The sequence below is a fragment of the Dermochelys coriacea genome, chromosome 20 (assembly GCF_009764565.3).
Source record: "Dermochelys coriacea isolate rDerCor1 chromosome 20, rDerCor1.pri.v4, whole genome shotgun sequence".
Lineage (NCBI taxonomy): Eukaryota > Metazoa > Chordata > Testudines > Dermochelyidae > Dermochelys > Dermochelys coriacea.
This window is the reverse complement of record NC_050087.2, coordinates 5,831,699-5,899,408: the sequence shown is the minus strand read 5'-3', so window position 1 is coordinate 5,899,408 and position 67,710 is coordinate 5,831,699. Positions and strand designations below refer to the sequence as shown.

The following is a 67,710-nucleotide window of genomic DNA, read 5'->3' as shown; positions in this document are numbered from 1 at the left end:
TGGTACCCTAGGAATGTGAGTGCGAAAACACCAATGCTGGACATTTTATGGTGTTCCTCCAACTTCGCTTGGGTACCTATAACAGGGGCAGTAATTATGTGTGTAGCAAGGTTTTTAATAAAGGGAAGATTGATACCCATCATTCCTTGTGTGCTCCTAGAGTCTCCAGAACAAATGATATTTCTCGTAGTGTTTCTCACCCTGCTAATTCTGATACTGTAGCCCTTAGGATGCATGAAACTTTGGCACATGTTCCTATGGCAATGGAGTTACCATTGGCAATATCAGCTCATCAATATTATAAAGGCTACATTTCCCATCTGGGCATGAGCCAAACTGTCTGCTTCATCCTCCAATCCAGCTATCATTAATTACTCATCTCTGCTTTCATAGATTCATAGATACTAAGGTCAGAAGGGACCATTCTGATCATCTAGTCCGACCTCCTGCACAGCGCAGGCCACAGAATCTCACCCACCCACTCCTATGAAAAACCTCACCCATGTCTGAGCTATTGAAGTCCTTAAATCATGGTTCAAAGACTTCAAGGAGCAGAGAAGCCTCCCTCAAGTCAACCATGCCCCATGCTACAGAGGAAACTTTGGACTCCTTCACTATAATTCGCAGTCTGCGTGGGCCCTACCCTTTGGAGAAAACTGCCTTTGAGTCCGTGAGTGACATGGGGCACGGGGTGTTATAGGTTTTAAATTAGCTGGATAGTCCAAAATAAGGCCATCAGAAAGAACTATTCTCTGAAAAAGCTTTCACTGTCCCTGCTTGCTTTCCAGAAAGCCTTCCCTGTTGAAAGCTATATAGTTCAGATCCCAGAGAAGGACTTTCCCTCTGCACAGCATTATGGATGCTCATGACTCCCTGCAATACCCTGCCCCAGTTCCCTTCTCTAGCAAGTCTTTAGACCCTGGTTCCTTCATGACTCCATCAGCATCAGGCTCGGGGTCCTACTGCTGCCTCCACCAGGTCCCAGGGCCATGCTCCCACATATCTCTACCCCAGAAGCCCTCATGTTTCCACTACTGCCCCAACCTAGGACTCTAAAAGCCCCCTCAGAGCTGTACCAATCTCCTGTGCCACCCTAGAACTCAGCTGTCCCCTCAGGACTTCTCCAGTCCATCCTTTAGGGCTGCCGCTCCAGATCCCCCACACGACACCACCCCCACTTCTCTAGAAGGGTCAATGGCCAGGCAAGACAAGATTAGGGACCTAGACCTGGTTTCTGTTCCTGACTTTGTCACTGAGCTGCTGCATGACCTTGAACAAGTGCATTTCCCTCTCACCTATCTTGCCAAGGTTGTCAGCTCTTCTGAGCGAGGCCTGTAATGGGGCTCTGCTCATCACAGGGGCATCTCCTCGGGGCTAGGGATTAGCTCTCACCCGCTCTGGAGTTGGTTGCTCATGCCATGTCCCCTCTCTTCCTGTGACTCCAGGTGCAGCCTCTTCATCACTCAGCCCTCTGGCCAGGTCACTATATAGTCCTTCTGGAATAACAAAGTTCCACCAGACAAGATGTCCGGATGCTGTCAGTCTTTCGTTCCAAGTCTCCAGGACCTATGCCACTTTCCGAGTGGCTGGTAGGGGAACCCAGGTCCACCCTCTACACTGGGTTACCTCCCAGGTATCCTATAGCCAGCAGCCAAGCTCTCTCCAGTCCCGCTCCTTGCTGCTGTTCCCCTGGGCTTCTTCCCTATAACTCTTCTGGGTTCACCCCTCTTTCAGGGCTGGAATCCCAGGACTTATTCTCTCCTCTGTTCCACCTCATCTCCTCTCTGCTCCCAAAGGGTGACTGCAAACTCCCTCCCTGCAGCCCTCTTCTGCTCTCACCTTCCTGGCTTAATACAACCTGCCTGATCCTGCCCAGCTGGGCTACATGATGAGTTAAGCCTGGCTCTCCCATCAGGTGCTGCCGGGTACCACAACTGGCCTCTTGGGCCTACATTAACCCCTTCAGGGCCTATGTGGGGTACTCATCTACTACATGTTTGCACAGCACATGGTACAACGGGGGCCCAATCTTAGACAGGGGCCTTTAGGTGTCACTGTAATACCAACACCCATAATGGCCACCCTTAGCTCTTCCATGATCCCGCCACACATTAAACTGCTCTGAGACCAAAGGTGTTTAGAAAGATTTCAGCTAACCCATGGAAGAAGTGATAGATAATTATTCCAGAATAATTAGTCCACATAGGAAACTAATCCAGAATACCTTATTTTACTAGATTCATTGAGTTTAAGGCTAGAAGGGACTACTCGATCATTTAGACTGACCTCATGTACATCACAGGCCATTAAACTTTCACCCCAGCTACCCCTATATTGAGCCCAATGGTTTGGTTATAGCTATGCTGGTCAAGTTCCTTGTGTAGGCAAGGATGAAGAGGCTATTTCTTCCATCTCTCCCACGTTCCCTCTGAAACATCTAGCATGGGTTACTGTCAGAGATCTACTGGGCTAGATGAACCATTGGTCTGACCCGTATGGCTGTTTTTATGTTCTTATTAGAATGGACACTCCAGATCTTAAACAATCTGTCTTCAAACCCCACTCAGATCTGACACTTTCCCATTTGCTATTGTAAATGATTTAATCTATGTCCAGTGGAGGATCCTCCAATGGAGGTCACCGAAACTAGGATTGGAGGGAACTTTTCTACACTGTTGTTGTTCTTCTTGTGTTCTACATTCAAGCCCTACTGAATGTAGGGCAAAATAAAGGGTGCAGCAATTGCCCTAGGGTCGCAGTTGATGGGACAGAGGCTTAGCAAAAAGATCAAGAGGTGAGGATTACAGTGTATAAACACCTTGACAGGGAGAACACACCAGGTGCTAAAGGGATCTTTCATCTAGCAGAGAATTAGCAGAACAAGAACCAATGTCTGGATGTTAAAGCCAGACACATTCCAACTAGAAATAAGGCCCCGAGTTTTAACAGTGAGAGCGATTACCCATTAGAACCACCTACCAAGGGAAGTGGTGGATTCTCCATCTCTGGAAGTCTTCAGATCAAAACTGGACACTTTGCTTGAACAGCTGCTAAATAACACAAATTAGCGGGCTCAAAACAGGAGAAACTGATTGAAAAAAATCTATGGTCTGTTTTATCAGGAGGTCGACTAGAATGATCCAATGGTCCCTTCTGGCCTTGAAATCTACATATCTAGTAAAAAAATCTGGCTAAGCAGAGCTCAAGGGGGGGCTTCTGGCTACATATGTGTGGTCTCCTTCATTCCTGCTTTTGACTTTATTTAGAATCACGGGCCTGATTCTGGTCTGCCTCCTGTTGCTTTTTTACTCTAGCCTAACTCCCCTGATTTCAGCAGAGTTAATCACAATTTACGTTGGTCTCAGAGAAAGCAGGATCCGTCCCTATGCATTTCAGTGGTGAAGGCAAAAAGAGGGGACAAGGAAGTTTGTGTTCAAAGGGAAGTATAAATACACACACTGCAAACTAGGGCTAAAGCAACCCACTTGAGGTTAAATAAACTGCCGGGCTGGAAATAGAAGACCTGATTCATCACTGTGTTAGCTCCAGTTCTGTCTGTCTCCTTCTATGGCCCACCTCACTGTAGGACCTGAACATCTCACAATCAATAATGGCTAAAACTCAGCAGACCCCTGAGAATAAGGGAATGGTTTTAGGCACAGGGCAGCTGAACACGGCTGGTTGGGAATTTACTGACAAAATGGTTTTTCATCAGAAAATGGTATGTTGAAACCGAGTTTTTTCATTGTCACATTCCAGTTTCAACTCAACTTTTGTTGGGAAAGGTTTCTCAGATGTAGGATGGCATTTCTGGTCAAAAGCAGAGAGGGTGAGTAACCCCAGGAAAGCCAATAGCCCGGTGGCGAGGGCACTCACGTTGGATGCAGGAATGTCAGGTGGTAGTTCTTGCTCTACCCAATTCAGACCAGGAATCTTAACCCTGTGAGTCCCCTAGCCCCTGGTCTATCAGCTATTCCGGGGTGGATCTCACTTGGGATACATAACTAAATATTCATTGGGCCAGAAAGAGAGACAAGCTGACTCTGCAGCCCCGTAGCTATGGCCCTCCGCTGTGATGTTGGAGCCATAGGTTCAAAAAGTGACTCAGCTATTCTCCCCCATTCCAGGAGCATGCCTTGGCTATTCCGGAGTGAGTCTCACTCATTGCTTTTTTTTTTGGGCGGGGGTGGGGAACAAACGTCGAAGTGTCTCGCTTTCATCTTGAGGCAGAATAGGAAATATCCTGAAATCTCAAAAATTGTCATAGAACCTAAAACCCACTGCCCGCCTGGCTGTGTAGATTACAAGCTCAGAGAGAAAGCCTCTGGCTGAGCCAAGAATTAGTCCGAGGTCCTTTGAGCGCCAGTGCACTATCCACTAGACCTGCCTTCCTAGCCGTCCTATATTACTGTCGCCCATTCGCTATCTGTGTAGCCACAGTGGTGAATCCAGCCCAGGGAACAGGGTGGGAACCATGAAAATCTGTAGAGTCAGCAAAGGCTTCAGAGAAGAAATGGTGGAGGTGCCCAGCTAGCCTTCATGTGGGGGGAGACACCAAGCTGCCCTCATGTTAGTGGGGAGAGGGGCAGTAGGGACCAGCTGACCGCGGGGGCTGGATCAGGAAAGAGGCTGGTAAATGAGAGGATAATCAGGACCAACTAGCCTGATTGCCAGATGTTCTGGACACCCTCAGTTCCCTCCACAGCTGATGGGAGGAGACTTAGCGCCTATGGGAATCAGGCCGGATTTGAATGGGAATCAGGAGCCCAAACCCATTATGCACCACTGAAAATCTCAGCCGATGTCTGTAGGAGTGTTTTACTGCGTGTGTCCCGGCCCCTGGGTATCCTCTGTATAAGGGAACCTAACTATCACAAGGGCCATTCATTGCAAGCAAAGACAGGGAGCTGGCTGCAGGACGGGCCAGAATTCTGCCTTGTAACCAACACGGCTGCTGAATGGCAGAGAGCACAAACATTCCGCTAGCTGGAATAACATTTGAAGAAGCGACTCCACGTTGTTATTGGAGAATAAGGGTGGGAGTGAGGTCGGAATCGTACATCTGCCCTGGCATGTAAACAGCAGTGCTGTGTGATCCTGCTCAATAAGTCCCTGAATCAGCTTTGCTCGCAGGAAGGGAAAGGCACCGTGCCCAGCTCTTCCTAGCCAGCAAGGCATGGAAGCATCTACTTGCTGCAAAGTCTGTGTACAATACCTGCTGGGAGCAGGAAAGGGTAAGAGAACCTATGGACCTCTGCTAAGCAATGCTTTTCCTACTGGTGGGATTGAACCCTCAATCTAAACCTGCAGCCGTATTCTCTTAGGGCAAAGATGCCCAGGAGCTGGGCCATACACAGCAGAACACATTTAAAGACATCAGCTGAGATTTTCAATAGCATCTTAGAGATTTGGATTCCCAAGTCCCATTCAGATAGGACATGAGTGGTTCCTGGACCTTAGGTCAGTTTCCCCCATCTTACACACCTGCTGTAGTCAAGGTCATGTGCTTCTGTGATGCTGCCGCGGTGGAGTGTGGGTATTGAAAATTGTGGTAAAAAAATGGCAGGTTGTCACTTTAAATCCAAAGGGTTCTCCTGGTCCTGCTCGCAGGCTAGGAGGGACTCTGTAGAGAAGCGTAGGGTCTGCGAGTTTTCTCAGCAGTCAGCCTAGAGCAACGTGAGGTAGTTGTGCTGCTCTGCTTTAGGAGCAGCATGCTTTGGTCCCTCTCTGGGTTTTGTGTCTGGGTGTGTACGGTTCTGGATTTTAAGAAATAAAGTAATGTTACATTGCAACCTTGAAAAAAGCGTAATTTATATTTGTATCAAACTTCTGTTTGTATGCCATGAATAACACATGGAGGTATACAGAAAACACCCTTCACCAGGGAATTGTGCTCCAAGTTTCATTTAAAAACAAAATTGCCAGATTCTGATCACTCTTTCCCAGTGTTTTAGAACAATAAAAATATTTGTATGCGTCTCCAACATGGAACTTTTAAGGATGTGTCTATTTCCTTGAGGAGACCAACAGTCATTGAGCTAAATGTAATACAAATAATACCTAACTCTTATATAGTTATTTTCATCCATGGATCTCAAAGCACTTTACCACAGAGGTAAGTATCATTATACCCTTTTTATAGATGGGGAAACTGAGGCACAGAGCAGGGCTGTGCCTTGCCCAAGGTCACCCAACAGGTCCGTGTCAGAGCTGGGAAAAGCAGCCTTCTCTCTTGAGTCATAGTTCAGTGCTCTAACCACTATATGACACTGCCTCAATGTAAGTTTCACCAATAATTTAAAAAATTATAATCTCCAAATTCCTCTGATCTACATTTGAATACTATTCATTATTAGCATGACAGTCACAACTGGAGGCCTCAGCTAAGATCTGGAGCTCATTGTGTCCGGTGCTGTACAAACCCGAAAGAGACAGTCCCTGCCCCAAAGAGCGCAGTCTTAATAGTAGGGCTGATCAAAAATTTTCCACTGAAACTGGGGTTTGAGAGAAAGTTGGTTTTCAATTAAATTAATTTTTTGTAAAAAATCTGACCCTCCCTTCTGTGGAAAGGGGTTTTCAGTCAAAACCTGAAGAGAAGTCCTAATGCTGGGGGCAGATTCTCCTACATCGGCCTGCAGCAGGGTTCTTTACCCTTCCTCTGCAGCATCTGGTTCGAGACACTGTTGGGAAACAGGACATTGGGCTAGATGGAGCTGGGATCTGAGCCAGTCAGGCAATTCCTGTGCTCAGCTGGGTTGTAACTGCACAGTGAGCGGATGGGAGGTCTCAGTGGTGGAATCTTCCAAACCTCATTAGGGCTTGTCTACATGGACACTCTGGAAAGTTAATCCCAATTAATTTTCCAAAGTGGATTACTTAAACCACATTAGCCCCTAGTGTAAACACGCTCATTCAAATTAGGGCTTATCTACCATGGATCCCAAGAAGGCTATGGTGTGGCCTAGCGGAGTATGATATTCCTAACGCACTCTGGCATGGACTAAAGATACCCATTTCAAACAGGACTACATTAACACACACTAGTTACCTTTAAGAGCATGCCAGCAGGGTCTCCACAGGGCAGTGAGAACACAACACGTTAGAGAACTCTAGAAATCACACCCTCGTAGTCCACGCTGCAGTGCTACGTAGACAAGGCCTTCAAGGGGCCTTAATTCAGTGTAGCTTACTTCACTTTCAGAAGTGAAGTAAGCTACACCGAATCACGGCACATATATGCTGACTGAGAGCATCCTCACAGGGTGTTTAATGTGAGTTAACTAATCCACTTTAAATTCACACACTTTAGTTAATTCAGATTAATATTCTCAAGTGTCCCCATGCAGACAAACCCATCCAGCACAGAGCTAAGATGCAATGAGTTCCTTTGTGTCCCTAGTGGCTAGCTCAATGCATTTTGGGCTCTCTGTTCCACAAGAAAAACAGCTCCCATGGGAAGCACCCACTCCCTGCTATTCCCATGCAGCTCAAATGGCAGGTGTCGCCTTCAGCTCCGCCTAGCGGTGGGACGCCAGCGCTTGCCTTGGCAGATCGCCTGTATTCAGCACAGAGAGTATTACTCTTCAGGGAGCCGAAGAACTAAAAAAAGGACGTTTTTCCTCCCCGATGGTTGGATGTTTTGAAAACTGAGCTATTCAGTCTCTTCTCTGAGCTCCATTTCCAGTCCCTTTAAAATGCCATTTCCAAAGGCCACCTATTGTGGTGGAAAAGGGCCAGGTTAACTGGCAGCTGGAATGCTCCCAAGGCCCAGGACTGGTGGTGTCCTGACAGAGCGCCGCTTGCCCCGTGAGTTCACACAAAGGCGCCTTCTGTGTCTCTACATAACAGTCTAAAGAATGCTGCAAAATGCATGCAAGCCAGGGCCATGGCGGAGCCAGCTCGCGGAGGGTCCCGCGGCTTTAACGGTGACTGGGCTAATTCGAAACAAACACTGCTGGAATGACGCAGCAAGATTCTGGAGGGTGAGGAGACAGCGTCTGGGTCTGGGGGAGGAGAGCTGACAGGGTAGGGGTAAGGGAGCAGGATGGATTTAGTGCATATTGAAATGTGCCTGCTGCCTAAAGCATAGGGAAGGTGTTTGCACCATGGCAAATCAGTTCCTGTTTGCGCAGCAGATGAACCTGGTAGGGTCCGGAGGTCACAGAGAGGGAGAGATGCGCTCAGTTACCATGCAAGGGAGCGGAGAGGAAAGTCCACACGCTTCACTCTGAGCAGCAAAGATAGCATTTCTCCCGAAGCGTGGCCGGGTGCTGGAGCTACACCGGGGCGGGCAAACTTTTTGGCCTGAGGGCCACTTCGGGTTTCCAGAATTGTATGGAGGGCCGGTTAGGGGAGGCTGTGCCTCCCCAAACAACCAGGCATGGCCTTGGCACCGCGGCCTCCCCCCCCCCGCGCTTCTTGCCCCCTGACGATACCCCCCGGGACTCCTACCCCATCCAACCCCTCCTCTCATTCCTGACTGCTCCCCTGGAACCCCTGCCCCATCCAATCCCTCCTCTCATTCCTGACTGCCCACCTCGGGACCCATGCCCCATCCAACCACCCTCTCCCCTGTCCCCTAATCGCTCCCCCAGAACCCCTGCCCCTGACTGCTCCCCAGCACCTCATCCAACCCCTCCTCTCCTTCCTGACTGCCCCCCTGGGCACTCCTGACCCCATTCAACCCCTCTGTTCCCTCCCTCTGACGCCCCAACCCCATCCACACCCCCGGCTCTCGACTACCCCTCAAACTCCCCTGCCCTCTATCCAACCCCCCTGCTCCCTGCCCCCTTACCGTGCTGCCTGGAGCACAGGTGGCTGGCGGCACTACACCCGCGCAGCAAGAGCACCGGGTCAGGCCGGGCTCTGCACCTGCGCTGCCCCAGGAGCTCGCAGCCCCCCCGCCCAGAGCATTGTGCCAGCAGCACGGAGAGCTGGGGCTGCGCGGGAGGGGCAACAGCGGGGGAGGGGCCGGGGGCAAGCCTCCCGGGCCAGGAGCTCAGAGGCTAGGCCGGAGGGGCCCGCGGGCCGTAGTTTGCCCACCTCTGAGCTACACTGTGCTCGTAGGAGATGCTGGGGCACAACAGAGCGAGAAGAGGCAACAATGGCTTTGTGCCACCTGGGTTGGCTGGGGCTGGTGCAGCCCCAGTATAAACTGGAGCAGATATGGGTTGCCATTCTGCACAGCCCAGAATCTCCATAGCTCCACTGTGGAAGCACCCTGGGGGGCTCCCTACAGATTTGGGCTCGTTAAGGATGCAATGCTAATCCCTGCAGCCTGATGCCGCTCCCTCGTCCCTCACAGTGACTATATGGACCAGAAGGCAGGTGCGCTGCACTTTCTGAAAATCAGGTCCCTTTAAGGCATTTGAAATCAGATGTCCAGAAATTCAGGCACCCCATGACTTGCCCACTTTTGGAAATCTTGGCCCCTCTGTTTAAAACTAGACCCTGCCAGGAATCCTGAGGCCTGAAATACCCACAGTGGTGTCTTCTGCTCTTTACACAACATCATCATCATGAAAGAGCCGCACACACACAAGTGAGCCCAGACATCTGTGTTTACTAAACATACACAACATGCCAGGACCAGCTACGTATACATGATACTGCTTTGCCGGCTTCTGCAGCCAGGGAGATTTTAGGTTAGATATTAGGAAAAACTTTCTAACTCTCAGAGGAGGCCAGTTCTGGAATAGGCATTCGAAGGAGCCTGCAGAATCCCTGTCTTTGGAGGTTTCTAAGAACAGATAAACCCCGGTCAGGAGGGTCTAGGTTTATTTGGTCCTGCCTCAGTGCAGGGGACTTGATGACCTCTCAAGGTCCCTTCCAGCCCTACATTTCTATAATTCTATGAAAATAGAGTAAAAAAAAAAGGGGTACTACCCAATTCCCATACTAACCCAACCGGCCTGGCGTACACTTAAGACTTAGGTTGACGCTCAGGGATGTGAAAAATCCATACCCTTGTGTGACATAACTATGCCAACCTAGTGTAGATGCAGCTAGGTCAATGGAAGGATGCTGCTGAAAACCTAGTTTCCACTACTCAGGGAGATGGAGTTCCTACAGCAATAGATGTAGGCAGGGCCTTCCCTAGCTATTCTGCAGAAGAGAAGAATGAGGGGGGATTTGATAGCTGCTTTCAACTACCTGAAAGGGGGTTTCAAAGAGGATGGCTCTAGACTGTTCTCAATGGTAGCAGATGACAGAACGAGGAGTAATGGTCTCAAGTTGCAATGGGGGAGGTTTAGATTGGATATTAGGAAAAACTTTTTCACTAAGAGGGTGGTGAAACACTGGAATGCGTTACCTAGGGAGGTGGTAGAATCTCCTTCCTTAGAGGTTTTTAAGGTCAGGCTTGACAAAGCCCTAGCTGGGATGATTTAACTGGGACTTGGTCCTGCTTTGAGCAGGGGGTTGGACTAGATGACCTTCTGGGGTCCCTTCCAACCCTGATATTCTATGATTCTATGATTCTATGATTCTATTCTGGGGCTCTCCGCAGCCCCTCCGTGGGGGGGACTGACTTGGGGGGCAGGGGGGAACTGCTCCCCAGCACTCACCAGCAGCGTGGCTGGGGCTGGGTCACTGCACTTCCTGCCTCCGGTGAGTGCAAGTCCTGGCCCTGCCGCAGTCCTGCAGGGCTGGGACGGAGCAGAGGCGGGGGCCATGGGGAAGAGGCGGGGCAGGGGCTGAAGTAGCACGCAGCTGCGCAGGGCACCAGGAAATGTGGTGCCCCAAATTTCCTGGTGCCCTACTCAGCTGCGTACTTTGCGTAGGGGTATGGACGACCCTGGGTGTAGGATATCTCCACACTACGGGGTTATGCTGGCATAGCTGGGGTGATGTAGCTATACCACTACAGTCCCCATAATATAGAGGTAGCCTTACAGACAAGAGGAATTCTTTTTTCTAGGGTACAGCAGCGTTTAGAGCCTCGTCTATTGGTTGTATCTACACCAGAGAACTATGGTGTGATAACTAGAGTTGGTTGAGATTTTTCATGTAAAGTTTTTTTGGACAAAAAATGTGTGTGTCCCCTCCCCCCCCATCAAAATCAACAATTTATTTTGGTCCAAATTGTCCGGAAGCTGGAAATTTGTCAGTACAAATGTTGAGGTTTTGTAATAAATAAAATAAAATAAAATAAATCAGGTTTTGATTTTTGACTTTTTTTAAACCCAAAACAGTATTTTGAAAACTGAACCTTTTTTGGTTTTCAGATAATGGAAAATTCCCCGTCACCAAGAACAATGGAGAAGCTCCATCCCTCCTTCTACTGAAAACACATGAGTAATCCCTTCCCACACCCACCACCCTTCGGAGCAATGGCAGCTGCTGAGTGCTTTAGAAAATCTGACCTTGAGACTCACAACCCTGAGTCCCTCCACTGGACCACACTACTACCCTGAAAAGAGCAATTGCTGTTCTGTCTCGGCTTTCTCGTTATTTTGTCTTGAACCAAGACAGTACCTTGATAGGCCCCTTACAGGGTGGATGGATTGTGCTAACGGACTAACATGAGGAGCGTTGTTCACAGCTAACGCTGGTTGGAAAATGTTTGTCAAAACAACTTTTCTGCTGGAAAATGCCATTTACACTAAGCTGGCATTTTCCTCCAGATTTGATCATGAAATTTCATTAAAAAAAATCTTGAAACATCCCAGAATTACTTTTGTTTCAAAATGTATTGCATTTTCTAGGGAAAAAATAATACAAAAAGGACTCCATTGAAATGAAATGTTTCAAAACCAAAGGTTTCAAGTGACCCAAAGTGATTTGATTTTTTTTTTAATTTTGTTTCATGAAAAATTTAGAAATTTTGGCTTTGAGATCTAACAAAATCTCAGACTTTTTTACGAGATGGAAAATCTGTTTTCTAGCCAGCTTTTCCCACAACCCCAGCATTAGCTTTAAGGCCTATCCTTGGTTTGGCTTTCCCACTGATGAATTATTAGTCTGGCTCCTCCCTCCAATAGGTGCAGGATTTTCCCCATCTCCAGCCCTGCAACCTAGACCAGCTGTTTGGAATGTGATCAAATAAGTCAGCAGGGCTGTGAGTCCTAATGAACCCCCATTGCTACAACCTGAACCAATTAGCAGCAAATTGCATTGCCTTGGCAAATCTATGGGGTTTGGATATTTTCTAGATCAGACCCCAGAGGCAGCCCTGCAGATTTTGAGGGGGCTGGGATCCTGGCCAGGCATGACACTTTGCAGCAGTCTGGGGAAGAGGACTTGAGCTGAGATTATAAGGTTGTGCAATCCATGAAGAAAGCCAAGGGGGGAAATAATTAGGAATAATTACAATCAAAAGCTCCCTGAAGTGTATATAGTTCCCAACTGGAAAACAAACACAGGGATCAAGTTAGATCCAGGTAAAATACTGTTTCAATAACATAATGGATGTGACATGAACCAAGAGAAGCAGAATTTCCCAGGACCAAACTATCTATTATTATGGTAGTACCAAGAGGCACCAATTGAGATCAGGACTCCATTGTGCCAAGTCCTGCACAGACAAAGGCAACTGCCCCAAAGAGCTTGTGCTCTAAATGGACTTGGCCAACAGAAAGAAAGCAACTCACCCAAGCTCACAGATCAGCATTGGGATGAGAACCCAAGCCTCCAGCCACTAGCAAACATTCTATAGGGAACAGCCCTGCAGTGCGCCACAGCCAGATGTACAGCACCTGACCTCTGTTTGTGCGTGTGTAACAACCTTGCCACCCCACCCAGGCATTGCACTCAGGCCTTCCAGCACTAATCCATGGTAGCTTGAAGGAAAGGACTATGGTCCAGATCTTTAATGGTCATCTAGGCTTCTAACATCCAAAAAATCAGTGGAAGTTAAGAAATAAATGCCTTTAGGAGCTGGGTATAAGTCCTCCTAGCTGGGAGCTGTAGCAGACTTGTGTCCTCTGTGGATCAGATACAGAGGGTAGAGAATCATAACACATACTGATCAGTGGGTTACACACACCTAATTGCTCTGCATTTTGCAAAGAGCTACTTGAAGGATTCTAAAAGCTGGGCTGTCATTTGCACCAGCTGAACCTGAGAGGACAAGAAGCTGCAAAGGGGTTATAATTTGTTTGCAAAGTGCAGACAGGTGTATGTACCTGGGCAATTTTGTGGGTGCACAAACAGAGGCCAGGTAGTAGGAAGGTTTGAAATTTACCCCAGAGAAATTGAGCACATCTGATTATTTTTGTTACCCTGCTTCTTCCCCCTAAGCAAGTTGCAGTGGGTGTGTTTCATTCACCTGATACATCTTGTCTTTTAGACTGGGAGCTCTTGGGAGCAGAAACTGTTATTTTCTGACCCAGCTGGCCTCTGGGAGCTACCACAATTTAAATGTTCAGGTCTTCTTTATCTTACATGCTCTCCAGTGGGTTTCCTTAGCATCTTCTCTTGTGGACTTCTCTAGCACATCAGCTGGCCTTGGGACAAGTTTTCCTAACCCATCCAGTGGTGCCAATACTAGTGATTTTCTTGGTTGTATTTGGTGGGTTTCTCAAAGCCCCAGCTCCCAGACTCCTGGAATTATGCAAGGCTCTCAGCTTTCCTTTAAAAATAGGAAGTTTTTAGCCTTTGTGGTTGCAGAGGAAAGCTTGGAAATGCAACTCCTAAAGGCTCAAAAAAAAATAGACACCCCCCAAAATCATTATACAATATTTAAAAAAAAAACTCATGGTTTTTAAATGCCTAGTCTTTGCAGCGCTGTATCATTTGTATTGTAGGGGCACCTAGAGGCCTTTATTATGTGGGTCCCTGCACAGACATTCCCTGCCCCCAAAGACCTTTCAATCTACACACTGGAGAGGCAGGGAAACTGAGGCCCAAAGCACAGAAACAATTTGCCTGGGGTCACACAGCAGGAAGAGAACCCAGGTCTCCTATGTATCTGTGCCTTTCCTACTGGACCACATTGCCTATTAGTTTGCAGTTAGCTAGCATCTGTGAGCAAATGACAAGTGGCTTGCATTGAATTCATACAGAGCTGACCAGCAGAGGAGAAATACCTCTGGAAAAAATCAAGTTCTGGCCAAGGAGCTGAATGACCTCTTGATCCTTAGAGGGGATAGTTAGGGAGGAGAGATGGATCTATCAGGTGATCCTGCATTCCGGGCATTCCAGATGGTGGGCCCAAGGGTAGGGGTGGGGGTCTGGAAATGCCATGCCCGTACAGTTATCTCACCATTGCTCAAAGAGGCACTGTGGTGTGACACGCCAAGAAACAGGCACTGAGACAGAGGGGCTACTGTCCCGCAGCCCCTGGAAGTCAAGACGCAGCTAATTAAGGCCCCAAGAGGTTCTGTAATGTAGAAGGAATGGGAAGCATGCCGTCTGCTTTTCATACTTCTAACTAACCCTGGGGGTGGGGGTGCGGGTGGGGGTGGAAGGTAACATATGCGGGGGGTGCTGTGAGAACTAAGGATGAAATGGAAGCAGTGCCCTCTCCAAGGTTTGGGGTTTTTCTTTTTCTTTTTTTTAGTCAAAGGCAAATTTCTCTCCCAAAGCTTGCCAGGCCCCTAAAAAGCCTTTAGATCTGGGATGAGTGATTGTAATGAAGACGGATTAGCCACGTTATTACACAGTAGGGTGTGAGGAAGGAAAAGTTTCAGTTGGCCTTGGAAATAATGACTCCTCGGGGATTGCTCTCCTCCCTACCCCCAGCCTAGGTACCATGAGAACAGCACGCGTATTCCAATGACTGAGATCCGAATGGGAAAAAGGAGATGGGTTCCCATCCCTCTCCAACCTGTCCCCATTTCAAAGTTCTCAGATTCAGGGATCTGGGTGGAAAGCTGATGCACATCTCAGTGCTGGGATGGAATAAGACTCGGAGGGGGCCGGTGGGCTGCCTTAAAATACTTGGAAAGGGAGGGGGACTTTGAAAGGGGAGTCTGAACAGATGTCCCCTGAAAACCTAAAGCCCTCCCTAAGTCGGTCAGTCTCAACAAGGTTTGGGAAGGTTTAAAGACAGAGGCACTCCTAATGCCCTCTTTCAAAGACCGGGCCTCAACTGTGAGGGCTGAGAACTTGAAAGTCTTTTTAAAATCTTTTTAAAGTCCAGCCCCACGGGACCAAATATTAGCATGTCTCCCAGTCTTAGCAGAACCACCTCACAGCTGATTTTTAAAGGCCTGCTCCAAAGTTTCCCACTGACCCCCATGGGCTAGAGATCAGGCCCCAAATACTTGTCCCGTTGTTTTATAGATTCCAAGGCCAGAATAGACCATTGTGATCATCTGGTTTGACCTCCTGCATCACACAAGCCAGAGAAGTTCCCCAAAATAATTCCTAGAGCAGATCTTGTAGAAAAAACATCCTCTCTTGATTTAAAAATTGTCAGTGATGGAGAATCCATCCCAACCCTTGGTAAATTGTTCCTGTGGTTAATTACTCTTAACAATTGATGCCTTATTTCCAGTCTGAGTTTGTTTAGCTTCAGTTGTTGGATCATGTCAGACCTTCCTTAATTAACAAACAGTGAAAGTGGCTAGCCCTGAGTGAGAAGCTCTCCAGCAATGTTCGGTGTGGGACGCTCAGCCAGTTTTGAGAATACAAAAACCCCAATCCAATGCATCTCAATGTCTACTTAGAAAGTGCCTTTTCTTCCCTGCTGTTCCAATCATTCCAAACTGACTGAATGCGTTTTGGTCCAGCTTCCAAAATAAATTGATCTCTGGGCTGAGCTGCAGGTTGGAAAATTTTAGCCCAGAGAGGTACAGTCTCCAGAAAATTATGAGCCGCTGAAATCAGGGTGTTATAATGAAAGACCTGACATGACCTCCACGATGCTACGTGACCTCCATCTATTCCACGCCTGTTGTAATAGTTATCGGGAAAGGGTTCATCCCATAGACACACGTCATTTTAGAAGAGGACTGAGAGTAAGTGAATCTGTTGTATTCTCTTTAGGTTCTTACACTGCACTCTTCTGAGCATCTGCCAGTCATGCATTAAGCACCATGACTAATGTCCCATGTTTGGTCTCCTCCTCTCCCCAGGGAGAGAAGTGTGTACCGGGGGGGGCGGTTTGGTTTGGAATTGTTTTAATAATACATGTGCACGCAGGTTGCTCCATGTTTATGTTCGGAAAGGCAGGTCAAAGCAATGCACTTTGCACTTGAAGCAGAAAGTGGGGAGGTCTGCAATGGTCCTGGGGGAGTTCATTCCACGGTTTGTGACCGGCCCACCCCCCAAGAAACTTCTGTCTCCTGCACAGACAGGATTCACCTTTATTGTGCAGAGCTCCATTGTGCCAGAGGAGTGTAGTTGTCAACCACATACTTCATGCTGGAGCATCAGTCTCTTTTAAGGACCCTGAGCTCAGGCCATGGAGTGTCTTGAAGATCAGGACTGAGGCCATGGGCTGATATTCTAGAGGGGGCCAGGGTAGGAAGCAGGGAATAGGTGGAATGTGCTTGCAGGAGCCAGTGTTGCTGAGGCACCTGGAGTTTCCTAAGAACTGATGGTATCATGCCCATGTATAGTGCATTGCAGTAGTCTAGTGGTTTTCAACCTGTGCTCCATGGACCCCGGGGGTCCGCAGACTCTGTCTGTGATTTCCAAAGGGGTCTGCACCTCCATTCCAAATTTTTTAGAGGGCTGCAAATGAAAAAAGGTTAAAAACTCCTGCTCTAGTCCAGCTGAGCGGGGACAAAGGCAGGAATAACTGAGGTCAAGCCCACTAATGACTCATTATGTTGCTACATCCTCCTGACCCCATGTGATCCTATTAACCTTTATCTAAAGTAATTAAGGCATTAATAGGGCCCCAATTACCATCCCATCATTTCACAATCTTGAATACATTTATCCTCCCAAACCAAGTGTGAGGTGGGGGCAGTGGTAGTACCCGCCCCCACCCCCTTGCAGAGATGGGGAACAGAGGCACAGACAGGCTAAGGATCTGTCCACACTATGAGTTGGAGGGGTACCTTCCAGCTTGAGGAGACATACCCATGCCAGCTCTGATCAAGCCAGCATGCTAAAATTAAAGTGTAGCCCCGTGGCAGCAGGGGCTAGCCACCCATGTACGATCCTGTCCGATTCAGGGAGGCTAGGCCCTCCTGCCATCACTGTTACACCCACCGGGAGGAAACACAAGGAGGTGGGTACAAAACAGGAAGCCTCTGAGAAAGCAGGGCAATTGGCTAGTTATTTTAGGTGTATGTATACAAATGCAAGAAGCCTGGGAAACAAGCAGGAAGAATTGGAAGTCCTGGCACAAACAAGGAACTATGATATGATTGGAATAACAGAAACTTGGTGGGGCAGTTCACATGACTGGATCACTGTCATGAATGGATATAAACTGTTCAGGAAGGACAGGTATGGGAGGAAATGTGGAGGAGTTGCATTGTATGTGAGAGAGCGGTATGATTGCTCAGAGCTCCAGTATGAAACTGGAGAAAAGCCTGTTGAGAGTCTTTGGGTTAAGTTTAGAGGCGAAAGCAGCAAGGGTGATGTCATGGTGGGCATCTGCTGTAGACCACCGGACCAGAAGGATGAGGTAGACAAGGCTTTCTTTGGAAAACTAACTGAAGTTTCCAAAACACAGGCCCTGGTTCTCATGGGAGACTTCAAACACCCTGACGTCTGCTGGGAGAGCAATACAGCAGTGCACAGATAATCCAGGAACTTTTTGGAGAGTGTTGGGGACAACTTCCTGGTATAAGTGCTGGAAGAACCAACTAGGCGCTGTGCTCTTCTTGACCTGCTGCTTACAAACAGGGAAGAATTGGTAGGGGAAGTAGAAGTGGGTGGCAACCTAGGCAGCAGTGACCATGAGATGGTTGAGTTCAGGATCCTGACAAAAGGAAGAAAGGAGAGTAGCAAAATATGGACCCTGGACTTCGACTCCCTTAGGGAACTGATGGGCAGGATTCCCTGGGAGGCTAATATGAGGGGGTAAGGAGTCCAGCAGAGCGGGCTGTATTTTAAAGAAGCCTTATTGAGGGTGCAGGAACAAACCATCCCGAAGCGCAGAAAGAATAGCAAATATGGCAGGCGACCAGCTTGGCTTAACAGTGAAATCTTTGGTGAGCTTAAACTCAAAAAGGAAGCTTACAAGAAGTGGAAATTTGGACAGATGACTTGGGAGGAGTATAAAATTATTGCTAGAGCATGCAGGGGTGTAATCCAGAAGGCCAAGGCACAACTGGAGTTGCAGCTAGCAAGGGATGTGAAGGGTAACAAGAAGGGTTTCTACAGGTATATTAGCAACAAGAAGAAGGTCAGGGAAAGTGTGGGACCCTTACTGAATGGGGGAGGCAACCTAGTGACAAATAATTTGGAAAAAGCTGAAGTACTCAATGCTTTTTTTGCCTCTGTCTTCACAAACAAGGTCAGCTCCCAGACTGCTGCACTCGGCAACACAGTATGGGGAGGAGGTGAACAGCCCTCAGTGGTGAAAGAAGAGGTTAAGGACTATTTAGAAAAGCTGGATGTGCACATGGGTCCAGATCTAATGCATCCAAGGGTGCTGAGGGAGTTGGCTGATGTGATTGCAGAGCCGTTGGCCATTATCTTTGAAAACTTGTGGCAATCGGGGGAGGTCCTGGACGATTGGAAAAAGGCAAATATAGTGCCCATATTTTTAAAAGGGAAGAAAGAGAACCCAGGGAACTACAGAATTGTCAGGCTTATTTCAGTACCTGGCAAAATCATGGAGCAGGTCCTCAAGGAATCTATTTTGAAGCATTTGGAGAAGAGGAAGCTGATCAGGAACAGTCAACATGGATTCACCAAAGGCAAGTCATGCCTGACCAACCTGATTGCCTTCTATGATGAGAGAACTGGCTCTTTTGATATGGGGAAAGTGGTGGATGTGATATATCTTGACTTTAGCAAAGCTCTTGATATGGTCTCCCACAGTATTCTTGCCAGCAAAATAAAGAAGTATGGATTGAATGAATGGACTATAAGGTGGATACAAAGCTGGCTAGATTGTCGGGCTCAACAGGTAGTGATTAACGGCTCCATGTCTAGTTGGCAGCCAGTATCAAGCAGAGTGCCCCAAGGGTCGGTCCTCAGGCTGGTTTTGTTCAACATCTTTATTAATAATCTGGATGATGTGATGAATTGCACCCTCAGCAAGTTCACAGATGACACTAAGCTGGGGGGAAGAGGTAGATACATTGGAAGGTAGGGATAGGGTCCAGAGTGACCTAGATAAATTGGAGGACTGGGGCAAAAGAAATCTGATGAGGTTTAACAAGGAAAGTGCAGAGTCCTTCACTTAGGAAGGAAGAATCCCATGCATCGCTACAGGCTGGGGACTGACTGGCTAAGCAGCAGTTCTGCAGAAAAGGACCTGGGGATTATAGTGGACAAAAAGCTGGATATGAGTCAGCAGCGTACCCTTGTTGCCAAGAAGACCAATGGCATATTAGGCTGTATTAGTAGGAGCATTGCCAGCAGATCAAGGGAAGTGATTATTCCCCTCTATTCGGCACTGGTGAGGCCACACCTGGAGTATTGCGTCCAGTTTTGGTTCCCCAACTACAGAAGGGATTTGGACAAATTGGAGAAAGTCCAGCGGAGGGCAATGGAAATTATTAGGGGGCTGGGTCACATGACTTACAAGGAGAGGCTGAGGGAACTGGGGTTATTTAGTCTGCAGAAGAGAAGAGTGAGGGGGGATTTGATAGCAGCCTTCAACTACCTGAAGGGGGGTTACAAAGAGGATGGAGCTCGGCTGTTCTCAGTGGTGGCAGATGACAGAACAAGGAGCAATGGTCTCAAGTTGCAGTGGGGGAGGTTTAGGTTGGAGATTAGGAAACACTATTTCACTAGAAGGGTGGTGAAGCTCTGGAATGGGTTACCTAGGGAGGTGGTGGAATCTCCAACCTTAGAGGTTTTTAAGGCCCGGCTTGACAAAGCCCTGGCTGAGATGATTTAGTTGGGATTGGTCCTGCTTTGAGCAGGGGGTGGGACTAGATGACCTCCTGAGGTCTCTTCCAACCCTAATATTCTATGATTCTATTTGTAGCATGCTGGCGCAATCAGAGCTAGTGCAGGTCTGGCTCCTTTAGTGGCAATTTGCATCTCTAGCTCAAAGTGTAGATGTCCCCAGAATCATACAGGAAGTCTGTGGCAAATAAGGGCATTGAACTCGAGCCTCTTCAGCGCTTGGCTAGTGTCTGAGTCTATGAACTATCCCTACTGATAGTTAGCAATCAGAACAATTTACTAAAGATTGTGGTGGATTCTCCATCACTGGCAATTTTTAAATCAAGATTGGATGATTTTCTCTAAGATCTGCTCTAGGAATTATTTGGGAGCAGCTCTCTGGCCTGTGCTACGCAGGAGGTCAGGCTAGATGACCACAGAGGTACTTTCTGACCTTGGAATCTATGAATCTAATGGCCACTCATCTCAATCTTTACCATAACAAAATTCCCCTTTTCCATGCTGGAACTTCCCCGCCCCTCTTCTATGGCAACATGGCAAGAATAGAACATCATGGTCATGATCCCCTCCTACCTGTTTGTGAGCCCCAAGTTAAGAATCCCTGTAGTAAGTGATAGAAATGGTGTGTCTCTCTCTTCATACCTCCCTATATTTTCCGAGCGATCCTTTCAGACACAGGGCATCTGTGTCTCTCCCGTCTCAATAAAACTACAATTTTGTTTATAAGAACTCAACCAATTATTTAGCTATTGGAAAATATGGAAAGGTTTATGTTTTTTTTAAAGTTTACCTAACAATGTGAATGCCAATCGTAACATACAGCTGCTCCCTGCTCCACATAGAGGTAATTTTTGTCTGATTTTTTTTTCCAAGCAGACCTTGGTTAATGTTGTGTGTCCTTGAGCAGAGTCAGTGTTTGTTTCATCAGTAACAAACCCTGGCGCATGGGAAGACAAATAGCTTTTGGAAACTGTTGATAAGCTGAAGTCAGGACTTTTAATGGTATGTTTGGTAGGTGCTGCTTCCTGTTCTTAACTGGATGATTATCAGGCTGATGCTGTATCTTCTGCAGGAATGGTAGATAATATGCAATCCATGCTCCATTGGCACAGAGACAACTTTGATTGTGCCATCTTCTCGGAGAGCCCATTCTTTCTTGTCCCACCAAGATAAGTTAGGAGAGACATCAGTATCGTTGCATGATAAGAGAAACCTAAACTCCAGCAAACTTTGCAATCTATTTTGTATAATGGAACTTTATGAATCCAAGAGAGAGATTTCAGAGTAGCAGCCGTGTTAGTCTGTATTCACAAAAAGAAAAGGAGTACTTGTGGCACCTTAGAGACTAACAAATTTATTAGAGCATAAGCTTTTGTGAGCTAAATGCATCCGATGAAGTGAGCTGTAGCTCACGAAAGCTTATGCTCTAATAAATTTGTTAGTCTCTAAGGTGCCACAAGAGAGAGAGACTCCCCTACCCAGACACCCATCCCCAGAGTATCTTAACAATGGTTTTAACCTCAGTCCTCCTCTTGCAGCTATGAGTGGCTGATGCCTTCTGGCGACTTCCCTCCTCCCTAGGTCCCCACTCACAGTTTGTTGTCCAGGTTGGAAAAGGCAGGACAGTCTGCTGTCCCCTAAACAAAGGGCTGCCCTAGGAGGTCTACCACCTGACCCATCGAAAGTGACTTCAGCTTTGATTGTTGGTTAGTGAGGCCCACACCAGAAACCTCCCAGTAAACAGTTGCTTCATCCCCAGCCACCTCAGTGCTACCACCTTCCTCAGCTCTGCTCCACCTGCTGCCTTAACCCATCCACTGTCTTGAAGCTACCTCTGGGCTGCATCTTTGGAAAGGAATCAATGGTACACAAGACCTTTAACAGAGGCCTTGCCTCCAAAGAAATCTTTTTATCTGGTACCAATAACTGCAGTCTTCTTCAACTTGTCCCAGGTTCCCCTGACCAACTATGCTGGACATAATCCCAGTCAGGGTGTCCCCTCGTCCCAAGCACATTTGGTCTAGATCTTTTATCTCTTCATTTCCCAACGGGGCAATAGCATTTTCTTGCCCCCAAACTCAAAACTTTACTGTATTTTATCCAAAATGCTCCCAAACTGTCACATAAATGAAGCCAAGCCCCTTCAGTCATTTCCCCTTGCTCACCAACAGATGGCAACAGGGACTTCTCTCCCCTATGGACCTTTTGGCCCTCTGGCATTTGCTAGCAGTTCTGGGCAATTCTGAGCAATTCTGCTCTTCTTGCCGTTCACCAACAGGTGTCAACAGTGAGCTTCCTTCTCTCCAGGGCTTCAGGCTACAGGACTTATATCAGCACCTAGAAAGACAATTAGAGAGAGAGATTCAGAGACAGACATCCACCTTCACTGACACCTGATCCTTTCAACACTCTCTTCCTCCTTTAGTTTATCTATGTGTCCAGGCCTGGTCCCAAGTTGAAGAGCTAAATGTGGCATGCTGGGTGTTTAGAAGATCGGGGAATATCGTGTCCAGTTCTGGGCACCATATTTCAGGAAAGATGTGGACAAATTGGAGAAAGTCCAGAGAAGAGCAACAAAAATGATTAAAGGTCTAGAAAACATGACCTATGATGGAAGATTGAAAAAACTGGGTCTGTTTAGTCTGGGGAAGAGATGATTGAGGGAGGACATGATAACAGTTTTCAAGTACATAAAAGGTTGTTACAAGGAGGAGGGAGAACAATTGTTTTTCTTAACTGCTGCAGATGGGACAAGAAGCAATGGGCTTAAATTGCAGAAAGGGAGGTTTAGGTTGGACATTAGGAAAAACTTTCTAACTGTCAGGGTGGTTAAGCCCTGTAATAAATTGCCTAGGGAGGCTGTGGAATCTCCATCATTGCAGATTTTTAAGAACAGGTCAGAGAAACATCTATCAGGAATGGTCTAGATATTATTTAGTCCTGCCTTGAGTGGACTAGGTGACCTCTCGAGGTCCCTTCCAGTCCTACACTTCTATGATTCTAAGTACAATCGCTGCACCCTTATGTGATACCCTAAGGGTGAGCTATGGGGAGCAGTATTATAAAGCTCTTTGCTCCAGCCTATTCGGTCTCAATGGGTGACTAAGTAAAGGCTGGACCCCCCAGCAGTGTTCAGGGTTGGGATAGATAGCGAGGTGCCCAGGGTGAGGAAATATGGGGAAGTGGAGCAGGAATTTGGGATCAGGAATCACAAGCAGAAGCAAAAGGGACCAGAAGGGGACACATGGAGAGGTGAATAAAGGTTTGTTCCTGTCCTAATTCTCCACAGAGAGCTGGAGATGTTCTATTTACTCAGCGAATTGAGAAGGAAGCCAATAGATTGGCTGCCTTCCTCCAACCCAATATCCGCCAGCGGGCACAGGCTTCGAAGTACTTTATAAAGGTGCCGTGTTCATGGGATTGTCGGGAATGAGACCTGAGCCTGGCCTGGCAACCAGCTGCCCCTGTATTTGACTATACCTGGTCAAGGTAAATATTGGCTCCATGTGGCTATTCCAGGAGACAGGTAGCAAAGCTGGAACCTGTTTTGGAAAAAGGAGGTGCCAGCTTGAAGGGCATTGCTCTGAGGAGACATTGTGTCAGCAAAAATACAGCTGTCAGTGAAGGGGCAAAAAGAACCTCCAGGTCCTATAGAATCCATCGGGGGAAGGGACTTTTCCAAAAACGTATATGTTCTATTTCAATTCAAGATGCCCCCCCCCTTTGAAAAGTAGGAGCTGGTCAGAAAATGGCACGTCATTTCTGGGGAAAATTTGCAAAGAATTAAAAATGGGGAAGGGGTTGGGGGGGCGAGGAGGAATGCAAAACAAAATGTGTTTTTTTCAACGCGCCCCCAGCTGAAAAGCGCTTGGTTTGCATCGACCACCTGTGGGAAAAAAAGTCCAAATGACATGAAAATTTTCCCCAGGAAGCTTCTTTTGTTATGAGAGAAAAAGGCCATTTTTGTGGGCAGGGGGGGATGCAGGAGGGAAATGTTTGTCCCACTGCCTGGCAAAGGAAATGAACTTTGTGTGGACAAGGCATGCTTGGCTTGAACTACTCCATAAGGCACAGCTCAGCGCCGTCCTGCCTCTGAACAGATCAATGACCTGCCGCGCCAGGGACCTTTTCTCCTTTCACTTGCCCTGTATTGCCTTTGAAGACATGACTCCTGACCGGCACTGGTGTACGTGAGCGAAGCGCCAGCCCTGTGTATCCAATGGAGAGATCTGTAAGATGGTGCTTGTCTGACCACCCCCCTCCCCAGCACCTCCCAGTCTCAGAACCCCCTATTACCTCCATTGAACTGCTAGGAAACTGAGGCACAGAGAGGCTACGTAACTTACCCAGGATCACACATGGAATCCATGGCAGCCCAGGGACTTGAACCAAGGTGCCAGGCTCCTTCCTCCACTTTCTATAGAGGTCATCCCAGACTATGCTATTCCCTCATATTCAGCCTCATGGATGTGATTGTTGGTTTATGGGCCAGGATCTGCTTTTCAAGAGGCTGCTGGGTAGATCAGCCTAACAAGTGCACCACACCTAGCATTCCTTTTGATTCCCTATCAGATTCAGGAGGCTGCATTTCCTCAGCAGCTTTTACTCTCTCTGGGCACGTCTCATTTGTGTAATGTCCCAAGTCAGCTGGTTATTCCTGAGGCAGTGAGTTCCACCCTTCTCCCCAGCCAAGCTTTAGTCCTACAGACCAGATAAAACTGTTTCCATGGCGCTAAACTGTCTTATCCTGTTCCTTTTCTTAATGGCCACATGACTTAGGTTGCAAGCTCATTGGGCCATGAACCATATTTCTTTGTGTGTGTCTACAGCATGGAGCACATTGGGCCCTTGATTTTTCATTGGTGGCCTCCAGGCGCTTCTGCACTATTACTGTGATGATGATTATGCTCAGGTACCTCATGCTGGGTGATCTTATTAAAGGATAGATAAATAGATAGATAGATAGATAGATAGATAGATAGATAGATAAACATGGAGAATATTAGACTCATAGACTTTAAGGCCAGAAGGAGGGATCATAATGATCATCTAGTCTGATCTCCTGCACATCACAGGCCACATAACCTCGCCCACCCACTCCTGTAATAGACCCCTAACCTCTGCCTGAGTCACTCAAGTCCTCAAAATCATGGTTTAAAGACTTCAAGTTACAGAGAATCCACCATTTAAACTAGGTGAAACCTGCAAGTGACCCAAGCCCCATGCTGCAGAAGAAGGCGAAAAACCCCACAGGGTCTCTGCCAATCTGACTCGTGGGAAAATTCCTTTCCAACCCCAAATATGGCGATCAGTTAGACCCTGAACATGTGGGCAAGACGCACCAGCCAGCCACCTAGGAAAGAATTCTCTGTGGCAACTCAGAGGCCTCCCCATCTAGTGTCCCATCTCAGGCTGTTGGAGACATTTGCTGCTAACAGTTGCGGATTAGCTACGTGCCATTGTAGGCAAACTCATCATCCCATCTCTGCCATCAATTTATCAAGCTTGGTCTTGAAGCCAGTTGTTTGTTGTTCCCACTGCTCCTTGTGGGAGGCTGCTCCAGAACTTCACTCCTCAGATGGTTAGAAGCCTTTGTCTAGTTTCAAGCCTAAACTTACTGATGGCCAGTTTCTATCCATTTGTTCTTGTGCCCACATTGAGCTCTAACTTAAATAAAGCCTCCCCCTCCCTGGTATTTATCACCCTGATGTATTTAGAAAGAGCGATCAGATTTCCCCTCAGCCTGTTTGATTAGGCAGAACAAGCCAAGTTTCTTAGTCTCGTAAGGTCAGTTTTCCATTCCTCTGAGCATCCTAGCCACCCATCCCTGCACCTGTGCTAATTAGAATTCGTCTTTCTTAAACATGGGAGACCAGAATTCAAACAGTATTCCAGATGAGGTCTCACCAGTGCCTTGTATAATGATACTAATATATCCCTGTCTCTACTGGAAATACCTCGCCTGGTGCATCCTAGGATGGTATTAGCCTTTTCCCTGGCCGCATCACATTAGTGGCTCATAGTCATCCGGTGGTCAGCCACCAGGTTTTTCTCCTCCTCTGTCACTTCCAATTGATATGTCCTCAGTTTATAACAAAAATTCTTGTTGTTAGTCCCTAACTGCATGACCTTACAGTTTGCATTATTAAATTTCATCCCATTTCTATCACTCAAGTTTATAAGGTCATCCAGATCTTCTTGTACAATATTCCGGTCCTCCTCTGTATTGACAATACCTCCCAGCTTTGTGTCATCCACAAATTTTATTAGCACTGCATCTCATGAAATTACAACCTCCACTAGGCTATGCACTAGAAGACTTCTAAAGACAAACTAGAAGGTCAATCAAAGTAGTTGAGGCATTGGATTGGTGCTCAGGAGATGTGAGTTTAATTCCCATCTATGCCACAGACTTCCTGGGAGTTCTCAGGCAAGTCATTTGATCACTCAGTGCCTCAGAGCCCCAGCTGTGAAAAGGGGATGATATTATTTCCATTGCCTACTTCAATTGTCAGCTCCTCAGGGCAGGGACTGTCTCTCTCTCTATTTGAATGTACAGCACCTACCACAACGGGGCACCAATCTTGATGGGCAGGGTATTGGCCAAAAGTTGACTGCCACTTCCAAGTACTGCAACAGCTCCATCATTTTTCTCTGGAAAACCTTGGGATGCCTAGTAATGCCAAAGGCAATGCTGAAGAAATAATACTGGCTAGATGACATAATAATGATGCTGTCTGAAACCACTTGCAAGGGAAATATTTGAATCCTATGGAATCTTGCAGAGCCGTCTCCAGGGAACAGCATGTATTTCTCCCTCGGGGCTTCTATAATTGTTAGGGTGAGTGCCCTGTCCTGTGTTCCTTGGGTGCTGCACCAATCAGTGCCAGATTAAGGAATTTTGGGGCCCTGTGCAGTATGGAAATCATACTTGGTTCCCCACAATTTCCCTCCAATCTCACCCAGCTGTCTCTCCATCATGGGGAGGGAAGAGCTGGCTGGGCCATATCCGAGCGAGTAGCCTTGTGACTTGGCACCTGGGGGCCCCAGCATCACTCAGGTTTGGCCCCCCGAGGTAGGATCCTGTGAACGTGCACCAAGTGCGCATTGGTTAATCTGGGTCTCGCACCAATCAGTAGGCTCTGCCACTCCCTCATTAACCTCCCATCTATCCAGTCCCCTCTTCTGCACAGCTGGCACGGTGCTGACCCTGCAGATTAGGGCAAGTCATGTGCACAATCACAGACATGAAGGGACCTCGAGAGGTCATTTAGCCCGGTCCCCTGCACCAAGGCAGGATTAAGTGTTCCTAGCTCAGACCTGACAGGCCTGTGTCTAACCTGTTCTTAAAACATTCTAATGGTGGAGATTCCACAACCTCCTTAGGTAACCATGTCAACTTGTTATGGTTAAAACCTCGTGGTACCAAGGTCTACACAGGAGAAGATGCTATGATGGGCAATCTGGGGTCATGTATAGGGCACTGGACTCTGGGACAGCTGTAGGAATAACCAATTTTTCGCTTCATTCGCCAAATGGAAAACATTGAAAAAAAAATTTCCGGTCAACCTGAAATGAACTTACTCTGGTGAACCGAAAAAGTTTGTTTCAGGTCAAATGAAATGTTTAGTTCAACCCTAACCAAAATGTTTAATTTCGTTATTGGGGGTGTGGGAGGGAGTTGTTAACCTTTTAAAAAAATAAAATGGAAGTAAAATTTAGAACACCAAGGCATTTCAAAACAAAAATTTATTTTGAAAATGTCCACACTAAACATTTTGATTTTTTAGGAATGTTTTTTGGTTGGTTGGTTTTGAATTAAATAATTTGGCCAATTCCACAGGAATTTGCTAAAGGTTTGTCAACCCAAATCTGCATTTTTCCATGAAAAAAAGTTTCACCTGAAACATTTCACCCAGCTCTGCTCATGAGACCTGGGTTCTGTCCCTGGGTTCACAACTGACCTGCTCTGCTAGCACTGTGTTAAGCAACTTGGTTGTTAAAAATTGTATTCTGAAATTCCCCTTCGACATGGCTGGTCACTCAGTCTCATTATTTACTTTCAATTCATATGCACATTCCATAAAAAGGTGTGTCTGTCTTTTGCCCAAGGCAGTTCTTGCCACTGTTTAAATAGACAGTTATACAAATAAATTCCTCCAGGGACCCAGATCTAACCAGCAACTGGCCAATTGCAGGTTCTTATTCTGTCATTTTTCAAGCTAACCTTTTAAAAAAATTTAACTAAACAGAAAAATGTTGCAGCACTTCCAACTCAAGTGATTTTAATGGTGTGATACTCGGTGTTTTTCTTAAAGTCCCAGCTCCTGGAGTCATGGGATGACATCAGACTGTCGGCTTTCTTATCAAACTAAAAGAGCATCTAGCCTTTGTGATTGCAGAGAGGAGCTAGAAAAAGTGAAGACTTCAAGTTCAAAAGCCAGAATGCATGTTTAAAAAAGCTCTTTCATCATTTTAAGATCTCATGATTGTTAAGCTGGTCTCGTGATTGATGGGGATGGGGGCTGATCACTTGTGGCTGGTCATTTCTGAACATTTAAGGTTGGCATTCCTGGGGTCGGTGGTAGACTCTGTTGCAGGGCTCAATCTCCGACCCCACTACCAGAGGGGTCTTCCAGCGCCACCCTGCCTTCCCGTAGGCCACACAATCACAGGGCTGCCCAGTTCCTAACCTCACAATTTTGCCCCCTGTGGTGAGTTGCACCATCCTAACAAGGGCCCTTTCTTAATGGTCCTGGTAACCTGCAGCTGCTTTTGCTTTTATTGCAGTGTGAGCCTCCACCACCCAGCAATGTAGGTCGTAGCTACACCAAGCTATGACATAGCCAATGCCAGGGGAGCTTGCTGAGCTAAACACCTCAGCCGCTACACCTTGCACTAACAGACTAAGCCCCAGAACTGACACACCTGTAACAGACTTGTTCCCAGTGCACCCAGAACAGATGAGTCGTCAAAGTTCCCACAAGCCAATGGCTCACCGGACTGACATGGATAAGGCGTGTCAGTTTCATAGCCAGCGGCACACAAGGGAGAGATGTGCCCGGCATCGTGTCCCACCATCTTTGACTGCCCTCACCTAATGGGTCAGAGACCCATTTGGTAAACCGGAGGTGACCTTTCAGCGTGAAATCAAGCGAGACTCAAACTCACAAGCGTCGGGATTGTGGTCAAGCCCCGTAACCGCTCAGCTACCAACTGGGCAAAACTTTCTAGAGGAATCGTTTATTGGATTAAAACAATGCTCTTTTGGTGGACCCGGAACTATCCACAAATGTGCCATGAATCGTTTTGGCCAGTCACAAAACAGCTGGGGGAGGAAGAGGTGGTGCTGCTCCCATAGCCACTATTGCCTTATAACCTTTAGGCCAGAGGTTAGGGCCCTCATCTCCCCTATAGAAGACTCCCTCTCCTAGAACAAACGCAACCTTTTTCCGAGTCACCGAAAATGATGAACCATTTCGGACTTGGTTCCTCCTGAACTGATTGATGTATTGATTTATTTTTTGGGCCTGTCACCAAACAGACAGATCAGGTATTTGCTCAGCTCTGCTGCGAACACGCAATGGCCAGGGGGTGACATAGGAATCTCATCCTGATTCACAGCCATTCACATTGTGGATAAGCCCCTGCTTATCTGATGGCCGACACTGGGGATTGAACCAAGGACCTAAAGATTGTGAACTCCAGTAAGTTGAGCTGAAGAAAAAGTACTTACAGCTACTAGCTAGAACAGACCACATCCTCTGTAGATTTGGGGATTATTGACATATAAGTAACCCTAAATCAGGGACTAGTGATATTTAAGTCACCCTATTTGTGCCCCTGGAGATGCCTAAATTCATTTCAAATATATGAGCCGTGGAAGATGCAGTCCCCTGCTTCTGAGACCAAACTATTGCAAGTGGCAGCAGCAGAAAGAGATGAATGGACCATTGTGCCTGCAGGTGGGAGGCCGCTAAATGGTATTTACAGACACTGCTTGCGTGTGTGTGTTTGTACAGAGTTTAAAAGATGCAAATAACTGGCCTGTTGGAAACATTGGGTAAAATTTCACTCCTGTCTAGAAATAAGGATGCAGGAAGGAGCAAAAGTCAACATGACCTGAAAAAGCCCAGACGGGGATGGGCAGGCAAGCTGGGTGACATGATTTATTTTGTTAATAAGGCAGGAGGGAGGGTAGGAAGAAAAGCTGAATGCATATTTCATGGCCACGGAGAGATGCGAGCCTGCATGCCAGTATCTGGATATAGCTTCTTTAGGTTACAGGCGAGTCTTTGCAAGTGTGCAAAAAAGGCACAAGCAGCCTTTGACATGTCAGTTTGCTATTGGTTGTTAGGAGCCAGCAAGCCAATGAAAATAAAGTAGACTCTTATTTGTTGTGTTAGTAACACGCTGGAAGAGGCTCTTTCAGACCCAGACTTTGGGGAGGCCAAATCTCCCCATGACTAATTGTCATTCTGGCCCTACTAGAATGGGGGGGGGGATGTATAGCTCAGTGGTTTGAGCATTGGCCTGCTAAACCCAGGGTTATGAGTTCAATGCTTGAGGAGGCCATTTAGGGATCAGCTGCAAAAATTGGGGATTGGTCCTGTTTTGAGCAGGGGTTTGGACTAGATGACCTCCTGAGGTCCCTTCCAACCCTGAGATTCTATGATACCCCATCATGCTACAAAGTGAGAGACAGTCCCTGCCCCAAAGAGCTTACAGCCTAAATAGACAAGACAGGAAAAAGGGTGGGAGGAGAAACACAGGGAAGGCCCTGATCCTCAGTGGTATTTAGGTGAAATCCATGGGATTTCAGCTCCTAAGTACCCTTGAGGATCTGGGCTGAAGTGACTGGCCCAAGGTCCTGGAGCAGAGGCAGGAACTGAACTGACGTCTTCTAAATCCTAGTCCAGTGCTGCAGCCATCGAACAAGGCTGCCTTAGAATTGGAGAAAGCAGAACATGAAAATAGAGTTCACTCACATGACCTTAGCACTGCCCCCTAGTGGCACTAAGGGTCAGAGGCAAGAGGGAAAAAATACCAAGTATCGTCTAATCCGGAGCCACAAACACAAAAGTACCTTAAGTGTGTGATTAGTGCCTGGGGTTATTATGGCGCAGAGTTAAACCTGGTTGGGTGCTCTTACTCTTCATTTCCACACCTGGATTTCTTTTAGGTTTAACTTTAAACCAGAATGTCCTTGATTTGAGGAAGAATCATAACAGCTCTGTAATGTATTTGACCTTAAATTACCAATATGTGCTCTCGACTGCACCTTAATGTGTCTTTTGTTAGGCCCTAGAACACACGACCCCTTTGCGTGTTTGGTGTCGATAGTTACCAACGTGCTTACCTTTTTAAAGGATCCAGCTCAAAAACCCACAACGAGGCAGGAAGCACTACAAGGCCTAATTTATCACAGCACCTCATGTGTTCGTTTAAATGAGGACTAACATAAAGGCCAGGGAGAGGTCTCCTCTGCAAGTCAGAAGCCAGTACATCAGTTTGACATTCTCCTGTGGGGGGGGGGGGGGGATCTGCTCTTATTTTGCATACAGATGTGGAGTATGCAGGGGTAGGCTGGGAGTGGGCCCGTGTTTGTTCGCTCATGCTTCAGGGTTTCAGCTGGCTGCCTGCAGGGGTCAGGAAGGGATTGCCCAATCCCCACCTCAGTGCATTCTGGGTGATTGATTTAACTCCTTCCTCGGAAACCAGGATGGACACAGCTGGAGCTAGGACATTGGATGAGGGGATGCAGGCAGGACTTAGAAGTGGCACTGAGCATTCCCTCTCTTAGCTGCATGGCTGGCTGGTTTTTGCTCACATGCTCATGATCACCAGATCTGAGGTCAGGAAGGAGTTTTCCCCAGGTCAGATTGGCACTGCCCTTGCTAGGGTTTCACCTTCCTCTGCAGCGTGTAGGTGTGGGTCACATGCCAGGATTATCTAGGTGTGTCTCACTTAATTCCTTCCTGCCCTTGAAGGGGCTTGAGCACTGGTGCATCTCAATCCCCCTAGTCTCTGCCCATAACGGTCTAGTCTCCCAGGTGTTGTAATACTTTAGTCTAATTTCAGTGGCTGGGTTAAGTGTGTGGGTGCTGGTGGTGTTGGGGGCCTGTCCTGTAGCTCTGTGACTCCATTTCCAGATTGTCAAAGACTTGTTTTGAAGTAACCTTATCTTTACCTTTTTTTTAAAGTTACTTAAGTACCTTAAGTGACTGATGCATAGTTAGCAGCTGATTTTTTTCTGGGATGGTGCAGCCATTTAAAGATTGTAATGAGCATTGCTATGCGACACTTTCATGCCCACCCGCCATGGGGAATTAACAATGTAAGCCAGGATGGGATTCCCGGTGGGGCTTACAAGAGCTATCATATAAGCAGAGATAGCATGGAATTCAGTGATTAGGGCACTGGCCGGGACCTCAGGAAACCCGGGTTGTTTGTTTGTATGGCAGTAGCACTTAAGAGCCCTAGTCACGGGCCAGGATCCCATTGTGCTAGGTGCTGTACAAACACAAAACAAAAAGATGGTCCCTTCCTCAAGAGCTTCCAATCTATTGACAGGAGACAACAGAGGGATACAGACAAGCTGACAGGGGAATGTGAGGAAACGACAGGGGTCATAGTGGTAGGCAGGGACCCTTCAACCATCTTTTCTCTGTGCAGTTTGTAAATTCTTTGCAGTAGGGACTACGATAATTTGGTACCGTCTTGTGCGACAGGGACCCTGATCCTGGTGGGGGTCTCGAGGTACTGTAAGCCACCCTATGATGCCTGTGAGGGAAGGGAACACTTAAAAGCATTGTAATACATGCACCAGATTAAACCTGCTGCCACTGCAGGAGTTTGGATGGTTAGGTTTGATCACCCAGCAGACTTTGACAACTGCTTACTTGCACGCTGCACAAGCAGTCCCATGCAAGTCAGTGGAACGACATCCAGGTGTAGTGTTGTCAGGTGCGTTGTCTTTGCAGAAGCAGGGGCAGAACCAGCAGTAGTGGGAACCCATCTGTACTGTTTGTGTCAACTGAAAGCACAGTTGCTTTGGTATCACACCCACATGTCTAGGAAGTAAAGGGCATGAACGTATACAGGGTCTCAAGGGATTAAAATCCAGCTAGAATTCCAAAGAATAAACCACCTCTCTCTCTCTCCTGGATTTACTGACGCTAAAGGAATTAATGACATTACTTGGCATCAGCTGTTTAGGTCTCCACCTTGCACCCCTACCAGGACACCCGATTGTTACATTATACTGTGAGCAGGTTAAAGAGGCCTTAAAGGGGCTTTAAAGGTGAGTAGAAATGGCCTTTAAGACTATACCGTGTATGGACCTCCCCTAGCGAGTGCAGAACTAGTGTAAGATGAGCCTTGCTCCCAACCCCTGGAAGGGGGGACAGCCAGACTGCACTGCAGCTTTTCCCCTGCTTCCAAGGGACCATGGGAAGCCAAACTTAAATTAGAGCAACCTTGAGGCTGCTCTAAGTTACACTGGGAAGGAAGGTGGGTACACACGAGGCAGGAACCTTCATAGTCTCTGGATTGGGTGGCTTAAATGCAGGAATGAGGTTACTGAGAATCAGGTCCACAGCATCTTCAAGTACAACCCATACAGGCGGTGTACCACAGGCAGAACAGCAGAGTTTACATGATACCATAATAATGGGGATGTGCCACAGATGGGAGCAGGTCCACAGACAGCTCATACAAACCAGCTGAACCAGAGACAATCATTTCAAACGTCTGAAAAGGAAAGAACCTTCAAGCCAGAAGCTGGGAATCCTCCAAAAACATCTTTCATCATGAAATGCGTCTTTCCTCTTAGGGCCCCAGGTAAAGAAATGACTTGGGGGAAAAACTAAAACTAGTCAGCGTGGACAGCTTATTGAAAGTGATATTTATTTCAAAATACAAAAAAATGTATTAAGTAAATTTGCCATCCATATATATGAACAGTTCGTTAGAGAAAAAATGTTGGAGTCCCTTTGTTATTAGGATAGATAGTTTTACAGACAGTTTTATTTAACAATGCAACATTACAAAAAATACAGTTTCAGTTTTCAGATCTTTACTTGAAGTAAAAGATAAAAAAGGTACTAAATGAGCTTGGTATAAAACACACACAGACGAAGGAAGTTATGAACCAGTCTATGAAGAACACAACCTAGTTGTGGGGACATTTTGTACAAAACTACTGCTTATACAGGTACCGAAAAAATGTATAAAATATTCCCTATTTGGAGACAAAATACAAAAGCACATTATTGAATTCTTTACTTGATAATTAAAAAGATACATAAATTGGAGAGAGAAACTAGGCTTGGTGGTTTGGGAAATTGTAGTCAAACATCCCCTCCACACACATACCCTGACCCCCACCACCCCCCAAAAAACAAAAACACCAGGCTTCAAAATAAATTAGACAGCTGAATGCATCAGCAAAAACAAAGGCTGGGATTTTCAAATGATAAGGGAGTCAAACACGCAGGGAAAAGTTTTCAGAAATACCTAAATGACTTAAATGCCTAAATCCCATTGACTTTCAACAGGCTTAAGTGCTTCTAAAAATTTTATTTCTAATTCCTCACTGAACATCAATGGGATTTTGGTGCTTAATTCCCTTAGGTTCTTTGAAAATCTCAGCCTGAATGTACCTAAAAATGATGCCTCTGGAAGCACGTTTTAACCTCGATCCAGAGCCTGGATCCAACACCACAGCCTCGCACCTTGTGTCATCATTTATACCTAGGCAAAATGTTAGCAAGCAGTGGGGGGGAGAGTTCAGATACGGGGTGTTTCACACCCACACTGCTCAGCTGTAAATGCATGCCCTGAATGAAGGTGACTGGCAAGAATCAAATCCATTGTCTCTTGGCAGGACTTTAAAAATCAAGGAAGCAAGACGACAGCTGCAGAACAAGATACATATTAAATTGTTTGTTCTTTGTTGCTCTGGGAAACACTTGTCAAATATAAATATAAGAAACAATGAATCATACTCAGTACGCTTGTCCTAACCTACAAGAAGTTGTATGTGTACCTGAATTCCATAAACAACATTTTATGTTAAAAATTGGGAGACTTATTTTCCTTGGTCAGAAAAATGATGCTGCAGAAGTGGCACCTGATCCAAACAAATCCAGCCTCATGGATCATCTCACTCCTGGCTGTTTAAAAATCTGCTCGCAAAAGAAACTATCCCATGCTTGTAGTTTTCCTGTCAGCTCTACAAGAAGCAAGCGCCATATCCTATTCCGTCTCAGGCACCATGGGCACGACTGACAGGTAGGCATTGATTTCAGGGGACCGTCGGCTGAGCTTGCCATTAGGGGAAAAAAAATGCTGGCTTTGAAAGAGAGCAGAGAAGTCACTAGCAGGACAGATACAAAAAACCAACGAGTCCTTGTTAGAATCACCATTTCTGACCAACACAAAGGGTTTGCATTTTCTTGTCCAGTTCCTACCAGTTGCAAGCACACCCATTTGCTGGCAATCAACAGAGCAGCTGCTTCCTATGTGCCGGTATCTAACAGCCCACAAAGCTTCCATCCCCAAGTATTCCCATTACATAAAATCCCACCCCACCCACCACGAAGGTTAAGAGTTAGGTTCTTCTGCTCACAGTGGGAATGCTGAAACCCATATAACTGCTTTCCCCTTCCCTGAAATCTAGACACCTGTAAGTGTAGAGCAATCAGCCCTGTGGAACTGACAGCGAGATATTCTAGAAGCAGAAAATAAATTTCTTGAATGTCCAAAGTTGTCCACTGGATTGTAAAAATAGGTTTCAAAATACAAAAAAAAAAACAAGGCGAGTGTGCTTCTGACAGTTCCCATCATGCACTGGTCCATGAGCAGAGTTCATAAAAACTCATACTGAGTCATTTAAGATTTCTTTGATTGGAAACCAGTGCAAGTCCCATGTCTGTTGGAGTGGACATTGCTGATTGCTGAGAGGGGCGAGTCTGGACGCTTTTGACAGAATCTCTCAAGGATCCAGCTTTTGGCACAGTGTCATCATAACAGCTTGCGATGGAGGATCTCCCAGGCCATCCGCTTGCGGAAGTAGGGCATGTGTTGCTTGGGAGAAGGGAGAGAGAAGAAGACACTCACATTAATGCCCCTTTTCCTAATAGATGGTTTCTACACCCGATCGCCACAGAGTGCGCATTAATTACACATGCTTGTTCCCCATGAAATGTAACCAAGTGCCTTAATTGAAATTCAGTGGGATTTGAGCACCTAACTCCCTTAAGCTACTGTGAAAATCTCAACCTTAATTCTTTTCACTGCATGTGAGCAGAGAGGAAACAATGATCATTACGGTCTTTTCAAGCCAATCTACTATTAAACACTTAAAAGGTACAAAAGAGTGTTTACACTGGGGAGGGTGGGGGTGCTTTGGTGGCATAAATTTGTATGGCCAGTAGAAATCCTCTGTGCAAATGGAGTCCTGGTAAGGCCTACTCTGAGAACTTAAGTGATGCGCACACCTTGCCCTTTGCACAAGAAAGAACTTTACCCCCACATAAAGAGAATAGCACAGCTAGCAAGGAGGACCCTCTAAAATAGCTATTGATGAAGGGGAAAACAAAATCTGAAGATATACAAATGTGTCATCCAGTCCTATGAATCCTGGGGTGTTAAGGGACCTAATGAATGATTGTGCTAAGTGTGGAAAATTATTAGAAGACATGGACAACTGAGAAAGGAGCAGAAGATCTGGAAAATAGACATTTAGTGTCAATTGGCAACATCATTATTGACCCTCCTATCATTGTTCCGTGTGAGCCAACCCGCTGCCAGTGGGATCCTGCGTTACTCCCACAGCGCACCCCAACATGTCAATGCCCAGCTTACCTGAGTGAAATTGATCGGTCTCTCTTTGGTAATGCAGTCCGCGTATTTGCAGGCAAACATTCCACAGTCGCTGCCATTCATTTGTTGAGGGATTTCCTTTAACAGTAAAAACAAGCCCTGAGCCTCTAGATTTAGACGAGACCAAAATCTCCCCTCAGCTTTAGCAAACGCTCCACAGATAAAGGGCCATGAGCAATGAAGCTTGTAAGAAAACCCCAGGGTGTCTCCATGTTCTTGAGATTTAGGGAGTTGGGGCAAAATGAAGCTTTGAAACAGATGGGCCAATAGTAGCCTGGTAAAATGGAGATGAAAAAAACCAAAGTGAGGAGCAACCCACCCTGGGAAGCAACTGAAATGAGGAGACTGATGGTGCATCATGGACTCTAGGCAACCTAGGGTCTGAGGATCTCAGTCATTCATGAACTTGTCTTTACAACACCCCTGTAGAGAAGCGGGGAGGATTAGCCTCATTTTACAGATGGGAAATGGAGGCAGAGAGAGCAGTGACTTGCTTTAGGCCACATAAAAAGGCTGTAGCAGAGCCAGGAACAGAACCTGGGTCCTTCTAACTCCCATTTCACTGCCTTAACCACACAACCATCCTTCTTCCCTGGTGGGATGGAAGTGTTATGCATAGAGCACACATGAGATGCAACCCCTTGGGGCTGCTGCTGACTCATCTTGGAGAAGAGCAGCTTTCCCATGCACAACCGTCAAGTGACAGTGAGAGATTAACAATGGGGAATGATTAGGCCACGATACAATTTGTGCAGCTCTCTAGGTCCCCTACTATGGGCTCCAACTGCATGAGACCAACGCACCTGACTCTTCTTGCTGAGCAACAACCAGCCGTTAGCATCAAATTCTTTCCGTTTTTTGTCAAGACTTTCCTGTTTTAAGTATTGCCTGCAGGAAACAGGGGACAGAGAATGTGCTTAGAGAGGAAAACAAACAAACATCAGTTTTTAATTCACAGTTTATCTAAAACTTCCATCTCCAAATTAATTCTGAGAACTAGGCTTCGGAAATTTAATATTTTCCTCTCTCACCCTTGGCAGTTCTTGCTTTTTAACATAGAATTTTTAAGTTCTAGGCAATCTAAAGTAGGACTGAGCAAAGCTCTGAAACTCATCCCGAAAATATCCACTGAGCCAAGGGTCAAAGCCACAAAAACATCAGCAGAAATCTCCTGATTAATTAAGGGGTGACTCATGATATGGAAGAGCCAAAATAGCCACTGGCTTGGCTGAAAAGGCTCCTTCAAAATGAGCTTTAGGTTTGGAGACTGAACTCACTTCTCCTGTATCTAGAGCTTCCTATAATTTGTTGTCTCTCACATTTTGCTGTCCTCATTCATCATCTCCTCCTCCCACTTTAATGTGCTGTCCTCAGTGAATGTGGACAAGAGCAATTCGTTGCAGGTATGTAGATGTTAAATAGTAATCTGGACGCTAAACTTTGAAGGACACTATGTAACTTGCTAACATCGGTTCTAACACTCCGCAATCTTTTTTCCAAGACCTCTTCATCCAGGGTTCCATTCTGTCATTGATATAACGTTTGATCTTTTCCTTACCAATATGGAGGGATCGACAGAGTGTGTGTGTAACAGGAAAGCTTAGAACTAGTGGCCAGGAGTTATCTGAAAGCAATATAGTAATGCCGGGGAGGGGGGGTGCGCACTGCAAAGACTCAAGGATATTAGATTTCAAGGGAGCATTTTTGGGGAATTAAATCTAGTGAGCAAATCACACTCAGTCCAGCAGTGGGAAAATGGGACATCTGAAAACACCAAAATTAAGGTGCATCAGACCACAAAAGCCATCAAGAGAATGCAAAAAAACGAAGTAGCCAAAGTAACACCAAAGAGGTGCAGGGAAAAAATGAGTGCACCAGAAAAAAGGAGGAGAGAATCCAACAGAATACACCCGCTATACTAACTAAAGCAGCGGTGGAATCAGGGCAGCAGAATGAACTACTGCTAACCAAAGGGGAACAGACAGGGTTTTTACAAATCCACTGGGATGAAAGGAATACTGGCAACAAAGATGATGCATTAATAAGTCAGGACAACTCCTATACAGAAGTCTAGAAAGGCCAAGCTATAAAATTGCTCTATAAAATCTGTCTACAACATGAGAAATAATATTTTCAGAGTTTAAGGACCAAAGGGACCATCAGATCTACTATCCTGACCTTCTGTATATCACAGGCTATTAACTTTCACCCAAATACTCCTACATTAAGCCCAAAATCTTTAGTTAGACCGAAGTGTTTCAGTCTTCAGGACACTAAGCTGTGTACCACATACAGAGACTAGGAGAGACTGAGGTGCCATCGATGCCCAAGGCCCCTGCAATGGCAAGAATTGATTAGGTAAAATATGCCCAAAGGATCACAGGTAAACCATGCCCCATGCTTTGAAGTATGCAACACCCCTTCCCCCAGGTCCCTGCCAATCTGACAGCAGGGAAATTCCTTGAAGACTTCTATCTGATGACACAAAATGTAAGGGAAAATAGGAAAACAATCCATTCAAGAGAGCAAGCCCAGATTAAATGAGGCCTAGGGTTGCCAAGGAATAGGCTCGTGAATTTATTCACAAGTTGGCCTTCACTTCTGAGCCATCACTGAGATCAGGGCAGGTGCCTGAGGACTGGAAAAGGGCAAGTGTGGTACCAGTGAAATAATGGAAAATCTGTTGCCTAGTTATTTCTTTTCTGGAAAGGACTTCTGTCCCTGTCAGACATTTGGGCCGTGTCTCTCCTCCAGAGACAACTCAGACCTCTCTTTGAAGGCCACACCTCAAAACAATCCCTCTCCAGGTGAGTGCTTCCACGCTGCATTGAAATCCTAAATGTCTTATCAGTAGATTTATTATAAACCTCTTATGCAGGCTGTAGGCATGGACTCCAAAGAGGCCATCGCAAAAATCATCCAAAGAACTAATCTTGGTGGGATGGATTGGGGATGAGGTCACTCCTAAAAAGGGAAAAAAAAAAATCAGATTTTCAGTTCTGGACCTTGACCTTATCCCCAGCCCCAAGCAACTAGGGTATGGAAACACTGGCAGGGTGGGAAGAAAGAAGAGCGTTCAAAGAATGCAATTTCCCCCTTCCCTAAAAATTAGTATTTTAGGACTGCTCCTGGGAGCACCTTCCTGCTGAAGGAGGCTGCTGCAGATGCTGATGGATGACCAGGGGCCAGCTTTGCTGTTGGTTTCCTCAGTAGTAGTTAAGGCACTTTCTGCTCAGGATGCTGGGGTGGGTTGACAGGGCTCCAATCCACTCTGGAATCGGTTTATCGGAAGCTGCGCAAGCCGTGGTGACGCAGAGCTCTGCCTGGCGTGGGAGGATTCCGAAGCTCCACCAAACCCAGGCATTAAGGCTGAATGGTGATGAACAAATGATATTTCCCCTCAGCTGTTCGGTTCTCCTAAAGTAAATTTTCAATTTTCCTTCAGCTACCTTGGACAGACCAACTGATTTCCTGTAAGGTAGGGAATGCAGGCTTAAAATCTTGGTTACAAAGGACTCTGAACTCTAAAGAAAAATGTTGTCCCTTTGGAAGGTCCCACAGGGCTTGCATCTTCTCAAAGCAGAAATTTCAGGGATTCTTCTTGCCGTGGTGGTTTCGATCAGTAAGCACAAAAATGAAACAGAGATTAAATACCATGAGTTTGAATGGATGGGTCACAGAAGCCAGTAGCACAGTGGGAAGATCCCAGCTAAAGAAAACAGAGTTGGTTGTCAGTTTGGACAGAGGTGCCGGCCTAAGGAAACGTGATCCACTGCAGACTTGCCTGAGCCAGAGCTGATGACACATGGCAAGACATGAAGTGCAATGGTAGGATGTCTGAGGCCTAGCTCAAAGCCACCCTGCAAAGAAGTCCATGAAAGCAGGGGTCAATTCTACCACCGTGGCACTTGTGGGAGAATTTTCCCATATTCCTATAGGTGTGAAGAAGCAGAGCTTCACCATCCAGCTTTACCTTCTGTCTTCACAGAGATAACCTCATGGGCAAGGCTGCACCTAAAAGAGCTTCAAGGATTCCTCTTAGATGCTTGGAAACAGTCTCAACATAAAGGAAGATGAGGAAGCCACCCAGTAATTCCATCCCCTGGCTGGAGGAAAAATTAAAGTCCATCTAATAGCAGAATTCTTCCTTTGCAAACCCCATTGGCAAATCCTGCCAATGGACATCAGCCTCAAGACAAGCAGCACAGATGGGGCTCCTCCATCCATGGCGAATGTAATCAAGGTCAGAGACACTCCAGGTCATCAGCCTCCTAGAGATAAGAACAGTCAGGTTGTCTATTCCCGATTTCCAGGATCTGTGGAAAGAACAAGACTTGGGGCAGTCCCAAAACATGACCACTGTGCTAGAAGTGTTTCTTCAAGGGGTTACTTGAATCTACATGCTGAAATGATGGCAGATTCTCTCATAGGCACATAAGATGGGCAAAGTATATGAAAGCAGAGTAGCTAAGCTGACAGCAGGTAGATAACTTGGAACAGCCCTGAATGAAGAGTCCATCCTTCCTTCACCGAAGTGTCCATTCCTGGTGATCATTGGTATGTTTCGTTTGAGAAAAGGCAATCTGCATTTTGCTGGATGCAAATAGGGCCTGGTGGGGGAGGTCTAGCTCCCTGGATATCAGCTGGAATTAGATTGTTCCAAGCAATATATTTTCTACCAGTGTCTGCTGGCATGGGGGGAAATGGAGAAGCCTCAATAAGCTGTCTAGACTCCAAGCCCTTTCACTTGGCTAAGCAAGGATCTGCTGGCTCACTGCAATCTCTACAATGGCTTCTAAGTAGGGGTCTCCTTGCCTTTCGCTTATTCCAGCTGGCTGACTCAGCCAGGCTGTGAGGAAAGGACGGTGACAAGTACATGAAAGGAGGTTGGAAGGTGGTGCAGTTCTGGAGAAGAGCCTTCTCTTATTGGAGGTTTTAAAAAATCTCCAAGTTTTGGCCCCAGAGAAGGAAAGAGGTTGGGTGGGTGGGGGGAGGAAATTGCTCACAACTAGCCCCAAACTCACAAAAAAGTCTGTAAACGGGAAGAAGGGAGAGCTGAGCCCCCACCATGTACAGCTCGCCAGAGGAAGAGAATCTTGTGAGGGACTGTTTGGAAGTGTGGCAGAGCCCCTGTGCAGAAGTCTGAGCTGCCCACGGTATATACTGGCAGATAGGTGCAGCCCAATCCTATGGTTCTGGGGGAAAAGGTCAAGATCTAGGGAAAACAAGAACTTGCCTGTTTCTTATTCTTCAGTGCTTTGTATCTTTCATTGCACTATACAAGCACTCTCAGGATTTCTTTTTTAAAAAGAAGAAATCCTACCAATCTGCACATCTAAATTCAATCCCTAGTAAAATAATGACATAACCAAAGAGAATACTGATATGCAAACACTCTAAAGAGAATAGCACTCAGAACAATAAATAGCAGATTTATGAAGAATGCACCATGTGAGATCAACTGGAATGTATTTCAGAATGAGACCTCAGTTCTGCAACTGGATCTCTGTGGGTGAACCCTGAGACTCTGGGCAGGCCTGGGGAGTCAAGAGCAGGATCAAGGTGTAGTGGGTAAAGGAAATGCAGCTGAGGTATAAACACAGCATATGAGCTCTAGTGAAGAACTAGATTCGTCGGCTCATGTAATCTAGAAATTTAGATCTAGAGTAATTGCAAACCATATTACTGCAATGCAGGGTTGAGAGGGTAAATGCACAAAGGCCAGGAAATTCTACATTATGATTTCTAGAACAGCACGGGAATTAACAGCTACATACGTATCATTAACAGTGACCATCTCTTATGCTGTTTTCCAGAAGTATCCCTTGGTGATTTACAGTCTGCACACATAAGGACCACTCAAGCTACTTCATGAATGTAGCCACATATAAATGGCAACAACTGTGCATAAGCAACAACCCAGAACAAGTTTTTAGGAAGAGAAAGAAAATGCATCTCTCCAGTTGAAACTGCTTGAGGAAATTTCTGGAGGCAGAAATTTAATTTTTCCAGGTTGCATTTGGTCATGACATTTGGATTAAAAGGGATAAATCAAATTGATATAGTCAGGTTTTTTTTAAAATAGTATAGCTAAGAGTCTTCAGCTCCTAAATCCCCCCCCAATAAATTCCTGTGGATTTATAATGTAAATTTTAAAATATTTTTCCCTCCAAGATCTTCACAAACAAGAAGAAATTGACTGACTCTGAAGGTAAAACATTGAAATTGATGACACAATGTGCTGCTACATGCACACGGTTTAAAAAATTGAAAAACCAGGGAAAACTTTCCCCTCTTATCTTTCAAGTTCTAGGCATTCTTAGATGAGACTTATAACCATACGTAAAAAGATTTAGTAAGTTTGATTTTTAAGTGGTCCCTTTAACACACCTATTCTTGAGAAAATGATACTGAGATTTGTAATGACCATAAGAGGTAAAGACCTTAGTTTTACATCTGGGGGTTAGTCTATACTAGAAGTGTTACAGCAGCATAGCTGTGCCACTGTAGCACGTCTGGTGAAGATGCTCTATGCCAAGAGGAGAGAGCTCTCCTGCTGGCATGATAACCGCTTCCACGAGAGGCGGTAGCTATGTCGGTGGGAGAAGCTCTCCCGCTAACATAACACTGTCCATATCGGCACAACTTACATTGGTCAGGGTGTTATTCACACACCTGAGTGACATCAGTTATGCCGACGTAAGAGGTAGCGTGTACAAGCCCGAGTCAAAACGCAGAACCTCCTGGTATAGCACAGGGTACTTTGCTACCAGGTACTGGATTTATGAAGGAGAATAATCAAAAAAACAAGCTGAATAACCACCATCAACTTCTTGAAAGATCTCCCATCCAAATACTGACCAGGCCCAACCCTACTTCGCTTGCAAGGTCTAATGCACAGCTACCATGACATTCACATACTCCAGGCCCCCAAATAGCAACACAGAGCACAACTCCCATGACATTCACCCAGCTATAGAAAGCTGGGGAACCATTATTCATTCCTGGCCATGTGATCTTCAGCAAATCACCGAACTGCTCTATGCCAGAAAATCATTCCCATCAGTAAAATGGGGCTAAAAATTATTTAAAAACTCACCACCTTCAGGAAGCTCTAAAGATTGAAAGCATGAAAGGGTCACTAACCATGAATAGGACCTCCGTCCCCTCTTCCCGGTGTGATCCTCCCAGTGCATTCAACCAAAAAAGCCTCCTAAAAGGAAACAAAGCAAAAGCAATTATGGCACGGGCAAGAATGAGCTGTAATTGCACATTGCTACTGTCGATTCCAACCGTGCTGTTAGCCAATAGGCTGAAATCTTGGGTCTCTATCTCAAATCCCACCTATCCCATTAGCCAATAGACCAAAATCTAAGGCCATTATGTGGTAGCTTAACAGTTTTGTTAGCTAGCGATCTAAAGAGCTGGGTCCTCAGCCCAAAGCCTAAATGCACTATTAGGCAGAACCTCCTGACTTGCTTGACCACATCTCAGTTGTAGCCTTATTTACCAGATGTTGGTGACTTCTTGCTATCGCAACAGCAGTTAAGTCTGAGACCACTGTATTTTAAGCCCATTTTCAGAGGTTTTATGTTTTTCTCATAATTCTTCCTTTCTCACAGATTTGTCTCATTCAGACTGGAAATAAGGTGTACATTTTTTAACAGTGAGATTAATCAATCATTGGAACAATTTACCTGGGTCATGGTGGATTTTCCATCAATGACAGTTTTTAAATGAAGACTGGATGTTTTGCTACAAGAGCTGCTCTAGGAATTATTTTAGGGAAGTTCTCTGGCCTGTGCTATCCAGGAAGATAGGCTAAATGATCACAATGGTCTCTTCTGGCCTTGGAATCTATGACTCTCTCAGTCTAGCTACTTAGAAATGGAAGAGCTATGGAGCTATTTTTGGAGTGAGTGAAGTGATTCTGGCATATGGAACTCAGAAAGCACTTGGAGATCTTAAGGGATGAAAGGTGCTAAATACAATCAATATTATATTGAAAGGGATTCCTAGCTAGGCATTTATATTGCACTTGTCTCCTTCATGTCCATATTTCATTTACATAACATTTACATTATAGCAGACTGTTCCAATTCTAAATATATGACTCACTCGGTGCAAACAGAGAGAAACCAGAAAGGATTTCAGAAACCTGAGAAAAAGTACAAAACACATCCCCTGCAATACCGGAGCGCATCACTTGAGTGCGCTGTGACTCTAAAGAGAGATTTAGCTACCAGACCAATTTAACCCTAGAATAAGAAATGCGTTAAGGGACATAGCAGCCTGAGTCCTATATTCAAAAGTTGCTTGAGTCTAAGTCCCACTGATTTTAAATGAGACTTGGGGACCTCTGCACTTCAAAGACTTCTGAAAATAGGACTTGGGAACCTTTGAAAGTTTTTGCCCGTTTTGTACCCTGCTGCATTTGTAACCCTGTTCTAACGACCCAGCTTCTCGGTTTGGGAACGTGCAGGGTCTGCTTCAAACTGGATGGCTTCATTTCTTTTCTTTTCTGGATTTCGCAATACTTCAAATGAAAGCTCCTTTCAAGTCTCCAGACTCTTTGGGGCAAGCCTGTTCGCACTGAAGGTTCCACATATATCTGAGAGTCATGCTCACAGGCAAGACAGCAGAACTGATTTTCAGCATGAGTCCAAGAGAAAATATCTTAGCCCTAGTCCAGGTTGGTAACAGTAGCTAAGGAACAAGCCACCCACCACTAGGGCACCATGGTTCTTAAAAGAGAAGTGATATGGGAGAGTGATATGTTTCGTGGTTTTTGAAGGGTGGAGGGAAAGCAGGAGGAATGTGTCACTCTGCAATGGAGGAGCTAGGTTACCAAGCTATTTGCCATGAACAGGCCAAGGTAAGTACATGGGCACTAGGCTTGCAAAATCCAGAGCGGAAACACTGGGTTCATTCCCGGAGATGTCAACAGGTGCCATCTCTCAAAGAGGCGGATGTTGGATTCTTGACCAGAATCCATCTCTTTGATCTGAAAATCAGTCCTGTTTTCTTTCTTTTAGAGAGATTGTGATGAATTGACAATTTCCTGAAATATCCAGAGCAAACTTAATGAAGTTAAGATTACGTTTATTGAATTAAATTCAATCTTACTGAATTAGTGGTTTTGGCCGTCATTGTATTACAAATGCAAATGTTTATGTACTATTGTGAGATTTTACAGACTTCTATAGCAGAAAGACAAGATTGCGTTCATCTCTGGAAGGTATGAGGAAGTCTAAAGGTTTTTTTGGAACAATACATGAGAAGTGGATTTCTGCAGGAAATATCCTGAGGTGAGGAGAATACAAATTTTCCCACTCCAAAGCCAACCTTTTGAAGATATGCCCTAGGGAAGAGAGATCCTTTGCATACTTCCTGCTCCTGGAAACTCCTGTTCAAAGACTCCTGAAGTGTATAAAAAGGAACTGAACATGTTATGAGTGTGCTTGTTTGAAGCTGAGTCTCTGATGAACTTGTAACCACAAGGATGCCCCTAAGGAAGGTATTAAAAGACTGCACCTGACAGGCCTATGTGAGGATTGCGATGATCTCTGATAAATCTACTAGTATGCATGTAGGTTCTTTTATTGTGTTTTAATAGGTTTTCTCTGTAATGCTTTTTACCTTAAGACTGAAGCAGGTTTGCCTAGAAAATGGTGTGTGATCACTTTTATCTGTAGCCCTTACACTGTTACCCATCTGCGAAGAGAAAGCAAGAAGGCACTCTGGGACAATCTGACCGTGCTGGGAGTTACACAATAAAGACAAGAGAACTGTGTAGTCTGGGAATATCCTAGTCAGAAGAGAGATGGAGGTCTCCACCACAGAAAGGCAACAGCTGAGGGAGCTGAAAGCAGAGAGCAGGTGCCCTTGCTGAACTATTGAGGGGGTATCCAGGTGTAGCTGCCCTGCACTGTGACAAAGATCACAGAAAAAGTGGTAGCATAGAATCTGGAGATAGCTGGAGTGCTCCGATGTCTGTAATTTATAGGTCAGTGGGGGGTTTTAAGACTGAGTATTTTATGGAAACTACTCTGGTCTCACTGGCTGACGATCTTCTGGCAACAGATGAAGATCAAGTGCTGATTCTTTTAGATCGGTCAGCGACACACCTAGGAGCCTTGACAAGGAAAGGCCCAGGTGCTCCTGTGGTTCCATTCCCTGGACATAGAGAATAGCATTGTACAATAGTTTGCATACCCTGATGGACCACTTATGTAATGCACCCACATAGTTTTATTTCATCACCTTTCTGTTCAACACAGGTGGTTCTTAGAGAAGATAGCGAGGCAGAGGACTACAATGTCTTCAGTATACCAATGTCACAGATCCATGTGTTTATTTCCTTAGGCCCAGATATGGCAGAAGCTCAGATTCCCCAGTGTTAAGTAGAGGCTGGGTTTTGGGATGAGAGTTAGCGAGGTTAGGCCAACCCCACATAAAACAGAAGTTACACTGTGGGGAAACAGCTGGAAGAAATGGTGGCAACACCTGCTCCCTCAGCTAAGAGGGTGTGCCTTTGACCAAAACACGGTGGGAGCAGGCTCCTTGCTGTATTCTTAGCTGCTTCTTGATGTTCAGCTACTAGTTGTGGCCAAGAGCATGGCTTTCCATCTATTCTCGGAATCTTAAATTTCTCATGTGTTACTTCATCATTTAGTAAGGGATGGGAATATTTGTAAATTTAAAAAAACAGTGACACTCAAATACAGATCAGCTACTCACAACAGTATCCTGCAGGCTTCGTTGTTTATTCCACCCATGGAATCGTAATAGGTGATGGTTTTCTTCCTGAAGTCTATAACCTACATAAAGAGAAAGACTTGTTAATAATAGTAAACAATAGTAAGTGACTTCCTCTTTCCCAGGACATATGTTCTGCAAATCTAGAGCCGTATTCACTATAAAGCAAGGATAAGAAAAAAAAACTGACAAGAATTTAGACAATCCACAGGGATGTCCCTTGAAATCTCAAGGATTTCTCGGAGGACTTTTCTATCAATGGTCCTTTTATGGCCATTACCACAGTATCAGTGCACTGTGCAATCTTTAACATATTTATACTCACAACACACCTCTGTGGGGAAGGGCAAGGCTATTATCCTCATTTTTACAACTGAGGAAACGAGGCACAGAGAGACTAAGTGACTTGGCCAAGGTCACACAGGATGTCTGTGGTGGAGCAGGAAATTGAACCCAGGTCTCCTGAGTCCAGGGCTAGCACTTTAACTACTGCACCACCCTTTTCCTCAATTACTATTCTACTTACTCCTGCTCTTAAATTTCACATGCCTATTGCTATTGTAAGGTAGCAGGAGGTTGCTTAATTCTGCACTCCCTCCAATTGGGCTACATCTTTCTAGTGCTGAAGTGCCAAGAACTGCATGCAGTATTCCAAGGGTAGTAGAAAGAGAGGACACATCTAGTTTTGCTGCTCACTGTCACCACTGCTGCTTTTCCATGTTTCTCTTATCAACCTCAGGTAGGTTTGGACAGGTGTCTTGGAGGGACCATGGAGTTGTGCAGGTACAGCAGAGGGCTTAATTTGGCCCACGGAACCCTTTATTACTGGTAATCATAAATCAAAGTGAAAAACCTTGACTGGCTGTCAGAGCGTAGGATGAGTTTTGTGGGACCAATGGGGTGAAATCTCTATGCAAAAACTGAGCAAATCTGACATGAATCCCAGCAAGACAAAAATGGTATCATCTCATTTTTACAGAGCCACTTTTTAGGTTAGAATCACGCTTTAAAAATTACACATATTTTGTGGCCCACCATAGAATTCCTGATCTTTAGCCATGAATGTGAATTTCTCAGTGTATATCTGCCTGGTGCACAAACCACAAAAGAGATGGGGAGGTTAAACAAATTCATGCTGCATCTGTTCCAGCTATTCATTCTTTTTAATACATTAAACAAATTAATACTCACGGCTAGGCACCAATGGACTCCAAGATGAATAGGCACCAAGAGAACATCCACAGAGAAAACATCTACTTTTTTTGTCCACCGTTTCACTGCTTGGTACCCAGCAGTTTTTAATTTGGTAAAAAAGAAGGTATTAAATGCATGAACTGTTGGCAACCCCTTCTCTTTGCTTCGCTCCATCAGCAAATTCATGTAGAAATTAATTATCTGGGAGGGAAAATCATCCATGTGTGTCAGTGTTATACTGCTGATAACTTTGCAATAATTACTTTGCATGCACGTGAAAAAGTGAAGTTTTCTGAGCAAAAGAGTATTTTCTAAAAACAGATTTCAGAACTTAATGTTAATGACTTGGATTTTGAAATTTTGGTCCTAAGCTCTACTAAGTAGTAGTTATTTCTTCAGAGTTCCTACAGCGTAGCTACAGGTATCCATTCTGCACTATGGAAGAGTAGCCCTTACGTTAAAATTTAGCAAAACGCTGCCCATTCAGATTATCCACCATCAGCCCACTCCTTCCTCAGTAGCCTTAGAGAAGAAGGGGGGTGAGGGGGAAGAAAAGGTGATAAGTCTACTTACTAGAGCAGGGCAAAAAAAAAAATTTTAATAGTAAATTGCTGAAAAATGAATTTTTTGGAGCACAGAAACTAGTTTTGAATCTGGGTCAAATTTGGTGGATTGTTTTTTCAGCCAAAACTGAAGGAAAAAAAAAAATCAGAAATGTTGACTGGAATTGACATTTGATGTTTCTTGGATCCAAACTTTTTTGGGGGGGGGGGGGGTGGGGGGGGCACTAAACTGAAAAGTCAATTATGCGCTTAGCTCTCCCTACTACCCAGGGCTGTATGAATGCAGTAAGCTAGGGTGGGATTTTAAAGCGTATCAGCCATTCTGCACTAACTCTCCATGTGGACACACTCAGCGTGCACTGAAAGTGCCCTCGGACAGTTTAGCTAAGGGTGTGTGCAGTAAGAGTGTCCGCATGGAGAGTTAGTGTGGAGTAGCTACTGCTTCCCCCAGAATCTTTTCACTTTTAGAAGTAAGGAACCCGCAGTTGCGTTGGTGAAGAAGTTACCTCATCATTAAGCCAGTTCAGGTTGTTCAAAGTCTGAATGTCTTTCCGGGTTATCGTTAACCGAAAAGCTTCGCTCAGGATCTCATCCTGGTTTCCACTGCGGAATACGCTCTTGATTTCCTTCTCCATTTCCTACAGAGGACACAAATGTGATGGGAACAAAAAGGAGCTTCTGGTATTCCAGTCCCACAAACTCAAGCATTCTAGCTACCTAAACTAGTAAAGAGCTTTCCCTTTCCAATGAGGAAAGGGAAAGGCTTGGTCCTATGACAGCTCCAACAAGCAAAAAGATCTTGGAATGCTGAGCTCAGGAATCTGGCACAAAAAACTATGTGGAGACAAGGTCTAAGTTAAGAACACACCACCAGACATCTCTGAATGATGTGACAATGACACTGCAGAAGCACAATGAGGATTTAGGCATCTGGTTAGTTAACCCCACTGGAACAATACAAAACTGGCTTGAAGCAATGGCAGCAGGAACAATACTGGGCAGAGACTGTCCATGTGGAAGCCCCTCTGTTCTTTGACTTCATTGGGATTCTGGATTTTAGGGCCAGAAAGGAGTCCGACCTCCTGTATCACACACGCCAGAGAACCTCATCCATCAAGATCTGCGTCAAGTCTGTAACTCCTGTATGAGCTATAGCATATCTTTTAGAAAGACACCCTGCCTTGCTTTACTTAATGAACAGTTTTTAGTGTACTATTTTCCCTTCCTCCCCATGGTATTTTGAATCAATTTCAAGATCAACATCTGCCACACCGAGTGCTTCTCCAAGACTTGCTAATTGCCTCAAGTGTTAATAATCTATGCAGATCTACCTCTGTGATTTCAGGGAATTCCTCTTCATTATCAGCTGATTTAGCATTCTCTTTCTCTTCTGGGAGAACTGTGACAGGGATCTCTTTCTCAAGAGGCACTCGAAGATTCAAATCCACTGGATCCTGTATCAAGTGTTCCTGCTCCTGCAATCTCTGAAAGAGAGATCTTTAGGTTAGAACAACAGCTGAGGATTTTTGTAACACCTTCTGGGCATTAAGTGTCCAATTCCCAACCAGTGTCTTGGACAGAGGGACTCATTTTAGAGCAACAGATTCTGATAAAACAGGGGTCGGCAACCTTTAAGAAGTGGTGTGCCAAGTCTTCATTTATTTACCCTAATTTAAGGTTTTGTGTGCCAGTAATACTTTTTACATTTACAGGGGCCGCAGACGGAACCCCAGACCGGCAGTGAGGGCCAGCGGACAGAACCCCAAACCGGCAGTGGGCTGAGCCGCTCAGCCCGCTGCCGGTCTGGGTTTTTATCCACCGGCCCCTGCCAGCCAGGGTACTGGCCGCCAGCCCCACTTCGCCCACTGCCGGCCCGGGTTCTGTCCATCCAGGCCGGCAGCGGGTGAGCAGGGCCAGTGGCTGGGACCCGGGGGCAGCGGACGGAACCCCAGGCCAGCAGCAGAGTGCCAGAGGTTGCCAACTCCATGGTAGAAAGTCAAAAGGAGCAATGTAATGGGTGAGTCCATGCACTGAAGGCCCCTAATCCCAAAACCATGACAGTCAATGGGAGGAGCGTTTTGGTTCATGCCCTTAAGCCTTTGCCTGTGGAGACCTAGATTCAAATAAGCTCTGTACCTTGGCTAGTGAGGGAGCAACACAGGTCCAATGATGCCAGCTGGCCAGGCAGGCAGAGGCTAGAGAGAGGTGCTTATGGGTAGCGTTTGCCCCAGACACCAATGGCCTCAAAAGGGGAAAGGCGGAGATAAAATCCTTCCACTTCCCTATGGTTTATTTTTTGTTTTGTTTCCTCATGACCCCTTCTGATTTCCATTTTCATTTGCAATCCCCTCTATTTAGCACACATTTATTTGTGATCCCCAGTCCAGCAGCATATCCACTGGCTCAGGCTACTCCCAACTCTATATATTTTAAGCCACCAACTATCTGAAGAACCTGGAAGGCAGCTTTAAACCCTAACGCTCCATGCTAGATATGCCCAGATGTTTCACCTGGCTCTGCAGCTGCAATGCCAAAGCTTTCTGCTCTTCTATTTGACGCCATCTCTCCCGAGCTCGTGAATCGTAGACGCTGGTTCTGGAAAACAAAGACATTGGTACCAACGGCATGTTTGTTGCAGGTGTTAAAGAGGACCACAAAAGGAAAATAGATCGTATTAAACTATCTACAGCCACTGGGTTAGCTTCTTGCCTACATTAACAAATTCACTGTGCACAGCTCGGGCATTATGAGGCATATTTTGTATTATTTGCAATTCATGTTTACTTGGGTAGCTTAAACAGTTCGTATTCTGGCAGCAGCAAAGGGATTATGAATACCAAGTACCTGAAATACTGAGAATTTTTCACCTTCTGTTACTTACTTTCCACCGCACAGAACACACAGTGGAGATTTCAGGCAGGTGGGCAAACAATAAGCAGTTTCTATCTCAGCATCTGTGAGCCTAGTTAGCTCAGTCAGTAGAGCATCAGACTTTTGGAGGGTGGTGAAGCACTGGAATGGGTTACCTAGGGAGGTGGTAGAATCTCCTTCCTTAAAGGTTTTTAAGGTCAGGCTTGACAAAGCCCTGGCTGGAATGATTTAGTTGGGGATTGGTCCTGCTTTGAGCAGGGGGTTGGACTAGATACCTCCTGAGGTCCCTTCCAATCCTGATATTCTATGATTCTATCTCTCCAAAAGACAGCTGTGTCCTCTCCCACCCCACCTGTCTCACTACAGCCCAAGAACTTCCAGAGAGGGAGCAGTGGTGGTTTGCTTTTGTTTTTCAAGGCAAAAATGGGATGAATCAGGTGTCTCTAGCAGGAAGAGAACCATAGCACAGCCCAGAACCAAGCAAAGCAATAGGAATCAGTGTCACTACAGTACTTAATACATGGCTTAATCCTGCAAAGTGCTGAGCCCTCTGGCCATGATCCAGCAAAGTACTTCAACACATGCTTGACTTTACAGTATGTGAGTGTTCCCACTGAAGTCAGTCCGCATGCACAATGTAGCTTGTCATCTAGCTTGTGACCAGATGTCCCGATATGTAGGGACAGTCCCAGTATTTGGGGCTTTTTCTTACCTAGGCTCCTATTATCCCCCAACCTCTGTCCCGATTTTTCACACTTGCTATTTGGTCACTGTATTGTCACCTTCCTCACTGTTATAAGTTGGAAACATTCTGTAGGCATCACAGAGGAAGTGAACCTTATGAAGGGAACTGAGGGAGGATACGTAATTCCTGGGAAAAGTTTGTACCATGCTTAAGGGGATGACATGGGAAAAAGCACAGAGGTACTTGAGGGAAAAGTAGACGAACAGGTAGAAAAAGCTGGGAGAAAGGTAGCTGTCAATGCTGTGATAGATCTGATAGGCTGGGAGGAGCTAAAGTGCAAAGCACCTTAAGGCAAAGGTCAAGAAGCTTGTATGCAACGTGTGAAAGACAGAGCCAGGGGATGGATTCCATGACAGAAGAGATATGATCGAAGCTAGGAAGAGGTCCAAGATTCCGAATGGACTGAAGGGAGGCAAGATTGCAATAGTCAAGGACAGAAAGGAGGTGAATGCACGAGACAAGACATCAGATAAGGGCCTGGATGAGAATTTAGCCATCTGGACAGAGATGGGGGCCAGATATACAAAGTTATTTAGATAACTAAAGCTGCAGACAGGTGTTTTTGTAAATCACATTAGGTACCTATCTGCATCTTTAGGTGCCTACACACTTTGTAAAACTGGTCTAGATCTTAGAGATGTTAGATCATTTGTTGACCTTCTGAATAAAAACAAACCAAAGCAAATGGAAAGAATCAAAATGTGAGGAACTTACAATTCTTTGATCCACAATTCTGCTTGAAAGAAAGGGAGGCTAAAAGAGGGGGGGAAAAACAAGACAAAATGTGAATATTGCTCTACATGGACAGTGGACAACTGTTTTAATTGCTCACATAACAAATAATTGTAATCTGAGTATGCCCATGACCCTTGGATGAAATGTGAAAAATTTAAGACCATCTTTAGCATTAAGGTTCAAGTCAATTAACTGCATACCAACCCAGTCATGAGAGGAAAGGAAAGTTCAACATAAGAACATGATTGCTGCACCACAGAAGCATCAACAGAAACAGGAATACACAAAAGTTCCTACAGCAACCTGAATTATTTCTCAGAGGACAAATATTTTCCCCCTAGTTTATTTTAAAAGTAACTTCAGCCCTTCACCATCAAATGAAAGTTTAATATAGTATTAGCCAAAATTATTGGGTTAGTGGGCCTTTTATTGCAATCTGTAATAGAAATAACAACAGTAATACACTTAAAAGTCAGACCAGCATAGCTATGTCAGTTAGAGATGTGAATTTTTACCAATATAGCTATGTACGTCCTAGTGTAGATAAACCTATACCAACCTCTGAGTGCCTCTGCCAGTTCAGGGAGCCGACAAACTACATCAGCAAAAGCACTTTTACCCCAGTAGAGCTGTCACTATACTAGGAGGGTTTTGCCAATTTGATTATGCCAGCAAAACTTTTAAGAGTAGCCCTGGCCTTGATTTTCCAATGGGGGTTGCTAAGCACTTTGGAAAATCTGACCCTCAAGATTCTGTGCTTCAGATTTTATATATTGCAAAGAAACCATTTCTACATTTAACTTTCTGCCAGGATATCAGCTATGATACAAGCTGGGGGAAGTCAGTTACATGGAAAATATCAAGCCTACGGGGGGGTGGGGGGGAGGGGAACAGTGGGAGAGCAAACTAAAAAGGTCACAGTGTGATGCCATTATGAAGACAGACAATGCTATTTAAAGATGTATATGTAGGGAAATTGCTTGCAAAACTAGGCAGGTGAGAGTATTGCTCTGCACATCACTAGAATTGTGCCACCTGGAATGGTCCTCCCAGTCCCATACACATCAATTTAAGAACTGAAAAGAGAGACTAGGGAATATTAAAACAGGTGACAAAGATGATACAAGGATCAGTGCATCAGACACTAAGGAGAGAATGGGGGAGATTTAATTCATGTAGATTCAACTGCAGACTCACAGAGACAATCCCACAGTCTAGAAATAGCTTCCAGGAAAGGTTTCTACTGAAGGGAATTATTCACAATTGCAGAAGATAATGACATAAGGAGCCACAGCCTGAGCTAAGCAGAGAAATGTTTAGTCTAGATATTAGGAAGCAGTACTCAAGAGAGCACCTGGGCAAACTCCAGAGGTGCTCAAGGCACCGTCACTGCAGACTCAGGGACATGCTAGATGTTCATGGAAGCAGTGGAGGAGGTACCCTGCAACATGCAGGTGATCAGAATATAAGACTAGGTTAGTCATCTGGAAAAAATAATCCAAGTGCAGAATCTGCACAAGTTGGCAGTGACAGAGCAAAGAAACAGCCAATTAACCAGAGGCAAGAAGATATTTTGAGAGTAATCATCACCCTTTTTTATATGTGCCATTTTACAAACTTACCTTGGAGTCGGAGTTCTGGAATCTTTTACCTTGAGCACAATGACTGAGTCGGATGCTACCCAAAGCAAAAGAAATAATATTAATCAAACCCTTGCTAGTTTTTAATATACTCCCTATGCAAATTTCTGTTCCTTATGCCCCATTCTCATTCTTAAAACAGGTTTTCAGTCTGGATTCAAAATTCTAATCTTCATTTTAAACTTCAGACAGGGATGTTCAAAGGAATCTAAGGGAAGTAGATGCCTGATTTGGGTGCCTAATTCCCTTAAGTTCCTCTGAAAGCTCAGCTTTAAAGGTACATTAGATTTTAGATTACAAAAATAAAAGATTATAAAATCATTCATGTTATCCTAGAAGATATTAGTATTGAAAACTAACACTGTCTCAAACCATAAAAATAATCTAAAATAATACATAAAATTGTAACAGGCAGAGGAAGTATGAATGGCTTGAAAGAGGGGAGAAAATAGAACAGAGGAGACTAGAACTACAAAGGGAAATAAGATAAGCAGTGGGAAGAGAAAGAAAGGAGTAAGTTGTATGTTTGCTGTACTGTACTGTATTTGATGCAAGAGCTGCTGCTGTGTATTTAAACTGACTGGATGCAGAGTATTTGGAACGAACCTGGAAGGGTTTTGTTATTTAGCAGGTTCTCAAGAAGAGATTTGTATTGAAACCACCACATTTGGGACCTGTGATTTTGATACACACCAAGGACAATGCAGTTTTGTAACCCCCATCTATTCTTAATTTCTCAGGCTTTAAAATGTAACGAATAAGTCAGGAAATAGGATGGTGACAAAACCCCTCAATTTACCTCTCTTTCCCTGCACTTCCCGATTTATAACCCATCTCTCAGGATAAAAGATGCATTGTGCATTGTTGTTTGCAACATGCTTCGAATCCCAAGGATTAAGAGGGCCACAGAAAGACAAATATATGATTAGGCGTGTAGGCAATGCCAGCTAAAACTGCCTGTCAAACACTTTCCATCATATGCTCATTTTTGAATAGCTATAGCTGAAACATACATCTTTTGCAAAAAGAAAAGGAGTACTTGTGGCACCTTAGAGACTAACAAATTTATTAGAGCATAAGCTTTCGTGCGCTACAGCTCACTTCATCCGATGAAGTGAGCTGTAGCTCACGAAAGCTTATGCTCTAATAAATTTGTTAGTCTCTAGGGTGCCACAAGTACTCCTTTTCTTTTTGCGAATACAGACTAACACGGCTGCTACTCTGAAATACATCTTTTGGGAATTTTTCCTGCTTGCTCTATGCTTCCAGGTGATGTGTGGGGGATAAGCAAATTGCCTGCAGCCATTTCTAAGCTGGGAGATGGTGAATAAGGAACATTTTCCCCCGATGTATAAAAAATGAGGGGAGGGAGGTGAAAATGCAAGAAGGCTGAATGTAACACTTCCAAGAGTCCCAAGTGACTTAGGAGCCTATATCCCACTGATTTTCAATGGGACTTGGGCGCTTTTGAAAATTTTATCCTGAACCTTAGACAGCTTTAAAAATTTCAGTCCAAAGGGAGATGGATGCTTTTTTGGATTTGAAATTGCAAGGGGTCTGGAGTGATTTTTCAAAGACACAAATAGCAGGTTGGTGCCTAACTCTCATTTGTGCTTTTGAAAACCATCTCTCCTTGGCTACCCAGCTCCCTAGGAGACTTTGAAAATGTCACTCAAACTTGAAATCTGCCCAAGGCATGGCCCTACAAAAGTAGCAAGCACTTGGCTAAGTTTTTCCAAAAAGAACTGATTTTCAAATAATCCAACTGCAGACATTTGGAAATATGCACTGCTGCACATATTCAGAAGAAAATTATTTTCCATACTGGCAAGCACATTGCCCAAAATGCCTAGAGATTTGCTCCAATTTAAAAAACGAAAAAAAAAAAGGATTAATAAGAGATTAATAAGACTGTGACTTTTCACCTTGGAAAAATGATGACTAAGGGTGGATATGACAGAGGTCTCTAAAATCATGACTGGTGTGGAGAAAGTAAATAAGGAAGTGTTATTTACTCCTTCTCAGAACACAAGAACTAGGGGGTCACCAAATGAAATTAATAGGCAGCAGGTTTAAAACAAAAAGGAAGTATTTCTTCACACAACGCACAATCAACCTGTGGAACTCTTTGCCAGAAGATTCTGTGAAGGCCAAGACCATAACAGGGTTTAAAAAAGAACTAGATAAATTAATGGAGGATAGGTCCAATCAATGGCTATTAGCCAGGATGGGCAAGGATGATGTCCCTAGCGACAGGGGATGGGTAATTTGATGATTACCTGTTCTGTTCAGTCCCTCTGGGACACCTGGTATTGGCCACTCTTGGAAGACATGATACTGGGCTAGATGGGCCTTTGGTCTGATGGCCGTTCTTATAATCTCCTTCAGGCAAAAGCCATGGGTAAACATTTTTAAAGCACTTATGTGACTTAGGAGCCTAAGTCTCATTGATTCTCCTAAATTCTCATTGATTCTCCTAAATCAGATTTGGATATTTTACTCAAGCCTGGAAATATCAGTGCAAAGGGTGAACCTTTCCAGAAGTTACAGAAATGGGGAATTATAACAGAAGCTATTTAGGACCTTCACTATAGCAATCGCTACCAAGGACCACAATGATATGCTTATGTTGACATCAACTTTTTAGGCATTTTGAACAAGGAAGCCATTTAACCGGTCTTCACACATTTGCTGCTCCTACAATTCACCAAAGCAACTACAAGGACAGAATAGGACCTACCCCTCCTCTCCCACTATGGAAATAAATTAGATCCAAGTCTGTTACCCGCAAGCAAAACTTGGGATGAAAGCGAGCAATGAGCACTGGTTTAAAATGTTATTCAAACCATATTTGTTACATGTATTGCAGTAGCGCCTAAGAGTCCCAGTCATGGGCCAGGGCCCCATTGTGCTTGGCGCTGCGGGGCGGGGAAACAGAACAAAAAGGAGATCTCTGACCTATACATTTAGTTGATCTCAATGTATTTTTACCTTCAGACTGGGCGTTGGATGCTGGTAGATTATCTTGCTGATGCTGAGTGCTGGTATTATCGGACTCAAAAGTAACATTTGACGGATAACTGGATACAGGATACGGTGGTGGCTTGTGTGATGGCTGCTCCTGTGTTCCCAGAACACTAGCTGACTGGCAGCCTGGAGCGAGGCTGTACATTTCAAATGGTTTTGCATTCTTGCATGGGGTTTCTTTCACTACGTTTTTACTGGAACTCAAACATCTGGACCTACACACAAACAGAAGATTAAAGCTCCCAAAGAAGAAGAATTGCACCATGGTACTGACTCTCAGTTGGGGAGGGTATTTCATATACTCACAGGTGGAGGAAAGGCGAGGCTGGCTTGGATGTTGAGAACTGTTTTCCTGTGACCACTTGAAGCAGCTGCCTGTAGATCTCTCGCTCTTCCTCTCGAACTGTCTGCAGAGAAATAAGCAGACACTTCATCACTACCCTAAGACTCAAGTCAGGCTTAACAAATACAAAGACTATCAATAATAGTAAATGAGCAGGAGCAGAGATAGACACAGTGAATTATATACACTCTGCTGGAGCAGATACCCTCCCACAATCACACACCAGGGGTCTCAGGAACTTACAGATCTTAAGCGCCATAGGATCTTAAGAGCTACCAGGGCTAGACTGATTGCAGAGCTTGCCAACTCCACAGGAGAAAGGCTGCAGTCCGAACTTCTGCCTAATGGAAACTGAAAGTACATCAGAAGCAGGCACTACTCCATCTATAAAGGGGAATGTTGACTCTAGTCTTCAAAGCGCACAGGAACCCTTGCTCAACCTCTTCACATCTCACAAGGCTGGCAGGGCCGAATCAGGTTTCCTGAGGTACTCTTGTCATTTTCCCCCTCCTGAGATCTCAAGGGGAAGTTGCCACTCCGGTTGCAGCAGGATTTTGAAAGGGGTATGGGTTAGAATTCAGGAAGAAAGCAGCACTTGAACATCCCAGACAGCAGCATACAGTGCTATCCAGTGGAAGATCTTGTATTCAAACTTAAGTCTCCACTGCTTGTTCTTACCTCTTCTGCAGTGCTGACAAATCTCCTCTGAGTTTTCTTGGGGCTTAGCAGGCTGCGACGGCATGAGGGACTTGTAACGGGCTTGATTGGAAACGTTTTTTCATAGGCAGATATGTGGCAATGATGGTTTGACTTCCCTACAAAACTATTTGACATTCCACTGTGGAAAGAGGACAGAATGTTAGTCTACAAAATAAGCATTACAATCACAGACATGTATACATTTTCCCAGAAACCCCCTCAAAGAGCCTGGAAGAAAAAAAGAGACCGATGCAGGGCTGGAGCAACCCTTTTATTCTCTCCCTAGATTCCTGTATGGAGCAAGAATGCAACAGAAATTCTCCCCCCAGGTAGATCAGGGAGCAAGGAGAGCCTAGGGACACAGCAGGAAACTGGATTCTCCATTCTTCTGTCCAAGGACCTGGGACGGTGTTTAGATGCACAGAGACAGCATTTCATTGCTGCCACCGGCATGTGCATATAGAGGGGACAGGAGGGGCTGGCCTCCATTTGAGAGTGTTGATCTGAGGCCCACCCCAAAGATCCTTGTGAACATCAGCAGGGATGCAGGAAAACCCTTAGAACTTTTAATGATTTTAAAAAAAAAAAAATTTGGCCATCTTCTTGAAAGTGGGATTGATCAGAAACTGGCATTTTGTGAAATTAAAAACAATCTAAAATTAACAGACCCCACATGCACCCCTTTAAGCTGATTTTACACTTAAGTACAGTTTAAAACTCTGGCCCCCAGATGGCACAATGATCCTGATTAAAACACAATTCTGAAAGTTAAGATGGAAGGTATCTCTATTGCTGCTGGTCAGAGAAGCAGAATTAACAGCTGCTTCACTGGTCTTGTTCTCACCTAGTCATATTTTTTTCCATCTCTCTCATCTCGGGCTCCAGAGAATAATTCATGAACTCACTTTGCAATTCAGATATAGTTTCAATAGCTACTCTATAGGAATTCCCATCTGTTCACAGTACTAAGTTTTTGTACTGGTATAGCTTTGTTAGGGATGTGCTTTTTTAAACCAAATATAATTATACCAGTACAGCCCCTAGCATGGAATACGTATACCAGTATAAAGCTCCCTTATATGGGAATAAGGTATACTGGCATACGGCAGGTTTATACTGGCATAAATATCTCCATTCTAAAGGGGGTTGTACTGTTTTAACTAGACTGGTATAGTATAAGTGCCACAACTTGTGTGTTCAGATAAGGCATAAAAGGGGATTTTTAAATGCACTCAAAGTTGGGTTAAACCTGTTCCCTTCTGAGTCACTCTTACTACTCCCTCGCCCCCCCCAACACCCTGCTCCTGCCTTCCCCCCCATTGGCTGCCAAATGACGATGGAATGGCAAAGAATGACCATAGCGCAGTTGTGGAGAATGTTTCTCCAACTATTATTTGATTGGGACCTTAAGGATCTGTGTGAAGGGCCCCTCCCCCCCAAAAGGCTATGCTATGCAAACTTTCTAAAGATGACAAATTTTATCGCTGTGGTGATAAGATTTTCAGATATATCTACCATGTAGGCAGACAGCAGCTAGAGCCCAGGAGGACCTTGGCCTCTATGAGGACGCAAAAACAGAGTCACGTTAGACACCAAATCATCACTCATTCAATGCTATAATGAATTTTGTTAAGATATTGAAAGATTTGGGATTGCTTATCAAAGACTTTTAAAAGATGTCATGCTGCTTGGGTGTCTGAGGGGGCAGTAAAAACTCCACAATACACAATTTAAATGAATGGTCTCTAATGAGGACCCTGTGGAAGTGTGTTAAAGATAGAACAGAACCATACACACCTTGGAGTTTTGCGAGTGTCGAGATACAAGTTTCGACTCACTCTAGGTTTCTGTAACATAGAACCCAGGGTGGGTACCAAACCCCTCCACTGTCCGTTGGCACTTGGTCCCAACGTTCTCAATTCTCCCGACACCCGGTAACTCTCAGAGGATGGAACTTCTGCCAGGAGAGAAATATTAAAAACAGTAAATAAAGAGCCCACATGCTCAGCTCCAACTATTCAGCATTAAAGGACCTCAGGTATCACTTGACTTCAGTGGGACTGTCTGTATGTGTAAGAATTCAACCACATGGAACAACTTGCAGGATCAGGGCCTGAAGGATGCATTTAGAAATATCCACACTCCCCATGCCCCCCTCAAAAAAACCAAAACAAACAAAACTTGCACAACTCAAATGGCTATAAAGGTTTTATTCTAACTTTCCAAAAACATAACTCAGTCCTGGGGTGAGAAAATGGAATATTCAGAGGAACCTGGCCTTAACTCCCTTTGCAAATCCCAGCCTAAGACAATATTTGAGAAAATATTATGAGTGACAGAGTAGGAGGTGCCAGCTCAGCCTGAGTTAAAGTGTTTTAATGCAAGGCTATAATTTCTGAGCACTTAGAAAAACACCTGCTGTGTAACTGAACTGACTCCAGATAAGCTTGTTTTACCTGAGTAGTAACTTGGATTAGATGATGCACTTCCCGTGGAGCATGTAAAAGATCTCTCCAAACTGCCAAACTTATTTGGTAAAAACTACACAAAAAGAAAATCAAATTATTAACTGTTAAGGTTATTATTTAAAGAAAAATGACACTGGGACATGAAAAATAAAGCTACGCTACTCTAATATCTTCTGCAAGTTACTAATCTATGACAGTGTGATCATAGGATGAGTTGTAATATAATGTCAACACTTTTCTGACAACTTGGCAAATTTTTGAGATGGCACCATCCACAGGCAGCCTTGCAAAATTCTACTATTCTGGGGTGAATTTTTTTTTGATTATTTTTTTTTGAGATGTCAGTAAAATATTAAAGTTTATCACCACCACAGTATGGGGCAGGCAACCAGATTTCATACCTAAGCTGGTAAATTTTCATAACTATCTTGCAAGTGCACGATTGTCTCAAAAGTAAGCGTATGCAATTTTGTGTAGCTTCCTAAGTTATATGTGAGAGTTTGTACGCACATACAAGGGTATAGCTTTCACAAAATATATATTTGTGTGTATCCATACGTGTGTAGCTTTCACATGATATATTAGTTTGTGTGTGTACACATGCAAGTGTAGCTTTCTACATTGATCAGTAAACACAGACTACACTCTGGTGCAAGAGATTTTTTTTTGTTATATTTTCAGAGAGTGCTTAGCAAAATCAGGCTTCAGATGCTACTGTAATACAAATACTAAAAAGATTGCAACGTCAAATGTGCAAGATTTTAGAATTCAAAGACTATTCTGCATCACTGTATTATCATTTATATATTGTGGCAGCACCACAGGACCCGTCACAGATCAGGACCCACTGTGCTAAATGTTGCACAAACACAACAAAAAGACAGCCCCTGCCACAAGTAGCTTACAATCTGAGTGTGAGACAAGAGACCACAAGTGGATAAATGTATAGACAGGGAAAGCACAAGGACATAATGAGACAAAACCAGTCAACATGAACAGCAGCTGTCACAGCATATCAGTTGCCTAATTACTGTGAAATGTCTTGTACACATCACAGCAGAAGAGAGCTTTAAGAAGGGATTTCATTTTGAAACTGGCTCTTCAGAAGATTAAAAATAAATCTGACCAACAGAAACATTAAGTCAAAATGATGCATTTCAGCAACTTGAATTGATGTGAAGTTGTAAATGAGTAAAGAGTAAATGATCCCAAACCTTGTCATCAGACAGTGAAAACTGATCCCCTGGAATAGCAGTCTGTTGTAGAGGAAAGGCCTTGAATATCGAGTTGTGATTAGCCAACGTTGCGTCACCAGCTTCCATCCTCATAGGATCAGCAATCTCATCTGAGAAAACACAGATCTGTATTCAATTCTCACAAAGGGCTCTCCAATGAAGCAGGCATTTTCCATGCAATCTCACTTTTAAAAAGTTTCTGTCCAGTTAATGCCAATGAATGGTTTAGTAAAAGCATCTGAACATATTGCAAAAACCAAGGGGAAACAGTAACCCCAAAACCTCTACCTAGAAAACATCCCCGCACATCATGGAAACACCTGAATATATTTTGTATCCTTCTTTTTTGCTTCTAATCCTGAGATCATTAATCCCTCCTTCATAAATGATACAAAGACTCTAAAGAAGCCAATAAAAGTTTTATAATGATGATAAAATAATAATAAAAAACCCCACCCAGCTCTTATGCAATTTTCACCAGTAGATGATAAAATTGTTAGATAGGTAAGAACCATCAACATGCTAGAATATGAGAAGCAGCCTGATCTAGTTGGTAGGGCACTGAATAGGGGATCGGGACAAAGGGGTTCTATTCTGGTTCTGCCTCTGCCCTGCTGTGTGACCTTGCCCAAATCTGTGCCTCTGTATCCCCTCCTGTCCTTTGATTGTAAGAGACGATTCCCTGCCCTAAAGAGTTTACAATCTCAATAGAAATGATAAAATGTGTTTGTCCGGTGTCAGGGACAATGGGGTTCTAACCTCTGTTGGGGCCTCTAGGCACTACTGATATTAATATTAATATTAATTAAAGGGTATAAATGCCAAGAAGGGAGAGGAATTATTTAGGGTGATATATGAGGCTATAACTATGGGAAATTAAGGGACAGAAAATTTAGGTTATCTGGAAACCTTCTTAGCAGTAAGCAGTCTGACACATGAAGCAATGGAAGCCTCACTGATTAAGACATTTAGTCCTGATCTTGCACTATCCCAGGTGCTTTAATATCATTATTTTATATTTATGGGCATGATTCTCCTCTCATTTATATCCTCTTATATCACCGATTTCAGTACACTTACTCCCAATTTATACTAGTGTAACTGATAGCAGAATCTGGCCCTTTTTTCCCCTCTCAAGTTTGCTACAGCACAGAACTGATATTGATCCTTCAATACAATTTAAACAGCATGAGGAATAAACAAACATGGGACTGAAAGTGCTATATCGTTCATACCAAGCCTGCTCCTAGTTCATACCAAAAGCTAGAGGCAGCAGTAGTGCCTGGAAATGAGACTCAGCTTATTGTGCATTTCACTTCTTCAGTGAAAATGCAAGAACATTTTAGCTGCAAGTTTCTTTTACATGATGTTACAGAGATAAGGCCCAGGCAAAACACAGAATTCCAGAGGTTGCGTGTGTCAAGGCAGCACTCAGATTCCCTATTGAGTTTGGTCCTGTACACACCTAGAGACAGCACACCCTCTCTAACACAGTTTGGCAGAAATGCACATGCACTTACCCATTTCCAGACTGCTCGCATCACTGATGCTGATGACAAACTCAAGGGGACTGAAAAGGAAGAGAAAGAATACATTTATAGACATGGTGCACACAACACAAAATACTTCAAATAGCCAAATCAAGTATGAACCTGATGTCCAAGCAGACACTAGCTTTCCCTGAATGAAAAGAACACAGAGACAGCAGGAGAGAGGGAACTTGCTAACCAAAGGTTTTAGAGCTTCCATTCTATCTCAGTCTGTTACGCTATGCACCCATTTTTCTTCACTAAATGTTGGCAGCTGCCATCTTTTCTACATGCTCCCGCCTCATTCCTGGGACAGTCCTATTTCTCATCTGGTCTACCGGACACCTGGTTGACTGGTGAGTTACCTACCACTATACAGAATGTTTCTGAAATGCAACAAATTGCACTCACATCACCAACGACATAGGCCTGCAGGCTCTCTAGACCACAGGTATGCACTCTCCCCTCTGACAGAAGCTGCTGGTAAAAGCTCACCTTAACTGATCACTCTCGTTACAGTGTGTATGGTAACACCCATTTTTTCATGTTCACTATGTATACAAATCTCCCCACTGTATTTTCCACTGAATGCATTCAATGAAGTGAGCTGTAGCTCACGAAAGCTTATGCTCAGATAAATTTGTTAATCTCTAAGATGCCACAAGCACTCCTTTTCTTTCTGCTCTCCAGTTCAGTATGGAATAAGACTGGCTACAGAACCAGTGCTGGAGGATTTGATCTCCCATCTATTTGCTTTGAACAAGAACAGCTTTGCAAAAGACCTAGCAGTTTGACTGCTAGAGGGAAAGTCTGTTTGCATAAGATGTAGACACATGCAGCATGGCAGGATACAGGTGCACACTAGTCTTCAGGCAGAGAGAAGGCTGCTGCCATGTCACCTTGCAATCCCAGCAGCGCATAAGAGTAGCAAGAATGGACAGGTCTAGTACTTGAAAGGGAGACCGGCAGTTATCTGCTGCAAGGTTCAATAAGTGATATTCTTGTTGCCTCAGAGTCAGAAATATCCACAAACACCCAGCTAAAGGAGGTTCACAAGACATAAAACTGAGCTCCTGATCACATATAGTCTTGAATTTCCTACAGTACTTTTTGTAAGAGACGATCCAGAGGCTTACAGCCCTGCGGCAACAGTACGCACCACATTAGGGCTTTTCTCCTTTAGATCTTGTAAAGAGAAAGCTTCCAACAGAAGGAACTTTTTTCCTTTTCCCTTTAGTAAAAGGCAAAGATATTACAATATTTTCCTTTCCTACTGTTTATTCTGTACAAAGCACAATATGGATGGTGTTTCGTTTCTTTTGGCTGGGATAGGGGCATGGAGAACAGTAGGTGGTTTTAGCAGTTATAGAGGAACTACAGGGAGAATTTACAGGAGGGCTATATCAGGGGATGTTGGAGATTAAGGGGTGAGATCAAGAGGTAAATTGGTGAGTGGGAGTGACACTGAGGAAGTCTTACAGGTTACAAAGTAGAACAAGGGATTTCAGTAGTTGAGGGGGGACACATACCAAGGTTGTTAGGAGCATGGGGGACACAGAGGAATGTTAGCAGATGGGATGCACACACACCAGGACAGGGGGCACTGGGTCTATGGAGGGGATATCAGAGGGAGATGTTACTATGGAAGGGAGAAAGACATGAGGAGATGTTATGCGTTATGGTGGGGGAATACAGAGGGTATGTTAGCAAGTGAGGAAGGAAACACACATGGCAAGGGGTTAGAGATTAGACAGACGAGAGCACCAAGAATTATTAGGGGTTACTGTGTGTATGTGGGAATGTGGAGAACAGGGGGATAGGTCAGTGGGAGGAAAGGAGATCCACAGCAGATTTCAGGTTTAGATAGGGAGAAACACGCCAGGTGCCTGACAGGGGGATAGCGGCAGGTGCCGGAGACAATAACTGTTAGGGGTTACAGGTGGCGATACAGGAGAGATGTTAGCAAGCCAGAGAGGGAGTCACAAGGGGTATGCGTGTTTGGGGTTCAATGGGGAAAGAGAAGAAGAGAGACAGGCATCTGATGGGGCAGGAAGGGAGCATACAACCACCATGGCAGGGGCCTGAAGGGGAAGACGCAGAATCTGACAGGCGGATGTTAGCAGGTGGTGGAACACAAGGAATTACTGGGGGTAAAGGTTGGGCGGGGGGGAGAGGGAGCACCATGGGATCATGAGGTCTCAGGAGAATGTTACCAGGAAAGGGAAGTAGCGGTGGAGAGGGACGTTAGCGACAAGGGGACACATTGAGGGGGACCCCAAGGGCTCAGAGAGTCTGACCGGGGAGACTGCAGGGGGGAGGGATAAGAGTGGGAGGCATTCAGGGGTCAGAGTTACGGGGGGGGCGAGGGAGCGCAGCACCAGCAGGGGTGGGGACCTATGGGGGAGACACCACCAGGGCCTGAGGGGAGGGGGCCAGCCGGGAAGGTGCGGGGGAGAGGACTGGGGGGGTGGGGGGAGACGCACCAAGGATCATGGTGTCTGACGGGGGTGGAAGCAGGGGGAATGGGGTGGGTGGGGGGACATGATGGGAGGCACTCCGGGGTAGTGAGAGCTCCTGGGGGGGCCCGGCGGGGGAGGGGTTGACCGGCGGGAGGGCTGAGAGGCCGGGCTCTGAAAGGCGGGGGGGGGGCGCACCGAGGTCCCGGGGGCGGGTAGGCCTCTCTTACCGGAAGCGGAACCCGCCGGAGCGCGCGGGCCCCTCACCCCCAAGCCCCGGCAACGAGGCGGCCGGAAACGGCGGGAGCCGGGCGGGAGGTAGCGGAAGTGACGCTTCGGAGAGCGCCTCGGCGCGGGGCAGGTCGGGAAGCGCGCGGGCGGGAGCCCGCCCCTCAGGGGGCGGGGCGGCGCCAGGCCAGAGCGGGGCTGGCCGCTCCGGCGGGGGGGATGGGAGAGGAGCGTGGGTGGGGGGGTCGGTCTGTCCCCCCCCCCGGGGAGCAGGGGCGGGGCGAGGGGGGAAGGGAGAGGAGCGTGGGTGGGGGGGTCGGTCTGTCCCCCCCCCCGGGGAGCAGGGGCGGGGCGGGGCGGGGCGAGGGGGGAAGGGAGAGGAGCGTGGGTGGGGGGGTCGGTC

At 45.4% G+C, this 67,710-nt stretch overlaps 1 protein-coding gene across 5 annotated transcripts; it reads right to left on the bottom strand.

Moving 5' to 3' along the window:
• Positions 1-33,814: 33,814 nt before the first annotated feature.
• Positions 33,815-67,438, bottom strand: SENP1 (SUMO specific peptidase 1). 5 transcript variants are annotated; one of them, XM_043506676.1, is made up of 18 exons: positions 67,310-67,438; positions 64,615-64,664; positions 63,074-63,204; positions 61,848-61,932; positions 61,189-61,348; positions 59,371-59,530; positions 58,656-58,756; positions 58,314-58,564; positions 55,305-55,359; positions 53,662-53,700; positions 51,842-51,926; positions 50,663-50,815; positions 49,838-49,969; positions 48,766-48,969; positions 47,557-47,636; positions 37,620-37,704; positions 36,799-36,894; positions 33,815-36,018 (listed from the first exon to the last, which is right to left on the bottom strand). In XM_043506676.1, exons 2-18 carry the CDS (start codon positions 64,616-64,618, stop codon positions 35,956-35,958), a joined length of 1,884 nt encoding a protein of 627 aa, XP_043362611.1. In that variant the 5' UTR covers positions 64,619-64,664; positions 67,310-67,438; the 3' UTR covers positions 33,815-35,955. The 5 variants fall into 5 exon arrangements, 4 of the variants coding, with proteins under 4 accessions (XP_043362611.1, XP_043362607.1, XP_043362610.1 ...); XM_043506672.1 differs by lacking the exon at positions 37,620-37,704 and adding an exon at positions 43,963-44,029 and having other exon boundaries at positions 67,310-67,402; XR_006278364.1 differs by lacking the exon at positions 33,815-36,018 and adding an exon at positions 43,963-44,029 and having other exon boundaries at positions 67,310-67,392.
• Positions 67,439-67,710: the final 272 nt, after the last annotated feature.

Bases quoted from the DNA above. Each gene is read 5' to 3' on its own strand.
- SENP1 (XM_043506676.1), bottom strand. The intron at 49,970-50,662 runs GTAGATCTGCAT...TGTCCTCTGTAG, and splicing joins AATTCCCTGAAATCACAGAG to GAAATGGAGAAGGAAATCAA. The intron at 37,705-47,556 runs GTGAGTAGCTGA...TGTTTCCTGCAG, and splicing joins GAAGCCTGCAGGATACTGTT to GCAATACTTAAAACAGGAAA.